This window comes from Pleurodeles waltl, chromosome 1_2, assembly GCF_031143425.1.
Source record: "Pleurodeles waltl isolate 20211129_DDA chromosome 1_2, aPleWal1.hap1.20221129, whole genome shotgun sequence".
NCBI classification, from domain to species: Eukaryota; Metazoa; Chordata; class Amphibia; order Caudata; family Salamandridae; genus Pleurodeles; species Pleurodeles waltl.
The window spans coordinates 874,962,112-875,034,200 of record NC_090437.1 but is presented as its reverse complement, the minus strand read 5'-3'; positions in this window follow the sequence as shown (position 1 = coordinate 875,034,200).

Genomic DNA, 72,089 nt, shown 5'->3' with positions numbered 1-72,089 from the left:
GCACCAATTACGTTGGGAATATGTCCAAGGGCGTAGAAATCACCCTTCACTGTAGCCAATTCGCCCACCTCAGGGAAAATGATGTAGCTCCTCACGGATTTCAACAGGGCAGACAACACTCTGGATAACACCTTCGAAAACATGGGCTGAGACATTCCAGAAGCAATTCCCACTGTTGTCTGAAATGACCCACTTGCCAAGAAATGGAGTACTGACATGACCTGCACCAGAGGGGGAATCCCTGTGGGTTGGCGGATGGGGACATCAGGTCGGGCTCCAGCTTTGCACACAGTTCATGGATAGTGGCACGGTTAAGACGGTAGGTCAGGATAATGTGGCGTTCTTCCATTGTCGACAGGTCCACCAGCGGTCGGTACACGGGAGGATTCATCCGTCTCCTCGCCCAACCCAGCGGACGGTGCCTAGGAAGGACAACATGGAGCACACAGTCAAGCAACCCACAGGTACGTACTCACAGCTAGCACAGTAAACGATTCTCTATGCAGTGAATGGCGTGTCTGAGTGGCTATGCAAGGCCTAGGCCTGTGTGACGCAGTTGAAATTGAGCCATGTGGGCCCTGGAAATGGCGGCTGCCTGACCTGTGAAGTGTGACAATGGGATGTGAGGTCAATGCGCTGGCGTGGCACACCGCGGCGGGCGGCGGGCGAAGACCGCGGCGCGAAGCCGCATTGGTTAACATTGAAGCCTATGGGTTTCAGGAGCCAATGGCGAAGGGCGCCGGCGGTGGCGGGACGCACCGCCGCGGTACGCACCGCCGCGGACGTGACCGCCATTTTCTATCTACTTATCCACTTGCGACTTGAACTTTCACAGGAGAGGACCTATACTGCAAGTGTTGCTGTGACCTCGGTCTGGAAGGGACAATGGCTGCTACGCCTGGGGAAAGGGCCCCTGCCTTCACTGGAGAGGAGTTGGAGAAACTTGTGGATGGGGTCCTCCCCCAGTATGCGCTACTCTACGGTCCTCCAGACCAACAAGTGAGTTTAATTCAATCTGGATTTGGGGCCACTGGCTGGCTTGGGGGCCTGGCGGGGGGCCTGGCGGGGATGGGGGGCATGTTGGGCCTGGCGGGGGGCCTGGCGGGGGGCCTGGCGGGGATGGGGGGCATGTTGGGCCTGGCGGGGGGCATGGCGGGGGGCCTGGCGGGGATGGGGGGCATGTTGGGCCTGGCGGGGGGCATGGCGGGGGGCCTGGCGGGGATGGGGGGCATGTTGGGTCTGGCGGGGGGCATGGCGGGGGGCCTGGCGGGGATGGGGGGCATGTTGGGCATGGCGGGGGGCATGGCGGGGGGCCTGGCGGGGATGGGGGGCATGTTGGGCCTGGCGGGGGGCATGGCGGGGGGCCTGGCGGGGATGGGGGGCATGTTGGGTCTGGCGGGGGGCATGGCGGGGGGCCTGGCGGGGATGGGGGGCATGTTGGGCATGGCGGGGGCATGGCGGGGGGCCTGGCGGGGATGGGGGGCATGTTGGGCATGGCGGGGGGCATGGCGGGGGGCCTGGCGGGGATGGGGGGCATGTTGGGCCTGGCGGGGGCATGGCGGGGGGCCTGGCGGGGATGGGGGGCGTTGGGCCACTGGCAAGGAAAATGCTGACAAACTTGAACGTGGTATTTCTCCCTCCCTGTACGTGTCACATAGGTCCGCGCCCATGAGAAGATCGGGATTTGGCATGCCATCGCCAAGGAAGTCCGGACCCTGGGGGTCCACCATCGACGGGGCACCCACTGCCGCAAGAGGCGGGAGGACATCCGCCGCGGGACCAAGAAGACCGCCGAGTCTCTGCTGGGGATGGCCTCCCAACGTAGGCGGGGTGCCTGCCGTCAACTGAGCCCCCTGATGTTCCGGATCCTGGCGGTGGCCTACCCTGATTTGGATGGGCACGTGAGGGCAGCACAGCAGACACAAGGGGGTGAGTCCAAGCATTATCTACTCTGTTGTCGCGCAGTGGAGGTGTCTGGGTGGGGGAGGAGGGCTGTGGGTCCCCCTAGGCCAGGGCGATATCTGTAGGCTGGGCACCCCCGTAAGCCCCTGTGTCCCCAGCCACCACCCTCAGTAGTTTGTCAGTACAGCCATCCCTGGGCCGTGTCATCCATGGGTGCAGTTGTCAACTCTAGGCGTGTAGGGCATGTTCCACGGAATGCGTAGCGGACCCCAAGTGCGCAACTTAGTGCAGGGGGCATCTGTGTCTGTCATGTCCGCTAACTGTACCGGAGATCCATGTAATCAATATCCCTTTATTTCTCTCTCCCCCCCCTTTTTGTTTGTCTTTCTGTGCTTGTGTGCATCAGCATCATCAGGCGGAGGAGAAGTGGCATCGGGGCAGGAGGGAGCTGCATCTCACATGGCCCAGGAGGGCCATGCCACAGAGTCAGACTGGACCAGTGAGACGGAGGGCGAGCTCCACGACGGGGACGACTGGACCCTGCAGCGACACGGACACGTCCTCGGAAGGGGGCTCCCTTGCGGGGGTGGCACCATCCGTGCCCCCCGCCATTACAGGTACAGCCGCCACCCAGCGCACCATCTCCACCCTCCCAGCAGCCCCTCAGCGTTCGCCCCGTGCCCGCTCTGCCAGGAAGCCGGGCATCTCCTTCGCCCCAGGCACCTCAGGCCCTGCCCCTGTTACCCCCGCTGCCCTCAGTGAGGAGGTCATTGACCTCCTCCGAACGCTCATTGTTGGGCAGACTACCCTTTTGAATGCCATCCAGGGGGTGGAGAGGGAGGTTCATCGCAGCAATGCGTACCTGGAGGGCATTCATTCGGGTCAGGCTGCCCATCAGCGATCGTTCCAGGCTCTGGCCTCAGCACTGACGGCAGCCATTGTCCCTGTCTCCTGCCTGCCTCTACTAACTCCCTCCTCCCAGTCTCCTGTTCCTCTGCCTGTCCCACCCACACCATCAGACCAGCCTGCACACACCTCAACACCCAAGAGAAGCTCATCCAAACATAAGCACCACAGATCACGCAGACATTCACACACGCAACATTCCGATGCAGACATGCCAACAGTCACTACCACCTCTGTGACCCCCACCTCCTCGTCTCCCTCCTCCCTCCCTGTGACGTCTACACTCACACCTCCATTCACCTCACCATCAGCCAGTGTTTCCATCACCAGCACACCCTCCACTCCAGTCCGCACACGTGCAGTCACCACCCCCACTGCCATTTACACGTCCCCTGTGTCCTCTCCCACTGTGTCTGTCACCCCCTCTTCCACACCACACAAACGCAGCCACCCACCCACCCAACAGCCATCCACCTCACGACAGCCTATCCCTCCTGCACCTGCACCCAAAGACAGCAAACGTGACTCACCTACAACCACATCCTCTCCCTCCACTCCCATTCCCACTGTACCTACCACTCTCCATTGTCCCAAGAAGCTCTTCCTCGCAACTACTAACTTCTTTCCTGACCCTGAGCCCCCCCCCTCCTTCTCGTCGGGGTAAGAAGAGCACCTCAGCCACCACCAGCCCTGCAGCCCCCTTGACAAGGGTGCAGGGGTATTGGAGCCCGCCAGCCCGCATGTCTGGATCTTCGCCCAGCAGCAAGGGGACAGCCAGCCCACCCCCTGGGAAGAGGAGCAGAAGGCGGAAGGGGCGCCGCAGGAGCCCGCCTTCTACATCCCCCCCGGACACCACCCAGAGACAGTCACCAGCCACAGCTCCAAAGGGAGGAAAGGGCCACAGGCCCACGACTAAGGAGGGCAAGGGCAGCAAGTCGGAGAGGTCAGGCAGCAGGCCTGCTGCCCAGGAGGAGCCCACAACCCCCATAGCCGCTGCCCCGGGAGGAACCGGCACAGCTGCCCCGGGAGAGCCCACCACCCCCATAGCCGCTGCCCAGGGAGGACCCAGCCCAGCTGGCCAGGAGGGCCCCACCACCCACAGCCCAGGTGGGCATTGAAGGAGCACCATCCCCGCTGCCCAGGAGGGCACCACCAGGCAATGAGCAGTTGGCCATAGACCGGCCGCCGTCTCCAGAACCGCTGAACTGGGCCCCGCCGTCTCAAGAACCGCTCCGCTGGGCCCCGCCGTCTCAAGAACCGCTCCGCTGGGCCCCGCCGTCTCAAGAACCGCTGAACTGGGCCCCGCCGTCTCAAGAACCGCTCCGCTGGGCCCCGCCGTCTCAAGAACCGCTCCGCTGGGCCCCGCCATCTCAAGAACCGCTGAACTGGGCCCTTCAAGGCAAGGAGCGCTGAACTGGGCCCCGCCGTCTCCAGAACCGCTGAACTGGGCCCCGCCGTCTCAAGAACCGCTCCGCTGGGCCCCGCCGTCTCAAGAACCGCTGAACTGGGCCCCGCCGTCTCAAGAACCGCTCCACTGGGCCCCACCGTCTCAAGAACCGCTCCGCTGGGCCCCGCCGTCTCAAGAACCGCTGAACTGGGCCCCGCCGTCTCAAGAACCGCTCCGCTGGGCCCCGCCGTCTCAAGAACCGCTGAACTGGGCCCCGCCGTCTCAAGAACCGCTCCGCTGGGCCCCGCCGTCTCAAGAACCGCTCCGCTGGGCCCCGCCGTCTCAAGAACCGCTGAACTGGGCCCCGCCGTCTCAAGAACCGCTCCGCTGGGCCCCGCCGTCTCAAGAACCGCTCCGCTGGGCCCCGCCGTCTCAAGAACCGCTGAACTGGGCCCTTCAAGGCAAGGAGCGCTGAACTGGGCCCCGCCGTCTCAAGAACCGCTGAACTGGGCCCCGCCGTCTCAAGAACCGCTCCGCTGGGCCCCGCCATCTCAAGAACCGCTGAACTGGGCCCTTCAAGGCAAGGAGCGCTGAACTGGGCCCTTCAAGGCAAGAACCGCTGGCCCTTTGGCAGACGTGGCAGGGCAGGATCTATCTCGGGCAGGGCTGCAGGATGTCCTCTGGCCAACTTGCCTCCTCCAGTGGCAGTGGGGTCTGTTATGGACTGTATGGACTGTGGCTTTGCTCTCCCCAGGATGGCCCAGTGGGCAGGCCACCCACTGTATGGACTGTTTGGACTGTGGCTTTGCTCTCCCCAGGATGGCCCAGTGGGCAGGCCACCCACTGTATGGACTGTTTGGACTGTGGCTTTGCACTCCCCAGGATGGCCCAGTGGGCAGGCCACCCACTGTATGGACTGTTTGGACTGTGGCTTTGCTCTCCCCAGGATGGCCCAGTGGGCAGGCCACCCACTGTATGGACTGTATGGACTGTGGCTTTGCTCTCCCCAGGATGGCCCAGTGGGCAGGCCACCCACTGTATGGACTGTTTGGACTGTGGCTTTGCTCTCCCCAGGATGGCCCAGTGGGCAGGCCACCCACTGTATGGACTGTTTGGACTGTGGCTTTGCTCTCCCCAGGATGGCCCAGTGGGCAGGCCACCCACTGTATGGACTGTTTGGACTGTGGCTTTGCTCTCCCCAGGATGGCCCAGTGGGCAGGCCACCCACTGTATGGACTGTATGGACTGTGGCTTTGCTCTCCCCAGGATGGGCCAGTGGGCAGGCCACCCACTGTATGGACTGTATGGACTGTGGCTTAGCACTCCCCAGGATGGCCCAGTGGTCATGGAGTCCCCTCGTGGATCTGGCGTTGTGTACTCAAGTGGCTGAGGTGCCCCCACTTCCCTTCCCCCTGAGGTGCCTGTCCTATTTTCTTTCTGATGCCCCTGCAGTGTTCTCTCCGTGGAGTTCTTGTCGTGGGACTGGGCCTTGCCCCTTTGCACAGGACCCCTGTGATCCACGGACAGTGGTTGGACTACATTTAGTAGCTGTATATATTTTGTACATAGTTTATTTATTTATTGGGATTACTGGTGTCCATATTTCAATATATCTGCCCGTTTATGATCTCTTCTTTTGGTCTTTGCATTATTTCGGAGGGGGGTGGTTTGTGGGTTGTGACAGTGATCTGTGGGAATGCATTGATGTGTGTGTTGTAGTGGGTGTGGGTGGGTGGGTGTGTGCCGGTAATCTTTTCCCTCCCCTGTGTCGTAGGTGCAGTACTCACCGATGTCTTCCGCGCCGCCGGGCGTGCTCCTGGTATATGAGCAGGTATAGGAGTGCGGGGATGACCTGCAACTCTGGTTCCATACTGCCGGAATCTCGCGTGGAGTGCGTAGAGGTGAGCGTTTTCCCGTTCGTAGTCTGTTTCCGCCGTGTTCTTATCGGCGGTGCTCCCGCCCCGGAAAAGGTGGCGGATTGGTGGGTCGTAATAGGGTGGGCGGTACATTGTCTGCCGCCTGGCTGTTGGCGGGAACCGCCGCGCTGTTTGTTTGTACCGCCGTGGCGGGCGGAGTGTTAAGTTGGCGGGCTGTGTTGGCGGTTCCCGCCAGGGTCAGAATTGCATATTTTAGACCGCCGGCCTGTTGGCGGCTTGGCCGCCGCTTTATCACCGACCGCCAGGGTCAGAATGAGGGCCTAAGTCCGAAGGTAAAAAAGTTGAACGGGACCTCCCAGCCAGCGTATCCGAGGAGGACTCCATGGACGTCGGATCAAGATCCAGGTTTACCCCTGTCGAAGGATTTTTACCTCGAAAAAACGACTAAGTCCGAAGGTAAAAATCTCCACGAGGATTTCAGCATCGTGTTTCAGGAGAAGTGCTCCAGGAGGTCGGATTGGACTGGCAGGTTCGCCCCGCTGAAGAAAATCTTCGAAAAAGAGACCAAGGGCCTGATTCTAACTTTGGAGGACGGTGTTAAACCGTCCCAAAAGTGGCGGATATACCACCTACCGTATTACGAGTTCCATAGGATATAATGGACTCGTAATACGGTAGGTGGTATATCCGCCACTTTTGGGACGGTTTAACACCGTCCTCCAAAGTTAGAATCAGGCCCCAAGTGTGAAGGTAAACTTTTAACCGAGGCCTCCCGCGGCCTGTAGCCGAGCAGGGCTCCATCGTGGTCAGCCTGAAACTTTGACTTTGCCCCGATCGAGGTGCAACCAGATGACCCGATTGGCGCTTTTTTGTTTCTAGGCGCTAAAAAAATAAAAACTCTTTAAAAATTCATATCTCCGGTTCCCCTTATCTGATTTTATTCGTTTTGGTGTCATTTTAAAGATAAAAATATAATCTATTTTTATAAATTGGTTTTGGATTTTTAAACTGTTTCCTGTGTTTTATTTAATTATTGTTTTGTGATATTTGAATGCTTTACACTCTGTCTCCTAAGTTAAGCCTTGAGGCTCGTTGCCAAGCTACCAAGGGTTGAGCTGGGTTTAATTTACTGAGACCTAACTGGACCTTAGTGGAGGTTAGTGGACTATTGCTAAGTGTAGGTACCTACCTGCCCTTACCAATAACCCATTTTCCAACGCCCAGGTATCCCTTTATTAGAGGGCTTGAAGATGTTTCTGCTTCATGTTTTCCACTCTGAAACAGTTGTACTGGAAACAGTTGTACTGGATGTACTCAGAGCTACCATGTCTCAGCAGGGCTCTGCGATGAAACTGCCTGGAGGGGGAACAGTATTGGTTCAGATTGGCAGATGGGCAATCCACCATAAAGAGTGAGTCACATGATTGGCCACCAAAAACACTGCAATTTAATGGTAAAACGATCCTAATCTTTCCCAGCCCGTGTCATGCAAGAAAGAATAAATGATTGCCAGAATACTAACAAAGAACTAGTGACTCTGTACTGTGAGGCTTCGGCCCCATTCCCTCTACAACTTAGAGAGATCTACAAGGGCAAGTCCCGCACCAGATGCAACCCAAGGAAGCTAGAGACTTCTTGACACAGTAAATAACCTAAGCTGGTAAATAAAATGGTGGTGTACTTCGATGCTTCATCTGGGGTCTGATTAGTCAGTTTTAATTTTTATAGTCTGGCTTGTCAGGTAATTATGTGAGTATCACCAGGAGAGGGGCTTTGGCTCAGCCTGCATGTTGAGAGCCAGGAGGGCATGTGTTTAATTGGACAGAATTTGTGTGTGTATACAAAAAAAGTACTTGCCCTCCACATAGCTGTGATCATTTTTTTACCCAGCTGCCTGAACTTGAACTTTTGGGGACACATACATGTCATTGCAATGCTATTAAGGTGTCTTAGGTAATTTATGGCGTTTTTCTCTGGCAGCTGCCCAGATGGGAGGAGAGCAGTCATTAATGTGCATGGATGTTTAGGTTTATCTTGACAGTGCCTTCTTAAGATAGACCTATTGGCATTGTCAGTACTTGTTAAAGAAGGTTTTTTGGCTAGCTTTGCCTATCAAACATTGAAAACACAGATGACTGTATATACAGTAATTTAAATAAAATAAGTGTTCCTACTTGTTTGGATTGATGTGATGACCTTTGCTAAAGAATGTTCCAGTTGAAGAGATGAACTGTCTTGGTTTGCATAAGACCATATAACTGATGTGTGGTATTCACTCTTCTTCTGCCCACTTCCTCTTTTTTGTCCCCCAAAGTGGCAGGGGATCTCAGATATTTCTTATGAATGACATACTGAGAATAAGAAAATGCATTTTTCACCTTCAGGTTTGATATTCCAGTGTTTTATGTTTGGTCCCTGTTGTTAAACATAATTGCTATTATTTTCTTATGTAACCTCTAAATTGGTGAAAAATGCTCACATATATCTATAAATATTTTCATTTAGAACATTGTCAGTTTCAGTCCCCAATGAAGGCACCACTAGCACACATTGTGCACATGTAAATTGTCACTGAAAATCCACTTTTTAGCATTGAAAAATCCATGCAAAGCTCAGAATAATGGTAATTGTAATATAATTGTAAATTAATTTATATAGAGTATATTACCTCTGATGGAAAATTATAGGGTGCGATCCAAGGCATTGTCTCAGTGCAACATTGACTGGTACTTCCCACCCTTTTTGCAGCTCATCAGTGTGATTTATCTGATATCGTCCTGCTTTGAGTGTATAGAAGTTGAACAGATTGTGAAAACTGCATAGTTCAATATAATGATGAGTACACAAATGGAAAAATAATTGTAGGTATTTCTTCTCCTATAATACTTTTGGTCACCCTACTATTGAAACCTGTACTGACCCCCACCCCTCTCTTTTCTCTCTCTCTCCCCAACCTGCCTCTCCTGTAATAAAAAAAGAGGAGCTCGTGAGTCTTTTTTAAAGGCCCAGAGATGGCCTGCACCTTCAAAACCAGCCTCCAGTATCTTAAAGCCCAGGGAAATGCCTGATGGGTTGAACAGCCTATCCAGCACAGTAAGCGATCCTTTTGGTGCAGGATACTTGACCATACATATTACTAAAATGGTGTCTTCAAACCGCATATGATCAGTGAGATCTCTTCAACCAAGCAACTCGGTGCAAGAAAAGTTTTTACTTAGAAGCACAGTTTTTACTTTCTTATGTTGTGCTTGCTTATATTGAAGTTCTTAATATACTTTTGAGATGTAGCACTGAGGCACCTCCAGTGACTTCTGTTTCTTCGGCTAGAGCTTTTTTTACTGATGTTGAGCAGTAGTGTTGCTTGGATTAACAGTTGGCTTAATTTTTCATTCACCGAAGGAAGTATAAATAAAATACATCTTCTGGCGATAGGAGTAGCTTATTATCTGAGTTCATCACAAGGGTAGCCTGCAGCTACATGCGTTCTGCCCACTTTCTTACACACTGCTGCAATCAATGGATGTTGCTTTATGGTACAGACTCCTGAGAGTTGTGGGCAGAGGAAAGAGAGTCAAATAAAATATCCTATAATTAACAAGACACCAGAAAGATAGTTTCATTTTACAATGTTGGTATTTTTTATTTTTTATTTTCTTGACCTGGCTGTAAAGTTTATTAGAAATGTATTACAAATATTACATTGTATTTTTCATGATTAGCCTCAGGGAAACAGCACACAACTCGCCTAGGATGTTGTATGCCTGTAGAAATAAAGCAAGACGTTTATTTTGTTGTTTTTTGTGAATGATGCAGTACCGGGTGTTCTTAATGATTTTATATAACTTGTAACACTGTCTCATCAATATTTTCTGGGTCTACTTCTGGACTTGCATTAAAGAAACACAAACCCAGGCACATGTTCTGTGTTGCAAATAACTACTTTGATCCTTTTGTAATTCCGTGTAGAGCCCATAATTACTTCCGAACAAGACTTGACATATGCTCCCTATACGGTTCTACTGCCACTACCTTTTGGCTGTGCTCGAGCTATGTATGTATTACATATATTCATCTACACCTATCTGTGTCATTTAATAGCATCCAATATGCCTCCTATGTACACTGGTAGTAAATACCTGTGTGTAAGTGCAGGATTCTGTGCTCTTCATAATGTTGGCACATTAAGCCATCATGTTAAAAGTGGTATTCTTCTCTTTACCTACACTACTGTTACTGGGGAGTTATCACACTTCTGCGCCCTCTATCCTAACATTCAGGTCTTCTTTCAGGCCTCTTTTCCCTATACCAAGGGCAGGACACTATTCTCTTTTACACTATGCTAGGACGTCATCCCTAATCCTCAGCTCATACCTTCTAGCCGTAGGTCATTCAGAGCTACCTCCTCCTCATCATCCATCGTCCTCCTACAACATTTTATTAGTACCTTCCCTTCTCGCTTATCTCGCTTATCTAGAGAAGGACTATTCTGCAAGGATACGACTATCCTGGTCCCTTTTTGGGGTTAGGGGCAGAGCAGAGAGAGAATGTTAGAATGCTATGGAACCCTACAGCTGGTTTAACGATACTGCACTACAGTTATACCATAGAGTGGTTGTGTTCTTCCTACTTTTTATTATAATAAGAACCTGTACTGGTATATTATTGTACTATTGTACTGTGGATATTTTTCTACTTCAAAACTATGCTGGTAACAATTGTATGTCATGAATGTAGATACTTTCTTAATCTGTTTATAGTGTGTATATATGGCAGACTATCGGCTGTATACGTCATGCAAGTCTTGAAGGCCTATGGTCTGTATTTTTGTGTATTGTTTCGAGTTATGAAAACAACAAAAAAGTACAACACAAAGAAAAAGTGGTATTCTTTGAAAAAAAACACGTGATAGTTTTTAAAAGCTGTAATACTGTAGTTCGTGAATATGATCTCAACACATAGGAGGCCAACGAAGATCACTGATGGGTTAATCATGAATTTGTGGTCAACTCACCTATGTAACAAGTCGCAGAGATGCAAGTGATTGAACATTTTCACATGCAGAGAGGTATACCTTCCAGCAAATGTAGACACTCACCTACAAGCTTCGGGATAAATGAAAAATGCACATTTCCATTCGTATCTAGTTTTACATGAAGTGTGAAGCCTTTTATAAACAGATACAATGTGTGTTTTTGAATATTTGCTTTCATAAGTAAATTGAACTACATTATTCACTCCAATCTAAAGATTAACAGCAGAAGATGGTGCTATAAATTAGTATTAGGACCTAGGTCAGCCCAGCATATTACCCCCACAGGTCCATACTATTGCTGGCCCAAGTTTAAGCCCCATGTCAGCCAGCAGACCCCTTCAGCTCTCCATCTTTTCTTCCTGTTTTCCATTTGCTCTCATTTACCCAGCTTCAGACATAACAGACCTCACTCTACCCTCTAATTAATTTGCAATTTACCCGATGTTCAACACACGAGACATACACAATACTTTTCTATAACTGCTCTTACTTTCTTATGCCATCCGTGCGTTTTTAATTCAGATTTGGGCATTATTGTTAAGTGCAGTAAATAAACAGTAGGGGTTAGAAAACATAGACTGTTTTGACCAATAAAGTAAACCTGAAAACATTTGCCATAGATGCCTCCCTACTATCAATTTCCTTCGGGGGTAGAGATTGCAATTATGGTGGGTGTGCTCTGGAAGATCATGAGCCGTTTGTTACAGGACCTGCCCGCTTTGCCTCAAAGGCCTTGCTCCTGCCGCCATTTCCAGCAACAATGACGTGTGAAAAAAGGTTTGTATAATAGCTGCAGATTCTGCATAAAAATAGACAGCCATGATATGTCTGTACAGAGTCAGCCGATCTGGAATAAAAGCTGGTTTGACACTCTCGAACCAGATTCGAATCCCGAACTCTGTTCGTCATCCTGTGATTCTGGACATATGACTTTATCTTCCCGTGGTTGAAAAACATGTGTAACATAATTTGTTCTCTTGTAAGGCTAACTTCGTGATACCTGCTATTTCTTCTTAAATAAGCAATAACACTTCTTTCTCCGAAAAATGTAACAGCTCTCGACACTTTAACAAAAGCAGTGAGAATAAATAAATTGTGTAGAAACAGGCCAAATAAATATTTTATGGGAAATTATATTAGAAGTATAGTGTAATATTGTCACCATTTTGACAAAGGATGAAAATCTAGTACTCTTTCTTGCAGTTTGCACGAATGATGTCATGTGCACCGGAATGAAAGTTATGCGGAATGCATCATTTCAAAATAAATAATTACCGTAGAATAAAATGCCAGTCAATCTCAGAGTGGAAACACTAGTTTCCTCGCAAGGGGACACTGTAAAGAAAAGTAACCTATTTCCCATCGTACGTACATCCAAATATCCTTTCGAGTGAACTAAGGACACGTCACCCAAACACAAGCTAACAACAAATAAGTGGGAAAAGTAAAAAAAAAAAGAAAAGAAAACTACATATGTTTGTAATCCTCAGACCGGCCCCAATGAGGCAAGGGAAGCTAATGAATATGTTTAAATGCCCATTTTGAATATGATATAAAGCTGTGGTTCAGCATGTTTCTTTTTACTTTAAACTGAAGCAGAGAGGGTTGAATAGAGGCCTGAAGATTACCCAGAGAGCACCATTGTATCTCTCATCTGCTGTGGGCTTCATGCAACTATATTCTTTTCAGCAACGAGGTTATGGACCCCGCCCTCTCAATCCAGCCTTGACTGACATTGTTTGCTACCCTGCATCTTCCACCTGCTCAAAAATGCTGCTTCAGAAAGAATAAGGGACATATTTATACTCTGTTTGCGCCGAATGTGCGTCAACATTTTTGACGCACAATCGGCGCAAACCCTGCCCCATATTTATACTTTGACGTCCGACGACGCGGACGTCAAAGTTCCACCATGTGCGCCATTTTTTGGAAGGGGGAACCAGCCTTGTGTTAATTATATGCAAGGTAGGCGTTCCCTTCCAAAAAATGACTTTAAGGCCTGTGCCCCATATTTATACTCTGACGTCATTTTGACGCACAGGAGGGGGCAGGCCTTAAAAAACGGCGCACAGCCTGATGGGCGCCGTTTTTTAACGCCTGTGTCAGGGCAGGCGTTAAGGGACCTGTGGGCTCAGAAGGAGCCCAGAGGTGCCCTCCCATGCCCCCAGGGACACCCCCTGCCACCCTTGCCCACCCCAGGAGGACACCCAAGGATGGAGGGACCCATCCCAGGGAAGTTGAGGTAAGTTGGGGTAAGTATTTTTTTCGTATTTTTTTTGTGGCATAGGGGGGCCTGATTTGGGCCCCCCTACATGCCACTATGCCCAATGACCATGCCCAGGGGACATAAGTCCCCTGGGCATGGTCATTGGGCAAGGGGGCATGACTCCTGTCTTTGCTAAGACAGGAGTCATTCCCATGGGGGTTGTGCGTCAAACAAAATGGCACAAATCGGGTTGAGGCCTGAATTTTGCCTCAGACCTGACTTGCCCCATTTTTTGACGCCCAACCTCCATTTTCCCATACGCCGGCGCTGCCTGGTGTGAGTCATATTTTTTGACGCACACCAGTCTGCAGCGCTGGCTAAAGTCATTCCATAAATAAGGCGCCCGCATGGCGCGTTGGAATGGCGTTAGCCGGCGGTAAAATTTTTGACGCACAACTGCGTTGGCGCAGTTGTGCGTCAAAAAGTATAAATATGGGCCTAAGTGCTTCTCTTTTTCCACCTGTGCAATGAAGATATAAGGGAAAACCCATTCCCTTTTCAGGGGAAACTCATACAACCTGTCAGGAACACAATTCCATTCAATCTGGAGAATCAGCCATTGAGCAGCTGCTCAAGACTTCAGAATTTAGAGCTGTTATCTGAGAGGCATGATCATTTTGAGTGGTTACTACACAAATTATGCTGCCAGGATGCCTTTCAGAGGGCCAAGGGGCATGCAGAGCTTATTGGGCCCAACTGTGTGGTTGGGGCCTTTTACCTCTGATGTCCTAGGGCCCAACCTTCAATGAATCCTGAGCAACTGGGCCAAGTACCCATTCAGCACTTGACTCTCAGGGAAAGCGTAGTCCGAGCAGTTTACGGATCCCTCGGGTGGAGGTGGATACAGAGGTAGGGAGTGTGAAGACAGGTTCACAACTCAAATTATGAGCAGCAGCAGCATTAAATTAATGCCCAGCCAAATACCCACTTTTATGAAAAAGTATTTTATTTATAGCATTAATAAAATTAAGAAAAAGTACAGTGTCACAAACAGTGACACAATCCCCCTGAGGACAGGGCTCTAGGGTTTTTTAGGTTGTCCCCCGGATCCCACTCCATCCTCGCTGCTTGTGATAGTGGTTATTCCCCATTCATTATAGGCAACATGCAAGGCAGCCCCACTAGTAGTACGAGTCTCAAGAGTTGATTCTATTGTAAATTCAAGTTCCAGTGCTGCAGTGCTAATACAAGCAAGCTTCCCCAAGGCCTACTGGCCCATGGTCAGTCTTACCCACAGCGGTAGTCATGGAACATCTGGAGTTCTCAGCCCACCGTATCCTCAGGCACTTGGAGCAGCAGCTGAATCAGGTGAATTCACTGCACGCAGCTCATGTGACCTGCACTCAGCGGGTGCAGAGTTCCTCGCATGCAGTCATGCCATTGAAGCGACCAGAAGTTATTTGTGGCCCTTCCTTGCAGGGAAAGTGTGCGATCCATCCTACAGCTGGGGAAAAGGGTGGTATGATGATCCTGAAGCAAGTCCCTCGCCTTGGTGACAGTGTGTAAGTGCTCACTTTTTCCGATGGGGTTTGGGGCAGTGTCATTCAGGTGGTACATCCTGTTGCTCCCAGTAACCCCTCTATCATATGGGGTCACCCTATCCTCTCTGTACATGGGACCCTACCCATTTTGCCCAGCGAGAGCTTCAGTAGTACCCCTCTTGCATACAGGACACCACAGCACAAGGGTTATGCCCTCACAGCACGCAATCTTCTCAGGGTGGCCCTGGCATATGTGGTCACCACTGTCATCAATTCCTGGAGTAAATCCCTTTGGTGGGCTGAGTCTAGCAGAGACACTGAGCTTGCAGTTTGTTGCTTCAGCTAACCAAGGCTGAAGAGGATGAGAATGCCATGGAGTTTGAGACACTAGAAGCTATGACTAGCTCACTGCAAACAAGAGGAGAGGAGGTGGGATCGACAGGAGGAATAGGCCCAGTTGGAAAAATCGCAGGAGAGGGAGGAGAAACAGAGAGAAAAGAAGGAAAAACAGAGAGAGTGGGAGTAGTACCAGGAAAAGGGAAGAGAGCTGGAATGAAAAAAATAGCTCTTGAGAGAGAGAAATTTAGGATGACAGCAGTGACAGCTCCGTCTAGGATAAGTGACTCTACATCCAGGTCAGGCCAGGGGGTGGCCAAGGTTCCAAAAGATCTTGTACATGTGTATGTGGAAGTTCAGGACATTTTTTTGTGGTTTCTGAGCTTTGAGGTGGCAGGATAGTTGGGGGTTACAAAAACCTAGGATAGGTTGGACACTCTGTTTTATTGACCAGGGAAGTGCAGAGACACAGAGAGATCCTGTTGAACCCATCCCGCTTGCTAGATGACTGTTAAGACAGGAGGAAGGAATAAGAAACTTTTAGAGCCTCTACCAATTGTAGGCATTAAATTTGAGTGGGTGGGGAATCGGGATACACATAATTGGTCCATTCAGTCCTGCCTCACTGTCAGGTAGCAAGTATATCTTGCTACCTGTGGTACCAGGTACCTCAAAGCTGTACATGTAAGGTGCATGATTGCATCAGTGATTGTGAGAGTTCTCCTTTTTTGTAGGGTTGGATTTTTAAGGATGGTAATTGCTAACCGGGGAACTAACTTCATCTCCTATTACATGAGAGAGATGTGGGAGCAAGCTGGTGTGACATACTACTTCTGCACAGCACACTGTTACGTAAGCTCTCATTATTGTAATGAGACTACTGGATTTTGAGCAACAGAATCGCCTGCGTTGTGGGAGACTGAGTCTGACCCACTACAGGTGACACATGGTGCCCCAATCAGGGTTTTGCTCCGGCTAACTAGCAGTACCTCATCTCGACCCAAGGGCAGGGATGATTGGGCAGCCGAGGGCATTACATAATTGATTTCTCAGGGAAACCGTGGTCACTCAGGTCTCATCCTTTTCTCTCAGTTACATTAGTCTCACATACACAATGACTAACAGAGGCAGTATATGTTTCAATAAGATTTTAATTAATCTTAGATATCAAAGCATGTGCTGCAATAGCCAGGATGATACAGCATGACAATATTAAAATTGTGACAAGGAGAGTAAAGCATAGAAATAACGCTACCATATTGTCACTAGAGTCAATAGACTAATTCCTACCTAGGCTATAATAGAGCACAGCATGCTAAGCTCTAATTCTGCCCTTCAGGTTCCCCTGGGAAGACATCATCCCCAGTACCTGAGCATACAGTCATGGTTCTCTGGCTGGAATCTTCCTCTAACGTGTAAGGGACAGGGAAGTGTTTCTATAATAAAACAGCTGATGTTCTGAGAAAATGTTCCTACGTAAGGATGTGTTTTTTTCTCTAAATGTCAGAGACAAAATTTGTCCCATGTTCACCGGCAACCTATCTTACTACAGTCTTGAAAGAAGCACAGAGTAAGCAAGAATGTCTTGTTTGAGAACGCAGTGATGGCCTAGACAGAGAGAAATAAAACAAGACCGCAAAAGTGGCTATTGTAAGAATTATAAAATGAAGCTGAATAAAATGTATCTAGGTTAAAGTGCACAGCGGCAGGCCTAGTATGGTAAAATAGCGTGCATGGAGCTATAACGAAAATGACTATACAACAACACTACCCACAAACCAATGGTTTGGTGGAGTGGTTTAACAAAACACTGAAGAGCATGATGGGACTCTACCAGAGAAACTGAGGAGCAAGTGGAATCTTCTCCTGCCATGTCTCTTGTTTGCCTACCAAGAGATGCCACAGATGGAGGTAGGGCTCAGTCCATTTGAGCTTCTTTATGGACACCCTGTGTGGGGTCCACTCACCTTAGTCAGAGCAGGATGAGTAGGGACCTCAGTGTCTCCTACTAAGGATGAGGTGGACTATGTGATTGGCCTCAGGCAGTTGATGGCATAATACGTGTCAGGCAAAGGAAACACTTTAGACCAGCAAGTGCTGATGAACGAATGATACAGCCAGAAAGCTATACTGACTGGGTATTCAGATGGTCAGGCAAAGTTGGAGCTAAAGCCTATTTGTTCAGGGGTTTTCAAGGACAAATTGTGTGGGTCATACAAGGTCCTTCAGAAGTTGTCTGAGGTTAACTACTTGGTGGAGTGTGTTCCATGTGAACAGGCTGACTCCTTACCTCTGGAAAGATTACACAGTGAATGTCATGTGTATGGCTGAGGAGATAGAGGGAGACAGTCAGCCTCTTCCTATCTTTCTTCTTAGTGACATGACGGATGGAAATGTGGAAGGGGTTCAATTAGCCCTTGAGTTAATGCCTGCATCTAGTCCAATGCAGCTGCATACAATTGTGACTGTCCACCTCCTATCCTCATGTTTCTCCATGCAGGCCTGGGTTTCCAAAACTGGAACCCAGGGCCCTCCATGTATTATACCATTCGTAGGCATACATACTCTCAGTGTATGTGTACAAAATAGACACAATGCATAGCACTGCATCCTTCCTGTACTGTATAAACTATAGGCACACATACACCCATCATATACATTTAACATGAATGGACTGCACAGCATTACATCCTTCATGTACTGTATCACTCATAGGAACACATACATCCAGCACATCGATTTACCATCCACACACTGCACAGCACTACATTCTTCATCTATTGCACAACGCATATTCACACATAAATCTAGCACATGCATTTACCATGCACACACTGCACAGCACTACATCCTTCATGTAGTGGATAACTTATTGACACATATACATCCAGCACATACATTCAGCATGCACTCACTGCATGGTACTGCATTATCCTTGCACTGTACCCTTCTCAGACATAAATACACTGAGCGCAGATACATCACTCATGCACTGCACAACACTACACACCAAACTAATGTAGGCCTAGGGTGAGTTAAGCACACAGCAGCATAACATTAACTGAGTGAGCCTGTTGGCCTCACTCCAGTGACACAGATTAAAAAGGACCTGCTTATTCCTCCTGATTACTACAAAGTATGCTGCCACCACTGTGACTGTGATGCCTAACTCCTGGTGAAGGAAGTAGCCTCTATATGAGGGATAATGCTTTTGGTGCCCCTCCTGGTCCAACAGGACTGCAATCTATGGGACAGGTACACATGACTGATCTATGTATCTATGCCTTTCACAACAAAAATGAGCATTAGAGATCCAGACACCAGTAGAGTTGGTGCACCTAGGGTATGGGTGCACATTCACTACCAATGTGGAGGACTTTTCTCTCCCACCGTGTGCCATTATTGCTTTGTCTAGGCTGTTGCTCATGCTCCAGGCCACCATCATGAGCCTGACCAACCACTTCATATTAGAGGCACTGTATGGTCCCTGGCTCCCCAGGACTCTGAACCCCATTCCTTGTTGAAAAGGCTTTGGAGGATGTGACTCAGGCTACCTCACCATCCACAGTCATGTGCCAATGAAGTGACAGCTGGAACCAGAAGCCCAGCTCACGTCATTTCAGTTACCCTGACATTTAGGTGAATTTACATCTATTCACGTCCTCTATGTGTGCCATCTTTGCATGCCAATAGGTAGAGATAGTTGGAGTGCCCTTGAGAGGTAGAACTGAGCAACTGATACAAATATTGCATATATTAATACATACGCGGCCATGTTTACTTATAGAACTACTGTGCCACTAGGTATAGTTGCTAGGTGCCTAAGCATTTTCTGCAAATGTGCAGAGAATAAACTTTTGATCTGTGGGATTCCTCTGTGCTGGATATTTTTTCACGGAGAAGTATTGGTTGTGCTATATTTACTGAGCAGAGATTAGGTTGCTCTTAATCTTCCTTTTGCAAGCGTTGTGCCTCCTCCCAGCCAACAGCCATCTGCTGACTCATTGCAGTGTCTCTGAATCCTCGGTTAGGACCACTCGCCTCATGCACAGAGTGAAGTTGGGGGGACCATGCACAAGCTCCCAGACAAGCATAAACCTTTCTATAAAAGGTGCTCTCAGGTCACTGGCGACCCCTTTTCTGGGCTAGTAACTTTAGACAGGAAGATGGCAAGTGGACAATGCCTGTTCATGCCTTACCCATACAGATAACTCCAACCATTTACTGATACCCCAGTCTAAGAGCAATGCCTAGCTGATGCCACCATGTGCCAGCCCCTAGCTGCCTGCCTGGCGGTAGAAGGCATCCTTCTGGCAGTGAAGGCCTTTTCAACTCTGAGTGAATGACAGAGCTGACATTCAATGGCTGTTTCTCATATCTGTAATGCAGAGAAAATTGCTTTCACTAAATCTTGGATGAGCAGAACAAAACTCAGTTTTTTTTCCAGCTGGAACGCTATTGTCATTGACATAATAAAGATATTGTAAGCTGTGACTTTTACGCACTCTGATAGAAACCAATCTACAATCTTGACAGATCTGATCTGTGGCAGGAAACAGTGCACATCTGCAGCAGGAGGAGACGAGGCCTCGATTAATTTATGGGAGAGGAGAGCAGAATGCTAACTCATGCTCTCAGCTCAGGTGCTTATGTGCCTGCCTGAATTTGTACTGTAATAATTTAGAAGGATTTATATTAAACTTTTCTTTCATTTGTCATTCTAAGGGTACATTAAACTCCTTCGAGGAATACATTGTTAAACTGTCATATTTTCAGTCGAGTGCTGCAAGTGAACGTATTGTGCAATGGGACAGCAAGTTTCAATAAATCACAGTGCATCCAAATGTGATTCTGCTCCAGTTTCCATATCTAAAATTACTCTTTCTCAAAACTTAGCTTTTCGTTTTCTTGTGTGGCCAATCTGCAGAATGTCATAGTATAGCAACACACTAGAACACCCCAAAGAGGTCGCATAGCATTATCGGAAAATAATACATGTTTTTAGAAATAAAATACTTCCCTTCATAAATTGTATTTTCTGATTGGGGAACTCTGTATTATTAATTTGGGCGTAAACACGAGTAATCTAGTATCATGCCAGGTCAAACAAAATGTTAATGAGAAAACCGTACCTCAACTAATGGAGGGTATGACACATAGCACAGGTAACAAAACTTTCCCATTTCAGAGAAAACTGTGTTTAGTATTTAAGTAACACCAAGCATTTTTATTATCCGGAAACAAACCAAAACAATCCTCGAATCTGTTTAGTAAAAACGAGAGAAAATAATAAAATGCGACAAAAGGAGTCAAAATCGTATTAAGCAACCAAAGATATAAGTATATCAAGTTTTTAAGAAAAAATGCTCATAACTGGGGCGGGAGATAGCGGATGGGGCCGCGGCAGCTCCATTTGTCCTACACCCCTGGGGCCCCAACACCACCAGTGTTGTATGGAGTCCGGTGCCGGCTCCCAAAACAGAAAGAAAGGGCACCACCCCTTGGTGCACACATTAATATATCCGTGTACTTACAATTATTAGAGGAAATACATGAGCCCACATGTTCGCTTAAATTGTTTAAATATAACTTTCTGTGTTGGCGTGCATGTGTGCGTATAGGTAGATACACACTCTTTACGGTTGGCTGTTGTAAGTGTGCCCTACAAGAATTATCTGCGGGCCCCGTTTTCTGTTGACTCTAAACCCTCTTCTAGAGCTGCCACTGATGTGCATCCAACGACCGTCGCAGTTCACTCGTGCACCAAAAACCATACGACAAATCACCCGCATTCTTCCGCATCACAGAGGCAGAGAGGACGGGAACAGAGTGAGTTACATTCTAGACGATAATCCGAAATGCTTTTAATCTTCCTGAAAATCTTCTGGTGGATTCCAGCCACAGATCCACGGGCCAAATAAACCTCTCTACCCCTGCTTCATTCTACAGCTATGTTCCCACTTGTCACTACTAAAGCTGCCAGACTGCTAGGGAAGACTTTCAGCAGACCAGGTCACGGTTGGCAGTTGGAGACAAGGTCAACCACTCACTGCAGCCAGTGCTCCAGAGAAGCCCTGTCAAGTCCACTCAGAACTAGTTAACTCTTTATTTTATTTGAAGAGCCCTTCTCTTGTTCTTTATGTCCTTGAACTATCGGATGCCTGCTATTCTGACCCTTGAGAATCATTTCTTGTCCTTGAATGGAGGAGAAAGAAGGCCAGGCTCAGGGTTTAGTTATGTCCACATGTAGATATAGACACCAAAGATGTCCTAATTTTTTCTGTTTAAAGCTTAGTTGTGCTCTGATGATCTGGTAGCCGGAAGCTTTTCACCTTTATCAGTGCTTAATTTGAGCAGTGTTTGCAGGTGGGGGGCACCGGCACTTACTTTTTTGCGTTAGGCATTTACTGTTTGCAAACGGCAGTAATGGGAAAGATGGTGGAAGAGAACGCTGGAAACCATCACAAAGGGATATAGCAGAAATCTGCAAGATAAACTGAAGGGACAGGTAGTGGCTGTCAATTGATTAAAGAGGTCCGAGGTGGCTTTAGGGTTACACTGCCTCAGTATTCTCTGCTTGCACATTTCATTGTAGTAGCTACATATTTCTGAAGAGAGCTTTGGTCACCTGCATGTTTTTATTTACAAATTAACCACTTCTTATAGGGCACACGAGCAACTGAACAGTGACACCATTTAGTCCAGTCCTAAGAAAATTCTTACACTAAAACCACATACCTTCTCAGCACTTCTGTTGTTTTCTGGTGAACTATCTCAATAAACCTTGATCTGAGGGCATTTCGAATTAGCAGAACTCATTGGGCCAATTTCTGGAGCATAGAAATTCCACTGCATGGCTGTTCTATTTAGATGATGGAACTCCACCAAAAAAATCAATCCATGCAGGTTCTGATGATGGTAGCATAGACAAGTTGCTCGTAGCAAAGCAGCTTCAAAGGGTCCCCTGGCACTATAATTCTGTTTACTATACACATGCTGCCCTGGAAGCCTCCATCCAGCCGATTGTTTCTAAAGACCATCTGCTTTCTCCCTTACTCCAAGATAACTAGCCAGTTATCCGTACTTTCACCCTGCCTGTCGAATGCTCAAATGATTGTCTTCTCCCAATTAGGGCTCTGCACACCCTTTCATAAAACAAAATACTGCCACTGGATGGACGAGAGGCTCACAGAACTAAATAAATTACTAAGCATGTTGTCAGACAGGGACGAATATTCTTCAATAAAATCAGATTCCAATGCAATAAACATAATTCTGCATGCACCACGGAATTAGACTGTGTATGGTATGATGGCACGCAATATTGTTTGTAGCTTTTTCCTAGCCTGACGTAAGGAAAATGTTTTTATTCCCAAACAGGCCGATATCTAAAGGCTACACAGTGAAAATTGAGCATTTAATGTCAATTTCAGTTTAAAGAGATAGCAATTTAAATATTAGGAATTTTTGTGATAGGTGTAGTCTTTCTAGCGGGCTTCTGGTATTTCACTCATGTTGTCTACGGCACAGAGACCTATTCTCAAAAATATAGTGACTCTTATTCTTATGTAGCAATGTAGTATAATTATCACATTTTTATTTCGTAGTAACAAATACCAGCCAATCCGTGTTTCTATCTAGGTATATAAACCATTCTGGAGTCACCTACATAACATTCAAACCACTCTCAAACTTGGAGCAATCAAAACTTACTTCATTGAAGCCATTTCAAGAAGTTTTAAGACACGCATTCACTTGAGGACATTCAAGGTTCAATGCACGCATTTCAGCCAAATACAGTCAAGTAACCTAGGAAAGGATGGACTGGAAAATAAAGTTAGCCCTGGCAAGCGCTTTCAAATCTGCCACACACTGCTCCTCGTCGGAGAGTGCAGTGAGTGTGGTCTATATCGGTGGAGCTACACTATTGTTCATTGAAAGTGACAAGATTTTCAGATAGTAATTAAGGCAAATTATTGGAGTATTCCAGTACTACAGGGTCTGTCAGAGTACCCATGAATAACGTTTCTCCAAAAGAGATATTAGTGTATGTGGCCGTAAAAAAATCCTGTGCCACACACAAATAAAAGCAGGTAAAGGCAACTATCTGAGCCACTGTAAATGCGGTGTCTATCTGATAGTATGATACAATGTATACCAAGGAATAAAACCCCTATTTCAACCTTGGAAAAGGAAGTTGCTGCCCCCAGCTGTCAATTAAATGGCGGGGCAACAGGACAACACTAGTCAAATTGCAGTATCTGACTGTGCCAGGAGCCACACAAATCCAACATGTAAGAATTGGTTGGAAGTACTCAGTGCCTAGTTTTTCACGTAGCATAGTAGTTGGGGGAATGACCTGGTGGTGGCATCCTGTCTCCTCCTCTCTTCACTGATGTCCGGTGAGGGACAGCATCAGTGCTGTACTGGAAGACACCATGGTAGTTATTTGAATCACCTTTCCTGGATTTTGTAGGCCCCACAGGTACTACAAGAATCCTGATGATCCCTTCACAGGAATTGGGATGGTAACACAGGAAACCTGGGTCCTTGGAAATCCCTGGAATTATTCTTCACACTGCTGTGCAGTGCAGCAGTATGAGGATGGGTAAGGCTGATGAATTCGCAGGACCTAGGAGTCTCCTTCAATTACAGGTTCCACCTGGTGGACCAACAAGGTCATCAGGTTGAACAGAGACATCGGCATTGTGGTGCATGCAGCACCATAAAGATGCCTGTCACTGTCCCTGCCTTTCAAATGAAGACAATTAGTACTAGAGGTGATGGTGTAGTAGCCGACATTACTCCCAAGTGAAGGTGGTCTCTTCTCGGATCAAAAATGAGTTTTTAAATTCCAATACAAAATTATTTTCCAAGGGAAGTAACACCAGTTTCGAATTCAGTGCCAGCACATATACCTCACTACATCTCTGTCTCCCTTTCAAACTCCATTTCTCTCTTCTTCCGACTCCTTTTACAGTGTTAATCTTTTTAGAATGACTGAAAGCATTTGAACTTTTGCAATGCTTTCTGCTTATTAAATATCATTATTTCTCATGATTTTGTTAGTGGCAGCTCAACCCCACTTAAGAGGGCACTTTAGTAATGAGGACAATGAAAGATACAAATAAATAAATAAATAAATAAACATAAGTGGATTTCTGTATGGGAATTCTGGGTTCGGTGCACAAAGCTCTTTACAGGATTTATGTACAAGATTTATAAATGCACATGGGACCGCCTACAGAATCATAATTTCTTTGAAGAAATCCAGTTACCTATACAAATAATTCTGCCTACTTAATGCCTTTTTCTGCTTGAGAATGTCAGGCTGCAGGGCAGTGTAAGGCGAGTGTAGGAGTACTCTGCTGGATGACCATCCACAATCCTGTGAAACTGAGAGCAGAATGTATACACACAATAAGAACTGCACAGGCGGCCCTCATTCTGTAGAAGGTATCAACATTCAGCAACCCAGCCAGAGAACTGTTCAGATTCATTCATTAGAATCTGGATGTCAAAGCAAGATGTCACTTTCATCCTCCCAACATTTCCAAAATCATACAAAGTCTAACTCATATATACTCATCGACATCTTATCACACCCAAAAAAAACCAGGCTATTCTCCCACAAAATATCTGCGGAAGACCTCCGAAAATAATGAAACACCTTTGACTGACTAACGATTTCAAAGAGCCGTTCACAAATAAAAGCAATTGTCATTTGTTTGCTTCTTGCTGATAGGGCCTCGTCAAAACCTTATTAAGACAGGGCAACTTTTCAAAACACCTGAAAATTGGTCAGATAACACTGACATTAAAGAAGCCAAATGCTGACTCAGAAGTCCTACTGGTCACCAGTTTTCCTTGTCTAGGAAAGTGCAGCAAAAATGTGTGAATTTAAAATTCAACACATATCTACCTGTCAGGCTTCTTCTGGGGGAAAACCAGTATAGAAAAGGGAATTTGTACCTGCTGCTGAATTTACCCTTCCTGGTGCCTCCTAATTTCTCATTCCAGTGCTGTTTCAGTCACTAAAATGACGCAAACCCAGCTCAAAGTGTTGTGGTGGGATTCACTTTTCAGTGCAAATCGTGATATGCGTTGGAACGTTGCACAGAGTAATGTAAAGTTGCGCTAAGTGACACATTGTGCTGCTTTAAGTCAAGGGGGGAGGGTACTATGAGTGGTGCATGGGCTGTCCGATGCAACCATACAGGGTTTTGACAGAAATCCCTATCTGCTAAGATTGGTGGAGAGGGATTTGCACCAAAAACGCATGCCTCCTTGAGGCCGGGTTTCAAGTGGAACAATTTTTAAAAGTTTCCACATTTTTCCAAATTTGCATGTGTGCGGCCCTGACCAGCACACATACAAAGTGGGAAAAGTATTCAACAGTTTTTGTACATGAAGGGTACTTTTCCAGTAAAATATATTCATGCATGTGTGTTTGTATATGGATCACTGTAGTGCAAACCTAGCTAAGAGGCAGTGGAGTGCGGTACATGGCAAAAGACAAGCATACATTCAGGGAGCAACAGGGGAGGAAGCTGGGTTGTGGATGGTTAATGCACTGTGATGTAGTGTTCTTTAAGGAGGTGAGTCTTCAACTATTTCCCAAATTTGAGCATCGTTGCAACAGTCCTGATGAACATTGGGATGTTGTTCCAGATGCTTGGTGCACAGATGGAAAAGTCCTGATGTCTTCATTTTTCTTTTTTACACTTCTTACTTTGCAGTCTGTTGGTTTTCTGGGTGCGAGTGTGCTGAGATAAACAAGAAATGGCGAGCTTGTCTGTAAAATAAGCTGGAGTGCTGGTAGTAACAGCTTAGTAAATGATGCAGCTGGTTTTGGAGATGGTGTGGGCTGGCAAGAAGAGCCAATGGGGTTCAACTAGAATGCTCTTCAGACCACATGCACCCTTGTACCATTGTGCAAATGTGTGCATTGTCCTAAAGCGCACCAACACTGGAAGAGATAAAAAAGAGTGTCAAATCCTAGTAGATATGGAGCTGTTTTTCTCTCTCCCTTTAAGGAAATGCAGTGCAGCAGCTTTGCCAGCTGTGCAGCATTGTGCTAAATGTTGGTACATAACACCCTTTGTCTTTAACATAGCACACTTATCTCAGTCCAACCCTGACCTCAGTGTTAAGAGGTTGTTATTGATACATGATTAAACCACATATTCCTTGTACAATTTATTAAAGTTGTAATTTCTCAAGGGGTAAATACACTATATAAAATAATAGATCACTTTAACTGAAGATTCACAAAGTACGAGCTGTGTTGACATTCACAAAATATTTGGATGGTGATACTCACCCTTGAAACATGTTATAGTTCTTGTAAGGACAACAGGTTTCACCAGGTTGCCCTCATTTGGTTTTGGCTGGCAATGTTAAATTTCCTTTTTACGCTAAACTCGTTCCACATTTCTAAGAGTTAGCACAAACTCCCTTGGTATCTCTGACTGAGGTTGTGATGATTCTATTTGAGTGGTAAAAGTAGACATAGCTGCCCCCTGCACATTCAGCAACATCAACATCAAGTACGTTTTTGGGTTGTGGCCACAGAATCATATACAATGGGATGCTGCCCCCACACGTGCACAGCCACCCCAATGGTTGCCGCTATCTTGATGGGAATTCTCAGGAGATGATTTCAAAAGTTTATTCTCTTCTTCAGTCTCTATTCACTCATATTTTACTGAGCAGGACCTTTACAATGATATTCAGTGCAAGAAGTATGTAACTACCCAATATATGTCTATCTAGTTCAGTTCACAAAATCCTCTTGTTTCCCATCAATTTCTTTGTGGAATGTCATGTCCTGTATAGTTAATTGCCCTTTATGTAAAGACCCTTTTCTTCATGTTTCTGTAGGGCAGAAAGAGAGAGCATCCATCATACAGGTCTTCTGCTCCTTGGATTCACCCCCAATGCACAATCCCCCGTACTAGAGTTGCTCCCATTTGTCTGTAAGGTAGAAGGGCAGAAAAGGGCAGAAAAGAGTGAACGTCCATGGAAGAGCATTCTTCTGCTCCCTGGCTTCCAACCTAGTTCTCTCACTACACTCTTCATAGGTGTTTACTAAGGCTGGTTCCGGTGTGAGTGATAACTGAAATATTAGTGATGGATGGTCATGATGTATAGGGGCTGCAAATCCTTTCTAAACTCTCTAACTCCTGATCAAAGCGAAGGGTTGGTTCCAGCTAACTCCTCCCCATACATAAGAATCCTCACATTCTTACTTCTTGGCATTCTCACTACGGTGGAGTCAACCTCCTCCACACAGTTTATATGTCCTTTCTTCATCTGCAGTTCTGGCTGACTTCCTTCACAACCAACAGACACTACCTTACCTGTCCTGGGAACTGACCAGATTCAACCCAACATGGCAGTATCTGGGAATGTGATGCCCTACCTCCTGTTCCTGCAGCAAATATATGAATGCCAACCACAGAAAGGAAAGATAGCAATCTTTTTTAATGAATCTCTGGATCCCTCACCTATTGATCCCTGTAATACTTTATCCTTCTTGTTTTGTTACATCCCAAATCTCTACAGTTTCCACATGCTTTTCCTCTTTAAGAGTAGGCAACAGGAGGGAGTGAGGATCACAGCTCCCAATCTGTAGAACAGTCACATTTGTCAAGGATTAAATGAAAGAGAATCAGAAGATGTGGTGATTATGTGCTAGGAACTCAGGAGAATATGGATCAGCTCATTCCTAAATTAAAAAATAATTCCAGATAATTTCAGGAATTCATCAAAGAGTGGTACAGTCATATGGCCATTCTGCAGGCCGCACCAGAAGGTTCTCACAATGGAATCTATAAATAACATTCCTAAGATGATAGGTGCCCTGAAGAAAATCAACAACATGCATAGAATGTACTTGATATTGAGTGAACATGCAAGGTGACCAAGGAACCCATGTGTATGTTGGTGGAGAGGGAACTCCGTCACAACTGTGACTGGTTTCCCTCCATATGCAGGCAGACCATAGGTTTGGCTGCGGCGGTGACTCCACTGATGGTCCGAGACTGTTGGGCCTATGTTAACAACAAGAAATTATGACCAAATCACTCCAATCCTATGCAACCTTCACTGGCAACTCAAGGAGGGAAGAATCACATTACAAACTTATTAGATCCATGCAGATGAACAAAACTTCAACCTAATATTAAAAACCTGTACATGATCATGGGACCAAAGTGTACTCTGAAGTAGCGATTCTTTGTATATTGAAATACATGTATTTAGGCCTACTGAACCACCACCACCTCTCCTATCCTTCACATGATATTTAGAAACTTTCCTTTTCTATTCTTCCTTAAAAATAATGTCATGAAACTTGACATTTCATCTGACTTTTTTTTCTGTTCTCCAAGCCTCAGGATTTGATTTTGTTATTGTTAAATTCTAAATTGTTATGTTATGATTTAAGTTGGATTACTACCTCTACTGGTGCAGCAGTGCTATAAAAAGTTAAATAAATAAGATAACATTTATATTCCACTTGCCAAATATGAAGAGGAGTATGAACCTCTTCCCACGTGCCGAACTTGACTGACAAAGATGGTTTGGTTTAGAGATTCCAAATCTCCCTTGTTTTGATATACCAACCACTAGGGGGTTGTAAGGCCCTGATTGGGCAGTTCTCCCAGACATTTTCCATAATTTCTGGATTGAAGATTTCTCAACTTTAAGATCAGCTCCGCTACTTGTTTACCATTTAACCCAAAGACATACTAGATGTCAGAGCTGGTTGAGGAATTCATGAATGTGGAACTCATTAGGCTGCTCGGTAAAAAGGGTAATTAAGCCCTTGAGAGTCCTTGGGCTATTCTATTGGCACATTTGTCTAACCAGAGGTTCAAAGTGTACTACTTCTCTGTTGGCTAGAGTCCTCATTGTAATCATGAAATTTAGGCATAGCACAGCCCCAGCTCTGATGAGGTAATCAGAACATTAGTAGGCACACATTTGTTGAGCACCTTTGTTTGAATATTGGTCGCTGACAACTACCTTAACTTCTAGTGCAAAGGAGAATGTTGTGTTATTTAACCTAGAATGCTTGTTGCATAGTTTGGCCATGTCATTTTCATTAAATAATGGTCCTGTCACTTTTCAGAGGTAGACGGAACATGTTCTGCATGGCCTAGGCACATTATGTATTGTTTATCTAGACAACATATTGTCTAGATACATGGATTATCAATGGGCCCTCTATAAAAGAAGCACTGCTGAGTGCTGCTGACACCCGGAAGAGAACAGCTCACCATATAGACACATTTGTGCCAGATTAAGCAGACACAAATTGTCTATACCAATCACCAAATGAATGGCACAAAGGCAGAGTCTCCAAGGCTAGGTTTTAGGCCTTTATGAAATGTGACAGCCCATCCACCCAGGCCTATGTGTGTGTATACGTGGGGTTCAATGGGTGCAACCATACCTTTTCAGGGCACTGTGTTTCCATTGCAGCCACTTCTACAGTGCTACAATCCTTCACAATCCAAATTAATCAAACTCCCTTGAAATGGATGATGGTCATAAACTTGGATAATCCTGGGTTGCTTTGGTGGACCATTACCAGATGGGGACTAGAGTTCACCAATCTGCACGAGGCAAGTGCTCCTCACTCAAATGTGGATGAGCTTTTGAGAAACTTCAGTGGATTATTCATATTTGACTTCCTTGGTGGAATGTAAATTCACAAATTGACTGTAATCTAGAAATGGTGACATGTAACAATAAAAGACCCAAACTTGACCTTACAGAGTGGTCCATCTCTACTATTTTTCCTTGGTTTCTCATGTTTTACCATATTTTTCTTTAGGTCTGCGTTTGGGGGAATCCCAATCTCCCCCAAAAACCCAAACTGCACATCTAGTACACAGTATGGAAACTCTCTGTGTGCCCTAAGACAGAGGAAACCTAAAACTGGTTTGCACAACATAGAGTCTTAAAGAATCAAGCCTCTTTTACCCTTTTCATGAAGTTCAGGCTGGTGTCATCATTTTGTAACTTTGAGGCTCTGTAGCTGCACCTAGCCGGGCATGCCTTCACGTCTTGTAGGTAAGTCAAGTGACCTCTTGGAAATGCAACCCCTTTGTGTTTTTTGAATGGTGGAAGTGGTGGCAAACATTATATGGATTGAATTTACAAAAGGAATTGCGAAAACCTGAACAAATGCAAAAAGAAGGTGAATTAGAAGAATTATTGGTCCTATCATTATTATTACCCTTAGATGATAATGATCATTTGTTTGAACTGTGAAGGCAAAATAGAAAAATGATACTGTTCACAGGGACATAAAAGAGCCAACCCACCTGCAACAGGTTCATCCCTTTTATTCCATTACCTAGAGAAATAGTCTAGATAGTCTAGATTATTACCAGAGCTGGTTCTGAGATAATATTCCTGCCTGGTGTTATATAGACACTGGCCTTCATAATGTACTCTGGGAGTATGGCCTATTCTCTGATGTCAGGAAGCTTTACCTCAAACTCACTCACTAATCCAGACCCCAAAAATGTACTTGAACTGACTGGTATGGATCTGATGCCCAGTTTGCCAATTACTGAGAAATAACCATTAACTCCCCTGCAGTTCGTTCTGTGTGTTGAGCTATATGCTTCTGTATCTCCAAGGTAGGCCGAACCCTAATGTCCTGCTAAAAAACTTCTGACCTGTCCTGCTGCTGCCATACACCTTACCTGTGTGGAGGAAATTGTCCATTGTTGGAAATGACCATCCTTTGCTTGTTGCACTCCCAGATGTTTGCCTTGACTGTTGCTGCTGGCTTTAGAACACTGCCCCTTACCCCTGCTATGCTGTGGCTGTGCTCCACTTCTCAACATGTTGAGTATATGGTACAAAGTGTACTCAGGGCCTTTAAGTTAGATGTCACTAGTGATTTGCAGCACGCATTGTGCCATCCACTGTAATAGCAGTTCAAACATGAATGCCAGCCTACCATTTGTAGACTAACTGTGCACTTTTAAATTTCAAACTCGACCTGTCAAAATGATCCCTTTTGACAGGTCAAAACCTTTCTTTTAAATATTAATGTCACCCCGAAGTAGGCCTTATTGTCCCTAAGGCAAGGTATTTAAAAGTGGGACATGTGCAAGTTGAATGTTACATGTCCATACGGTTAAAAAAAAAAAAAAAAGCTATTTTCACTATAGCAAAGTTTAGTTTCCGTCGGAAAGCATTGGAATGCAATGTTTAATTTAATAATGTTATCTCCAGCTAGGAATGTTATCTCTCGCTAGAAATCAACTATAGATTTAATTCTTGGACTTTTTAAAATATTTATTAAAAACCCAGTTCACTGATAGTCGTATTTGAAATAAATATTTTGGAAAAGGAACTTTTAGAAACATATCTTTTCCTTGTCTAAAGCCTCTGGAAGCCCATTTGCATGAGCATGAGCTTCAACTGTCCCCTGACAGCTGAAGAACCCCTTAATGAGGTGTGAAAACTGCTCCTAGAGCAGGACAAAGGCATTGGGTGCGGGAAGGGGAGGTGTTTCTGTTGCTCTGGCAAGATGACTATTTGGGCTGTGCCCAGGAACTTGATGAACTTCAAGGAGGCCTACTGTGTCACAGGCAAATGTTAGCTGACATTTGGACAAGGCCCTACTTTGTGAGGCAGTCATCAATCCCAATGGGAGAGAAGCTGCTCCTGAACTGGTTTAGAGTTACCACAGGGCTGCTCATTTTCATGGCCGTACCTCTGGGGTGGGCACAGAAGCGCTGCTAAGGAGAAGAAATGTTCTGCCATTGTGGATTTAGGTATAGAAGGGCACTATAGGGTTGTTTTCAGTATGGCACACAGAAAATGCTATAAGAGTGGGTTGGGTAATCCCTGAAAACATTAACATAGTAGGTATGAAGTGATCAGGAGTTTCTCCGCAAATGCAAAATAGTTTTTTCTTATAATTGTTAAAAGATTGATGTGTCAATAATTTTCTTCCAGTCTAATACTAAAAATGTGTTATTATGATGTGTGTTTTGAGGACAGCGAAATTACAGTTTTTGGATGGATTTCTTTTATGTTTATGGTTTAGGGTTGGTGCTATGACTTTAAATGTGACAATATGTATATATATTAAATTAAAAAAGATGTAGGTGTTGGACCATGAGTGGGAGTACGACTGTATGTAACATACAGAAAAGTTCCATCTCTGAAAGACATGTTAGTGAGAAGCCATTTTGAATTACCAACAAGTTCTAATTGGCTAACAGATTCGAATAAAGGTTTCTTCTGTTTCAATAAATGCAAAGCATGTAAGATAGGGTGCAATAAGAAAAAAATAGTTGACTCCCAGGGTAGAGATATTTTAATTGAAGAGAGAATTACATGTGAAACTACTTTTGTGGTATATGTTATAGAATATCTCTGTGGTTTAAAATATGTAGGCAGCACTATCTGTCCATTGAAAAAAAGAATATTGGAACACATTAGGGCAGTGCAAAATGGTGACATGAACTATGCGATGACAAAACATTAAAAAAATTAAGACAAAGCTGACTGACTACATATGAGGTTTTTTGGTGCGGCTACAATTAAAAGACAGGAAAGAGGGGGGGTAGAGTCCAACACCTGAGACAACTAAAATCTAGGTTCATCTTCAGATTAAAAACAAAGATGAAGAACGGTATTGTCATCTCTGAGTATGTATCTCTCCCCTAGTTGTATTGGATACATGCATGGTCTTTCTGAGTGGGTAGTGACAGATTTGGTCGACTGAATGGTACTATATCACAATTTTTTGTGAGATTAAGAATAGTGTTTGCAATAATATTGATATCTAACAACATCTTTGGTATACTCTCATGGGTGTGAACCTCCTAAGGGTCCTAGACCATCATTCTTTGCAAGACCTGTATTGTGTTTATAGGGCGGGATGAATGAGAAAGAAGCAGCTCAAAGTAGGAATGAAATGGTGTATCATCCTTGTATAGGCTGTTTAACATAATATAAATACTAAAAAAGAGGATTAGTGATTTTATGTAAGAAAAGGTCAAGCAAGGTAATATATTTTGGTTGTATTTTTGTTCATTTTTGTGTTAGATTGTGTTTTGTGGGGCATTGCGTTTTAATTCACTAATTGGTGTAATATTTAGGATGTCAGAACTACATATCCCAGAATGCCCCATTAAGGTATGAGATGGGAGAGAGTATATATTGTGTGTAAATGGATCACCTGTGTTTGACTTTTGTCAATTTGTGGAGAATTTTACACAGGGATTGGCCCTTCCCTGACACGAGCACCGACTTTATGGAGTGCGCCTAGAGAGGGCCATTTGGAGAAACATATATATATATATATATATATATATATATATATGCAAAAAACAAAGGAGAACTCTGGGAAGTTCCCAATTTTAGGTGGAGAGCTGCTCTAGTAAGGAGCACCCTGCAACACCAGCGACACTCTAGATTTGCTCACCTCAAATGTCTGCTTATCTAGCAAAGTCTTTAAGCATAGGATTAGCACAGTGCTATCCTCGCCGAGCTAGATAGTGACAAAGTCTTTTGCCATTTGTACAGCAAAATCTTTAAGCATAGAATTGACATATTGTCATCCTTGCCGAGCTGTAAAATGACAAAAGCCATTTACCACTCCAGGCACAGTATCACAGCTTTGGACTGGTCAAATACCATCCAAGCCAACCTGGAATGAGTAAAGCAACCCCTGACACGTGTTTCGCTCTCATTAGAGCTCTTCAGAGGAGTATAGCTTTGTCCAGACACAAGGGAGCACCCAGTATAAGTCAAACCAAAACCCTTTCAGGGATAGAGCGACACATAAATTATGCAAAAAACAAAGGAGAACTCTGGGAAGTTCCCAATTTTAGGTGGAGAGCTGCTCTAGTAAGGAGCACCCTGCAACACCAGCGACACTCTAGATTTGCTCACCTCAAATGTCTGCTTATCTAGCAAAGTCTTTAAGCATAGGATTAGCACAGTGCTATCCTCGCCGAGCTAGATAGTGACAAAGTCTTTTGCCATTTGTACAGCAAAATCTTTAAGCATAGAATTGACATAGTGTCATCCTTGCCGAGCTGTAAAATGACAAAAGCCATTTACCACTCCAGGCACAGTATCACAGCTTTGGACTGGTCAAATACCATCCAAGCCAACCTGGAATGAGTAAAGCAACCCCTGACACGTGTTTCGCTCTCATTAAAGCTCTTCAGAGGAGTATAGCTTTGTCCAGACACAAGGGAGCACCCAGTATAAGTCAAACCAAAACCCTTTCAGGGATAGAGCGACGCATAAATTATGCAAAAAACAAAGGAGAACTCTGGGAAGTTCCCAATTTTAGGTGGAGAGCTGCTCTAGTAAGGAGCACCCTGCAACACCAGCGACACTCTAGATTTGCTCACCTCAAATGTCTGCTTATCTAGCTTTTGTCATTTTACAGCTCGGCAAGGATGACACTATGTCAATTCTATGCTTAAAGATTTTGCTGTACAAATGGCAAAAGACTTTGTCACTATCTAGCTCGGCGAGGATAGCACTGTGCTAATCCTATGCTTAAAGACTTTGCTAGATAAGCAGACATTTGATGTGAGCAAATCTAGAGTGTCGCTGGTGTTGCAGGGTGCTCCTTACTAGAGCAGCTCTCCACCTAAAATTGGGAACTTCCCAGAGTTCTCCTTTGTTTTTTGCATAATTTATGCGTCGCTCTATCCCTGAAAGGGTTTTGGTTTGATATATATATATATATATACAGTATATATATATATATATATATAGTTAGGAAATAGAATTAAAAAAAAAACAGAAATTCATTTAAAAAACCAAAGGTTACAGGGAAGTTATAGTTAGGACCACATTTTAAACGTATGAAACCATAGAAATTCACCTGTTATATTTGGAGTTACCTCAAGTAACTATAACTCGTGCCCCAAGGTAACTATAACTTGCGCCCCTATTACACCAGATTTGGCAGGAAGGTAGTTCCTGGTCCAGAAAGAGTGCTGGTTTTCTTTGGTGTAATTCTGTTCAGTAGCTTTTGAGAAATTAAGGGGAAAACACATTTGTATATCTAGGGACATGAAGGATTTGCAACCCCTTATGATCTTGTTCTGAGATCTGATTGGCTGATAACACTTCAACAACAGAAGCTGTTGAAGTGTTGTCAGCAATCTTGGGACTCAGTTCAGCTGAGTCCAAATATAAAAGTATTAAAAAAAATAAAAAAAAAGGGCCTGGATACGAACACCCTGAACCCTTAGCTCTGGTGGTGGGGTCCCAAGAGGAAGCCCCAGGGCTAAAAAGCATTTTTTTTAATTTTACGAGCGGAGACAGGGTTGATCCATGAATCTGCTTGTGAAATAAAAAAAAAAGAATTGCGTGCTCCTGCACTTTGTTAGTCTAGTGCCCCCAGGTGGCCAAGTCCTGGGGGATTTTTTAAAAACCACCACCTCTCCAGGGCTTTATTGTAATATGCAGGAGGGGACCTCCTAGCCCCCTCCCTCTGCCCCGGGGTCCACCACCATCCTGAAGCAATCTTGTAATTAATGTAGGGGGGGCTGTGGCCCTCTGCTGCCCCAGGGACCACTGCCTCCCCGGGACGATCTTGTCATTAATACAGGGGGCACTGTGGTCCCCCACTGCTCCAGGGACCACAACCCCTGGGCAAGACTGCAGTTGGAGTGGAGGGCTGTGTGCCCCCCCCACAACCCGCGGATCACCACCCCCGGGGAAAAATGTTTTAAAATATAAAGGGGGTCTGTTTCGGCCCCCCACCCACCTCCAGCCAAGCCACAGCAAACATTTTGGGTTTTGACAGCGGGACCTTTAAAGCAGGTCCAGCTGTCAAAATCCAAAGTTTCATCTCTGTCCTCTGTATGTGTGCAGAGGACAGAGATGAAAAGCTTCAGCAAGCACGGAGCTGCTGTCAAAGCAGCTCTGTGCTTGCTGAAGCATTGGCACTGAAGGCTTAAGGCTTCGCCCGCAGTGCCAGGTAGCCCGTAAAGGATTGTTTAAAAGAAAACATAAAATTAAAATATAAAAATTATTATTTTAAAAAAAAAAAAGTAGGGACCGTGTGAGGGCCCTTGAGGGCTCCCCACTCAGTCCCTATTTTTTTTATTTCATTTTTTCAAAACAAAGCTGAGAAAGGGCTAAAAAAAAGAAATAAAAGACAACCCTCATAGCTCAGTGTAAAGGTCGCAGACTATAACTCGTGCCCTAAGGTAACTTTAACTTGCGCCACTGCCATACGCAGTTTTTTCATCAAAATTTTTAAAATTATCAATGATGTTATCAAAGATGTCATCAGTGCTTTAATTTGTATGGTAATTAGCAGTGCATGGGGAGTGGGGGGCCGCGTGCCCCCGCTCCTATAATATTATTCTCCCTCGGCAGGTGGTGGTCCCTGGGGCTGGGGAGAAGGCCATTGGGCCTCCCCTAGTTTACAACTCATTTTTGTCCCCCAGGATAGTGGTCCCCAAGGCACGGTGGGGCCACACGGCCCTTCACTCCTATTACATTATTCACCCCAGGGAGGTGGTGGTCCCCAGGGCTGTGGGGTGGCCAGAAGGCCCCCCTATTGAAAACAAAAAAGTGTCCCCGGGACCTGACCCACCCAGGGGCTTATTTAAAGATAAACGCGGGAGTCCGCACTTGTTTTTTTTAAATAGACGTTAACAGTTCAACGGCTCTCAGCACGAGATCAGGAGGAGTTTGCAAATTCTTTGCGTCCCTTGATATACTGTTGCGTAAGTTCTCAGGGTAAAGAGGCTGCTGGATTTGGGTGGTAGGATCGCCTGGGTTGTGAGTACTGAGTACAGTTCCACACCAGGTGACACCTGTCGGCCTAATCCGTTGTTTCTGGCTAACTAGCAGCACCCCATCTCTAACCGATATGATTGTGGCAACCGGGCTCAAGGCAAGATAGAATACCCAGGGAATTGTGGTACATCAGATCTCATCCCTTTCTCTCACGTGTCAAGATCTCACTCAGGCAAAGACAACGGAAGCAGAATATATTTCAATAAGCATTTATTGAAATATCTGCATCTTAGATAAAAGCATGTGCATAGCAAAAATGAGGATGATAAAAAACAATAGGAGCAGTGATGTGACTAAAAGTGTAAAAACAAAAACAGTCCTACCATGCTGTCTAAGCAGGGGAGTTGATCTGTAACCCATCACCTATGCTAAATAGGAGCACAACATACTAAGCCTAATCTGCCCTCCCAATTTCCCGCTGGGAGAACATTATCCCTCATACCTGGAGAAGAGGCCTCAGGCTAAAAAGACACCGTCCCCATCCGGATTAGGGCTCGGTCGTTTAAGCAGATAGCTATAGTGAAGCTTGCAGCAATCAGCATACAGTCCTGGTCATCTGACTGGAATCTCCCTCTAACGTGTCTGGGACGAAGGGGTGTTTTATACTAAAACAGCTAATATTCTAAGAAATGGTCCCCACGTATGAGTGTGTGTTTTTCAATGAATATTGGAGACACATTGTCACGTAGGCTCTCATTATTCCAATGAGACTACTGGATTTGAGCATCAGAATTGCCTGCGGTGTGGGAGTCTGCGTCTTAACCCACTACAGTTGACGCCTGTCACCCCAATCCGGGTTTTGCTCTGCTTACCAGCAGTGCCTCATCTCTACCCAAGAGGAGGGATGATTGGACAGCCGAGCGCCTGACACAATTGACTCCTCAGGGAAATCGTGGTCATTCAGATCTCATCTGTTTCTGTCAGTTACATTAGTCTCACATATACAAGGACAAGCAGAGGCAGTCAATGTTTCAATAAAGTTTTAATTAAGCAACTGCATCTTAGATAATAAAGCATGTACTGCAGTAACCAGGACGATAAAGCATGACAGGATTAAAATTGTGACAAGGAGAGTGAAGCATAGAAATAACGATACCATATTGTCACTAGAGTCAATAGCCTAATTCATACCTAGGCTTTAATAGAGCACAGCGTGTTGAGCTCTAGTTGTCCCCTTCAGGTTCCCCTAGTCAGACATCATTCCCCATACCTTAGCAAAGGCCTGAAGTCTGCATAAACAGCTGTAGTGAAGCGTTCAGCAATCAGCATACAGTCGTGGTCATCTGGCTGGAATCTCCGTCTAACGTGTATGGGACAGAGGAGTGTTTTTATAATAAAACAACTGATGTTCTGAGAAAATGTCCCTACGTAAGGATGTGTGTGTTTTTATGAATACCAGAGACAAAGCGTTACCATGTTTTACCGGCAACCTATCTCACTGCAGCCTTGAGAGAAGCACAGAGTGCTTGTTGAAGAACACAGTGCTGGCCTAAGCAAAGAACAGCTAGACAGAGAGAAATAAAACAAGACCGCAAATGTGGCTATTATTAAAATAATAAACAAAGCTGAATAAAATATATCTAGGTTAAAGTGCACAGTTGCAGGCCTAGTGTGCTTAAGTCACGTGCATGGAGCTATAACTAAAATGGATACACTACAACAGCATACCACGTTTATCGGTAACCCTATCTGACTCTAGCCTTGGAGAAAGCACCAAGTCAACTACATGTCCTACTAAGAACGTGATGCTTCCCTAGGTGAAAGAACAATAAGACAGAGAAAGTAAAACAGCACCGCAAATGTAGCTAATGCTGGTGACATAAAGCTATGCCGAATAAAATGTAATTGGATTAAAGTTCCCAGTGGCATGCCTAGTTAGCTAAAACAACGTGTCTAAAACATGGCTAAAATAGCTATACAACAATACAAATTTAGATTTCCTTAAATTTCTCAAAAACTACTAAACTGATTTACACCAAAGCAAACAAAGGTTGCTTTCTGGACCAGGACCTACCTTTCTGCCAAATTGTGTGTAATTCCATCCCGTAGTTTTGGCGCTATTGCTGTTAAATTTTTCTGATGGAAAAATGAATGGGAAAAAATAGTTTTTGGACCCCACCTTTTTCTTGGCCCACCCCAGACAGATCACTCCGAAACTTTCCAGACAGCAGCTTAAGTGAGCGTCGTATTTTCTTGGAAAAGTTAGTGAAGATTCGCCAAGAGACACCAAAGTTATGAACAAAACAAAAAACACTCATTCTATGGAAACTTGGTCCTAACTATAACTACCTAGTGGCGACTGCCACTAGGATATATTTATATATATATATATATATATATATATATAAATATATATATATATACTGTATATATATATGCAAAATACAAGCAAGCACTCTGGGTAGTTTTCCAAATTTAGGTGGAGAGCAGCTCCAATAAGGAGCACTCTACAACACCAGCGACACTGTAAATTTGCTCACCTTAAATGTCTGTTTATCTAACAAAGTTTTTAAGCATAGGATCAGCACAGTGCTATCCACGGCGAGCTAGATAAAGACAAAGGCGGTCATTACAACATTGGCGGTAAAAGGCGCTTACCGCCGTGCAGAAGACCACCAACACACCGCCGTGGCCACGGAAAACCGCCACAGCTATTATGACCCACAGCATGGAATCTGCCAAAATTCAGACACCCACACAAGTCTGCCACACCAAAGGTCGGTGATAAGCTGGCGAAAACAAAACCTCCACCGTCACGCCAACAGGAAAACGCCCACACTATCACAACACACAAATCCACGCGGCGGTCTTTCAACCGCGGTATTCCATTGGCGGTACACACCGCTGCGCTCAAAATACACCCACATCTCCAAAACACAACCACATTGGACAATTCAAAATACACACACCTGATACACATACACACACCACTCCCACACACTCAATACAATATAAAACACACACCCACATCACCCACAAACCCCTACGACAAAAAATCACGAGCGAAGGCCAGAGAGAGACACCACCATCAACAATACCAGCATCCACAGGCACACAACACCATCACCCACATAACTTCCACGCACCTCACACTACACACCACTACATATCAGCATACTTATCACCCCACACACACCACCCCACACATCACCTACACCACCCCATGGCACAGCAAAGACACCTCAGGTTCTCGGAGGAGGAGCTCAGGGTCATGGTGGAGGAAATCATCCCGGTAGAGCCACAGCTATTCGGATCACAGGTGCAGCAGACCTCAATTGCAAGGAAGATGGAGCTATGGCAAAGAATAGTGGACAGGGTCAACGCAGTGGGACAACACCCAAGAAATCAAGAGGACATCAGGAAGAGGTGGAATGACCTACGGGGGAAGGTGCGTTCCGTGGTCTCAAGACACCACCTGGCGGTTCAGCGGACTGGCGGCGGACCCCCACTTCCTCCCCCACAACTAACAACATGGGAGGAGCAGGTCTTGGCGATTCTGCATCCTGAGGGCCTCGCAGGAGTAGGTGGCAGGATGGACTCTGGTAAGTCAAATCTTAACTGTTACATCCCCCACCCTACCTGCATGCCAGAACATACCCCCACCCTCACCCTCACCCCCATCACTCTAACTCCTCACAAATGTCCCAACATCAAAAACCACACAACCTAACCCCAAGCCCTGCGTGCAACAACAAAGCATGGCCACCCATCACCAAAGCATGGCCACTGCACATACCCATACACCCCCTAACCCATCAACACACAAGGTCCCAACAGGAATGCAAGCACTGGGGTACACGGTCACCCACCCATTGCATACCATGGCACACACAGATGTAATAAACATCCTTTTGTACCCCTGCAGGACCCCTACCCAACGTCACCGGACAGGAAGGTCCAAACCACCAACAGAAGAGGCCCACAGTGATGACAGCACCTCTGTCCAACTGGATCTAGATGAAAAGCCCGGCCCATAGGGGACCTCGGGGCAGTCGGTTCCCCTCACACAGTCACAGGCCACCACAGAGCTTCCCCCTTCTGGAAACACCAGCACAGCACCCACCCAGCGAGCCCATACCTCCGTCCCCAGGACACGTCAATCAGCTGTGTGTCCACCACTACAGGGAACCCAGGCTAACCCACCACCCCAACAACAACAGGGACATGAAGGCGTCATGCACTGAGACAGGGAACTTGGCATTCACATGGGAGATGTACTGGTCGGGCAAACATACCATCTGTACATTTCTCGAATGATAACTCTTCCAGTTTCTGTACACCTGTTCACTCCTGTGGGGGGGGACCAAAGCCACATGTGTCCCATCAATGGCACCTATGATGTTGGGGATATGTCCCAGGGCATAGAAATCCCCTTTCCCTCTAGGCAAATCCTCCACCTGAGGGAAAACGATGTAGCTCCGCATTTGTTTCAGCAGGGCAGACAACACTCTGGACAACACATTGGAAATCATAGGCTGGGACATCCCTGATGCTATGGCCACTGTTGTTTGAAATTACCCACTTGCAAGGAAATGGAACACTGACAGCACCTGCACTTGAGGGGGATTCCTGTGGGATGGCAAATAGCTGACATCAGGTCTGGCTCCAACTGGGTTCACAGTTCCTGGATTGTAGCACGGTCAAGCCTGTATGTGATGATCACATGTCTTTCCTCCATTGTCGACAGGTCCACCAGCGGACGGTGCCTATGAAGCACAACAGCGAGCACAGAGTCAAACAACTCAGAGGTATGTACCCACAGCTTACACAGAACCCCAATCATAATCTAAAAAGTGGCCTGTATGTGTGTTGAGTCTAGGCCTAGGTATGTGTGACGCAGTTGAAAATGAAGCCACGTGGGCCCCTGAAATGGCAGCTGCCTGACCTCTAAAGTGGGACAATGGGATGTGAGGTAACTGCTCTGGCGTTGTACACCATTGCAGTAGGCGGTCGAAGACCGCAGCGCAATGCTGCATTGGTTAACATTGGACCCTATGGCTCCCAGGAGCCAATGACGATGTACGCTGGCGGTGACGGTATGCACCGCCGCGGACGTGACCCCCATTTTCTATCACTTCAATCACTCGATACCTGATCTTCGACAGGAGAGGACCTACACTGCAAGTGCTGCTGTGACCTCGGTCTGGAAGAGACAATGGCTCGAGTGTCTGGGGAAAGGGCCCCTGCCTTCACATTGGAGGAGTTGGAGAAACTCGTGGATGGGGTCCTCCCCCAGTACATGCTACTCTACGGTCCTCCAGACAAACAGGTAAGTACACTGTGAGCATGCTGTATGGGCTATGGGATTGAGGCGTGCATGAAACGACGGTGAGTGCATGTGCCACATGGCAAGGGTAGGGATGGGGGCCAATGACTGTGATGGTGCAGTTGCTAATAATTTTCTCTTCCCCCTGTACAAATCATGTAGGTCAGCGCCCACTAGAAAAAATATATTTGGCGTGCCATCGCCAAGGATGTCCGGACCCTGGGGGTCTACCACAGACGGAGCACCCACTGCCGGAAAAGATGGGAGGACATTCGCCGCTGGAGCAAGAAGACGGCGGAGGCTCAGCTGGGGATGGCCTCCCATCGTGGGAGGGGTGCCCGTCGCACCATGACCCGCCTGATGTTCAGGATCCTGGCGGTGGCGTACCCGGAGTTGGATAGGCGCTTGAGGGCATCACAGCAGCCACAAGGGGGTGAATACACTCAATCTGCTGATTTTGCGCACAGTGGAGGGGTCTGGGTGGGGGAGGTGGGCTGTGGGTTTCCCTAGACCAGGGCGAGTTCCGTAGGCAATGTCCCTCCGTAAGGCAGGCCATATGGCACCCCACCGCACCTCTGTAGAGTGCCAAGTACACCTAGTCATGCCCCTGTGTCATCCATGTGTGCAGATATCATCCATAGCCTACTAGCTCATTTCCCTGGACTTGAACAGTGGAGCCCAAGAGCGCGGCGTAGTGCAGGGGGCTTCTGTGTCTGTCGTGTCCGCCAACGGTGGCGGTTATGCATGCACTCAACAGGTCTTTCTTCTGTCCCCCCCCCTTTTTGTGATCTCCCTGTTCTTGTGTGCATTAGCATCATCAGGCGGAGGAGCAGTGGCACCGGAGCACGAGTGAGCTGCATCCCACATGGCCATGGAGGGCCACACTACGGACTCAGACTTTACCAGTGGGACGGAGGGCGAGGGGAGCTCCACGGCGGGGACAGGAGCTGAGGCCAGGGACACAGACTCGTCCTCTGATGGGAGCTCCCTTTTGGTGGCGGCAGCATCTGTGCCCCCCACCATCTACATGTACAGCTACCACCCCCCCTTCCAGCACCGCCCTTCCAGCAGCCCCTCAGACTTTGCCCCGTGCCCGCTCACATGGGAGGGTGGGCATCACCTTCGCCCCAGGCACCTCAGACCCTGCCCCAGTCACCCCTGCTGCTCTCAGTGAGGAGGCCATTGACCTCCTCAGGTCCCTCACTGTTGGGCAGTCTACCATTTTGAATGTCATCCAGGGTCTAGAAAGGCAATTGCAGCAAACAAATGCATTCCTGGAAGGCATTCATTCTGGTCAGGCGGCCCTTCAGCGAGCTTTTCAGACTCTGGCCTCAGCACTGATGGCAGCCATTGTCCCTGTGTCTAGCCTCCCCCTCCAACTTCCTCCACCCAGACCCAATCCCCTGTACCCCAGCCTATCCCAAGCACACCTCTAGACCAGCATGCATACATGTCAACACACAAGGGAAGCTCAGGCAAACATAAGCACCACACATCCCACAGGCACTCACACATACATCAGACACATGCAGACACACCAACATCCACTGCCTCCACTGTGTCCCCCTCCTCCTCGTCTCCCTCCTCCCTCCCAGTCTCGTCTACACTCACACCTGCATGCACTACCCCTATAGCCACTACGTCCATCACCAGCACACCCACCACCACACCCCACTCACGTGCAGTCACCACCCCCACTACCATTCACACGTCCCCTGTCTCCTCTCCCAGTGTGTCTGTGACGCCCCCTCCCAAGATACACAAACGCAGGCACACACCCACCCAACAGCCATCCACCTCACGACAGCCTCCAGCGCATGCACCTTCACCCAAAGTCAGCAAACGAACACCTCCTACAACCTCAACCTCTTCCTCCACTCCCAAACCCCCTCCAGCTACCCGTCCCAGTGTCTCCCAAAAACCTTTCCTGTCCAACCTTGCCCTCTTTCCCACACATCCCCCACCCCGTCCATCTCCTAGGTCCGAACTAGCACTTCAGCCACAACATCTCCGGGACCAGTGGTGCCTGTAGTCACCGGAATATGTAGGGCACCAGCCACCAGGGCAGCCAGTGTGGCATGGAGCCACAGCACAGACAGTTCCCCACCTGTGAAGCATCAGAAGTTGGCCAGTGCCCGGCGGGAGAGGGGGAAGACTCCAGCCACCAAAGCCACTCCCAGGGGTACAGGTGGGAGTGTGGAGTCAGCTGCAACACTTTCCAAGGTGGGGAAGGGGCACAAGAAACTCAGCAAGACTGGGAAGAGCAGCACGGTGGAGAAGACCGCCATCATCCCCGCTGCCCAAGAAGCCACCGCCAGCACCAGCCCTGCGGCCCAGGAGGCCACCGCCACAAGCCCTGCTGCCCAGGAGGCCACCGCCAGCACCAGCCCTGCTGTCCAGGATGCCACCGCCAGCACCAGCCTTGCTGCCCAGGAGGCCACCGCCAGCACCAGCCCTGCTGCCCAGGAGGCCACTGCCATCATCCCGCTGCCCAGGAGGCCACCGCCATCATTCCCTCTGGGCCATGAAGGACCACCAGCACAAGCCCCGCTGGGCCATGAAGGACCGCCAGCACAAGCCCCGCTGGGCTAGAGAGGACTTCCAGCACACGCCCCACTGGGCCATGAAGGACCGTCAGCACAAGCCCCGCTGGGCTAGAGAGAACCACCAGCACAAGCCCCGCTGGGTCATGAAGGACCGCCAGCACAAGCCCCGCTGGGCCATGAAGGACCGCCAGCACAAGCCCCCGCTGGGCTAGAGAGGACCGCCAGCACAAGCCCCGCTGGGCCATGAAGGACCACCACCAGCTGAGTCACTGCAAAGGAGACCGCCGCTGCAAGCACTGCTGAACAGGGCACCGCCGTCTCAAGCACCGCTGAACAGGGCACCGCCGTCTCAGGCACCGCTGAACTGGGCACCGCCGTCTCAAGCACCGCTGAACAGGGCACCGCCGTCTCAAGCACCGCTGCCAAGGACACCGCCACCACAAGCACCGCGGGCCCATGAGCGCAAAGGGCACTGACGCTACTGAGTCCGTCACAAGCAAGATGAAGCACTCTGGGCACAAGGCCCCCTCCAGAACCAGTGGAGAGATCCATCCACTACCTCCGTCCTTGGCAGGATGAAGCACTCTGGGCACCATGCCCCCTCCAGAACCACTGGAGAGATCCATCCACTACCTCTGACCTTAGCAGGATGAAGCACTCTGGGCACCATGCCCCCTCCAGAACCAGTGGCGAGATCCATCCACTACCTCTGTCCTTAGCAGGATGAAGCACTCTGGGCACCATGCCCCCTCCAGAACCAGTGGAAACTGTTATCCACTTGAGAGACTGTGGCTTTGCACTCCCCAGGATGGAACAGTGGGCAACCCACCCACTGTAGAGACTTGAGAGACTGTGGCTTTGCACCCCCCAGGATGGAACAGTGGGCAACCCATCCACTGTAGAGACTTGAGAGACTGTGGCTTTGCACTCCCCAGGATAGAACAGAGGGCAACCCACCCACTGTAGAGACTTGAGAGACTGTGGCTTTGCACTCCCCAGGATGGAAAAGTGGGCAACCCACTGTACTGCCATTTGTTAAATTTTGTTTTGACCAATGACTTTGTGTTTCACCACTGCGCATATTAGTTGCTCAATGTTCACCAGTAGCAGATGGTATGTTTTGTTCAGTTTACCCGCCTATGGGCTTTGACATTGCATTAGTCATTACATTCTGTATTCTGCCTATTGGCTTTGACATGCTGTATCCAGTCTAGCCGCCTATTGGCTTTGACATTGCATTCCTATTGGCTTTGACATGATGTATTCAGTTTAGCTGCCTATTGACTTTGACATGCTATTAGATATTCTGCCTATTGGCTTTGACATGATATCATATATTACATTTTGTATTCAGCTCCGCTGCCTATTGGCTTTGACATGATATCATATATTACATTTTATATTCAGCTCAGCTGCCTATTGGCTTTGACATGATATTATACATTGCATTTTATATTCAGCTTAGCTGCCTATGGGCTTTGACATGATATAAGACATTGCATTTTGTATTCAGCTTAGATGCTTATTGGCTTTGACATGACACTAGACATTGCATTTGATATTTAGGTTAGCTGCCCATTGCCTTTAACGTGGAGTTAGACATTGCAGTTGAGAATCCAAGCTGTGTTTTTGCACCAGAGAACCAAGATGTTTTTCTCACAGTAGACTAGACCTGATAAGAGAGGGTACATGGGTGTTGTTTCTCTTCGCTTGAGCTTGGGAACAGGAGTAGTCTTGGAGACCTGGCCAGTCTCCAAAAGGCTTGCTCAGTTTCCCAGGTCTGAGAGGAGGGGGCACACCTTTGTAACGAATGTAACAGGCTGCAGAGAGTCAGATTCGAATCTGCCGGACCTCGTCCTGGAGCTTGGCGCCAGCTGCCAGCAATCCCGTGTGGGTAGATGAATCTCTTTCTCGCGGCTGACAGGGGTCATCAGCTTGCAGACCTTAGAAAGATGAAGCTGTAGATAGTTTCCCACACAGTGAAGTATTTGTTTTGCTTTGCATTCAATATCTTATAAATATAACCTGCTGTGTATATTGCAAACTGATATATTTTGTTTGATTAACGCGGGCTTGAAAACTACTAATTCGTCATACATAAATATTGTGGTTGGGGAAGAATTAACAACAATAAAAGTATTCTTTGACCTCAGAAGTGCATTTCTGTTGTGTTATGTTAGTGCTTAAAAACTAGCTAAGAGGAAAGCACTACAATTGGTACCAGAAGTGGGGTCGGTCATTAAGAGGTGATTAAGAGGGTGTTGACGAGTTGGTAGATTTCTAAGTGCACACTTTAAAAGTGTAATTGTTTTTGTTGTTTGGAGAATTACAGAAATTGTTTTTTTTTGGAGAATCACAGTAGCACGGCAGACCATGTCTGAGAATGCATGTGTTGGTAAACTGCCCGATGGTGCTAAGAAAAACTGTGAATTGTTTTCTGTTTGGAGAATTACAGAAGCACAGCAGACCATTTTTGAAAATGCATGTGTAGCTAAAATGCCTGATAGTGTTTTGAGAAATAATTTCTGTTGTACATATGTAGAAAAAGTGTCTTTTGGAAGTAATGATGACAGAAAGGTCTGGATACCTTTATCTGCTTACAGAGAAATGCAGGAGAAATGTAGGAAGTTGGAACATGAAAATAGGAATTTACGTGAGCAAATTAGCCAGGATACAATAATTCAAAATAATGCTGAAAGTTATAAAAATGAAGAATCTTTCTTTTCCCATTCCAGTAATGAGGGGGTTAAGACAGCTCCGAGCTGCACTGAGTTTTCGTGTGAGCCAGGGTTTTTGGCAGACAAAATGCATTCCTTAACTGATAACACGGACGAGAGAGACCAGAATGTGATTTACAAGTTACCGTTGCAGAATGAAGTAAAAAGAAAGGTTTTAAAGGAAGAGACCCCGACTTTCATTAGCTTGTTTGATTTTTGGAAAAAGAATATCCCTCATTTGAGTGAAATCCTAACACTTTTGTATATGGTCACTGTAAAAAATAATATGCAGTTGCGCGCTTGTGATTTGGCAAATGAAATAATGCAGACTTTAGGTTTCTGCGCAGTGCAAGAAGGAAAAACTGATGTACATTTAAATCAAGAACAAGGGAAGAAAATAGTGCCCCTAGCTAGAATCATACAATGGATCTGGTACTTGCAAGACAGGGCTAGAGTACCACAGGTAAAGGAGTTACCAATGAAATTGTGTGCACCATTTGAATTCGTGTCCACTGAAGATAAAAAGCATGTTTGTTTTACTAATGATTCATTGACTGAAATGTTGCTTTCTGGCACAGTAGAAGGAACAGCGTTGTATAATGTGTGTCAGATTTTAAAGCAAGAGCTACGTGAGATGTGTCATTTTTACGCTGATTTTTGGTTCATTGCTAATGTTTTAGCACCTAACTGGTTCAATTACCTTGCAGATGTTAATGAGAAAAATGCAGAGAGAGAAGTGTACACCCAGAATTCTGCCTTAGTGGGGATGGCTAAGTGGGTGCCCCAGAAATGTGAACAGCAGAGAGAAAAAGCCACTTACAGGCGGGCAGAGATGAGAGAGATTCACATTTCCCTAGATTTGATAAAAACTGTGCAGCACGCACAAAAGCAATCTGTCATGCAAGCAGTCACAGAGCAGTTGGGGAGAGGAAAGTTACCAGAACAGAAATGGCAAATTGATCAGGTTTTAGGGAGAGTGATTGTTGCAAATTACCAAGGAAAAATCGAAATTATGCTGATACCTAGAAAATAATCTGATTCATTCATACAAATTGGAGACAGAATGGCCCAACTTGGCAAAAATGCAGTGAATGGAGGTTTGGTAAAGAATGAGTCTGCCCCAGCCCTTCTGACAGTGCAAGAAAAGGGAAGCTGTGGTGCAGCAGATAAAAACCTCAGTGCTGATGTGTGGGCTGAAGCCCCAAGTGATCCTCCAGAACCTGCAGAAAATATAACAAAGGGCCCCAAAAACGTCCTGCTGATTATAAAACAGGGAAAGAAAGAGGAAGGGTGCAGTTTAAATGAAAAATGTTATTTGCAAGAAAAGTCATACTTGTTTCTTTTGCAGATCCTACCACGTTTCACCACTGTCCCTGAGTGTGCTGTGTGGTTCCCCTTCCGGTGTGTGCATGTGGGGTCGGGGATGGGACCGAATCCCCAACCTGAACCTGGCTGAGTAAAGTGCCAGCACCATGGATCCATTTTGCGCAAACTGCGCCTTCAGTTCAAGTTCAACTTGTTTGATTGCATTCTTCCACTGGAACTAAGCTGTGTTTTTTTTTTTTTTCCCTTCTCGTATGGAACTCTGACTTTTGCTTACCTTCCAGCAAACCTTTCAGGTGGACCGTGCATCTTTACATGAGTAGAACTCATGCCACATCAAATTGCTAACACTGTTGAATTAGAGACTCATTCAGAGTACAAATTGCTCACTCTTTTCTGTATAGATGTATCTGATGTGAAAGGTTATGAAATCAATGTGTTAATCCACTTCTATTGCTTTACAGGGATTGCTTTGATCATTCAAATCTGACTTGCTGATAATGTTTTTTTTTTTGTGCTGATGTTTTTTGTTTTTTGTTTTTGTTTGAAACAAGAGATATGTGAAACAAAAATTAATTGGTCAAAGGGCGGAATGTACTGCCATTTGTTAAATTTTGTTTTGACCAATGACTTTGTGTTTCACCACTGCGCATATTAGTTGCTCAATGTTCACCAGTAGCACATGGTATGTTTTGTTCAGTTTACCCGCCTATGGGCTTTGACATTGCATTAGTCATTACATTCTGTATTCTGCCTATTGGCTTTGACATGCTGTATCCAGTCTAGCCGCCTATTGGCTTTGACATTGCATTCCTATTGGCTTTGACATGATGTATTCAGTTTAGCTGCCTATTGACTTTGACATGCTATTAGATATTCTGCCTATTGGCTTTGACATGATATCATATATTACATTTTGTATTCAGCTCCGCTGCCTATTGGCTTTGACATGATATCATATATTACATTTTATATTCAGCTCAGCTGCCTATTGGCTTTGACATGATATTATACATTGCATTTTATATTCAGCTTAGCTGCCTATGGGCTTTGACATGATATAAGACATTGCATTTTGTATTCAGCTTAGATGCTTATTGGCTTTGACATGACACTAGACATTGCATTTGATATTTAGGTTAGCTGCCCATTGCCTTTAACGTGGAGTTAGACATTGCAGTTGAGAATCCAAGCTGTGTTTTTGCACCAGAGAACCAAGATGTTTTTCTCACAGTAGACTAGACCTGATAAGAGAGGGTACATGGGTGTTGTTTCTCTTCGCTTGAGCTTGGGAACAGGAGTAGTCTTGGAGACCTGGCCAGTCTCCAAAAGGCTTGCTCAGTTTCCCAGGTCTGAGAGGAGGGGGCACACCTTTGTAACGAATGTAACAGGCTGCAGAGAGTCAGATTCGAATCTGCCGGACCTCGTGCTGGAGCTTGGCGTCAGCTGCCAGCAATCCCGTGTGGGTAGATGAATCTCTTTCTCGCGGCTGACAGGGCTCATCAGCTTGCAGACCTTAGAAAGATGAAGCTGTAGATAGTTTCCCACACGGTGAAGTATTTGTTTTGCTTTGCATTCAATATCTTATAAATATAACCTGCTGTGTATATTGCAAACTGATATATTTTGTTTGATTAACGCGGGCTTGAAAACTACTAATTCGTTATACATAAATATTGTGGATGGGGAAGAATTAACAACAATAAAAGTCTTCTTTGACCTCAGAAGTGCATTTCTGTTGTGTTATGTTAGTGCTTAAAAACTAGCTAAGAGGAAAGCACTACACCCACCCACTGTAGAGACTTGAGAGACTGTGGCTTAGCACTCCCCAGGATTGAACAGTGGGCATGTGGCCCTCTCGTGGATTTGGCGTTGTGCACTTAACCGGCTGAGGTGCCCCCCCTTTCCCTTCCCCTGAGGTGCCTGTTTTCTTGCTCTCCGATGCCCCTGCAGTGTTCTCTCCGTCATGGTCGGGGATCTTGTGTGGGCCCAGTGTTCCATGGACTTAATTGGAGCACTACCTGGACTACTATGCTTTGTGTATATTTTGTTAATGGTGTATATATATTTTTTTGCCTACTTGTTTTAATATATTACAATGGTTACACTCATTTTCTTTGGTCTTTGCATTCTTCCGAGGGGGTTGGGGGTGTAACTGTGATGTATCAATATGTATTAGTGTGTGTGTTGTCGTGGGTGAGGGTGGGGGTGGGGGTGTTGCGTGTGTGTGTCTCTGTTTTTTCCCTCCCCCCTCCCCTGTGTCGTGGGTGCAGTACTCACTGTGGTCTTCGCCGCTGGCGTTCGTGCTCCTGGTAGGGGAGCAGGAAGACTATCTCAGGGAGAATTTGTAGTTCTGGATCCATGGTGTCCTCGTTCCTCGTGGGGTGTGCAGAGGTGAGCATTTTCCCTTCGGAATCCTGTTTCCGCCGTGTTTTTATCCGCAGTGAATCCGCCCCTGAAAAGGTGGCGGATTTGTAGGTTGTGATACTGTGGGTAGTACTTTGTCTCCCGTCTGTCTGTTGGCAGTGACCGCCGCGCTGTTTGTTTGTACCGCCGTGGCGGTTGGAGTGTTAAAGTGGCTGTCTTTGTTGGCGGTTTCCAAAGTTTTTACTGCCGGCCTGTTGGCGGTCTTACTGCCACTTTAACACCGACCGCCAGGGTTGCAATGACCACCAAAGTCTTTTGCCATTTGTACAGCTAAATCTTTAAGCATAGGATTGACACAGTGTCATCCTTGCCGAGCTGCAAAAATGACAAAAGCCATTTACCACTGCAGGGACAGTATTGCAGCTTTGGATTGGTCAAATACCATCCAAGCCAACCTGGAATGTGTAAAGCAACCCCTGACACATGTTTCGCTCTCATTAGAGCTCTTCAGAGGGGTTTAGCTTTGTCCAGACACAAGGGAGCACCCAGTATAAACCAAAACAAGACCCTTTCAGGGTTAGAGTGACGCATATATTATGCAAAATACAAGCAAGAACTCTGGGTAGTTCCCAAATTTAGGTGGAGAGCAGCTGCAATAAGGAGCACTCTACAACACCAGCGACACTCTAAATTTGCTCACCTTAAATGTCTGTTTATCTAACAAAGTGTTTAAGCATAGGATCAGCATAGTGCTATCCACGCCGAGCTAGATGAAGGCAAAGGCCCTCATTACGACTTTCAGCCACCCGCCAAGATCGGACCGCCGGGTGGCCGCCAATGTGGCCGCACTCCCACCGCGGCCATTTGGAGATCCCCGCTGGGCCGCAACACAGGAGCCGGCTCCAAATGTCTGCTATGCAGACAGTGAAAAACTGAACTGGGCCCTGTCAGGGGGCCCCTGCACTGCCCATGCCGCGACTCCCCGTACCGCCAGCCTTTTCCTGGCGGTTCAAATCACCAGGAAAAAGCTGGCGGTAGGGGGACTCGTAATCCCCTCCCGCCGGGACCACCGTGGCGGTAAACCGCCGGTACCGGAGGTGCGACCGCGGCGCTTCCGCCGTGGTCAAAATACACAAGATTGCACCGCCAGCCTGTTGGGGGTGCAATCACCAAAACAGCCCTGGCGGTCTTTGACCGCCAGGGTTGTAATGACCCCATAGTCTTTTGCCATTTGTACAGCAAAATCTTTAAGCATAGAATTGACACAGTGTCATCCTTGCCGAGCTGTAAAATGACAAAAGCCATTTACCACTCCAGGCACAGTATTACAGCTTTGGATTGGTCAATTACCATCCAAGCCAACCTGGAATGTATATATATATATATATATAACAAAATTCACTAAAAAGAGCATAGGTTACATGGACTTTATAGTCTTTGCACGCAGAAAGACAGAAATTCAGCTGTTATAGTTAGATTTATTTCAAGTAACTATAACACTGCTCTAAGGTAACCGTAACTTGTTCATGACACAGAAGACTTACGGTATTTTTTTGTACTTTGCTGTGGGGCTGCTGCACTTCATGCAGCACTCACAACATTAAAAAAAATTATTGGGGTGTCAAAGCCCCTTTCTTGGGCATAGCCAGGAACCAAAACTATCTATGTAAACACCTTGCTGGGTATTATGGAGCACTTCCAGAGCAGAAGTGAATGTGAAATGAGTAGGTACTCTACTCATTTCATTTTCACTGTTATGCTTTCCACTTCCTCATTGCTATTCTCTTATTTATTTTTAATATAGCAGCACGGGGGGACCTCTAGTTGTTTTTTAATATAGGCAGCATGGTGAGTTCATACCCCGGCCCACTCCTCCTTGTTTTATTATAGTTTTGTTTTGCAGCATGGGGAGAACACTCCTATGCTGACTCCCCTTCTAACACACTTCTTGATGCTGACGGGAGCCAGCATTTCTAGTTTGCTACTGGATGGGAACAGATTTTCTTTCTTCTTCCACAGGGGAGCACTGGCAGCAAACATTGAAGCGAGGGTAGGCTCTTGAGGACATTATAAAAAGTTACTGGCCTTGGGGAATGGGGTCCCCGAGGTCTGGAATTGGCATGAGGGTGCATATCCCTTTGTTTAAAAAAGTTGCATTTCGTAGAGGGAAATTGAGTGGCATGGCATCGAATGTGTCATACAGTGTAGTACAGTGGTATAGAGTGGATGGGCAAAGAGTGGAGTAGAGTATCACATAGTGGCATAGAGTATAGTACAGTGTTGTAGAGTGGAGCTGTATACAGTGAGGTAGAGTGTCAGATAGTGGATCGGGCTAGAGGTGAGTATAGTACAGTGTTGTACAGTGGGTTAAAGAGTGGTGGAGTGGCATTTCGTAGAGGGAAATTGAGTGGAATGGCATCAAGTGTCATACAGTATAGTACAGTGGTATAGAATGGATGGGCAAGGACTGGAGCAGAGTGTCACATAGTGGCATAGAGTATAGTACAGTGTTGTAGAGTGGAGCTGTATACAGTGAGGTAGAGTGTCAGATAATGGAGTTGGCTAGAGGTGAGTATAGTACAGTGTCGTACAGTGGGATAAAGTGTGGTAGAGTGGAGTATAGTGGAGTGGAGTTCACCGGAGTGGGGTAGTGTAGAGTGGAGTAAAGTTTCATACAGTGGAGTGGCATGTCATAGACTATAGTGGCGTGAAGTGCAGTGGAGTGAAGTGGGGTAGCTTACAGCCGAGTAATAGAGTGTAGTGGTGTGATATACAGTATTGTAAAGTGATGTAGACTACAGTAGAGTAGAATGGCATACACTCTAGTTGATTTTTGTAGAGTAGACTGGGGTACGGTACAGTACAGAGTTGTAGAGTGTGGCACCATGTAGTGGCATACAGGGTTAATCAGTACAATGGCACTGAGTGGTGTAGAGTTGAGTGGTGTGGAGTACATGTCAAAGTAGAGGGGAGTAAAGTGGGGTTCAGTGGTTTTAAAAGAGTTGCATACAGTGTCATATAGTGTCTAGAGTATTGTGCAGTAGAGTGGGATAGAGTGTTGTACAGTGGCACACTGTATAGTGCAGTGTTGTAGAGTGGAGTGAAGGGGTGTAAACAGGAGTAAAGTGTTGCAGAGTGGCATACAGTGTAGTAGATTGTTGTAGAGTGGAATTGCATAGAGTATAGTAATGTGTGAAGCAGTGGAGCTGAGTAGAGTGGCTTGTAGTGTTGTATCGTAGAGTGAGGTAACGTCTCATACAGTGGAGAAGAGGCGAGTGGAGTGATATAACATAATGTGTTGTAAAGTCTATCAGAATGGACTGGTGTGTTGTAAAGTACAGTGGCATGGAGTGGAGTGTACTGGCGTAGTGTAGATAGTGAACTGTTATAAATTGGAGTGGGGTCTCATATAGTAGAGTGGAGTGCTGTGTCATATATAAAAGTGTTGTGTAGTGGAATAGAGTGTTGTACATTGGAGTGTATGGACATATAGTAGAGTACAGAGTTCGACGGTGGAGTGTACTGGGACAGAGTGGAGTAGAATGTTGTAGAGTGCCATGAAGTGTGCTAGACTTTTATAGAGTAGAGTTATGTAGATTGGTGGCAAGTGTCTATAATAGAGCGGCATCCTCTATAGTGTTGTAGAGGAAATTACCATAAAGTGGAGTAGCATACAGTGGAATAGCGTGCTTCGGAATACTGTACAGTGGAGTGTAAAAGAATGGAATGGCATTGAGTGGAATAGCATAGTGTGGAATGGTGTACAATGGAGTGGTGTTGTTTAGAGTAGAGTACAGTGGATTAGCGTAGAGTGGGGTGGCATACATTCAAGTGGCATAGCGTAGAGTGGACGGAACTGTTATAAACTGGAGTGGTGCCTCATACATTAGAGTGGAGTGCTGTGTCGTACAGTGTTGGAAGTGACATAGAGGGAGCGGAGTGTTGTATAATAGAGTGTACGGACATAGAGTTGAGTGCAAATTTGGACAGTGGAGTGTACAGTGAAGTGGTGTACACAGAAGAGGCATGAAGTTAACTTACATGAATATAGTGTAAAAGCGTAGAGTGTGCTGTCATAGAGTGAAGTTGTGTACAGTGTAACAGCATAGAGTGGAGTGGCTTAGAGTTGAGAGTTGTTCAGTGGAGTGGTCTAAAGTATAATAGGGTATAGTGGAGTAACATACAGTGGACTGGTGCATAATGGAGTGGTGTAGACTGGAGTAGTGTACAGTGGTGTGAGGTAGAGTGTAATAGCAAAGAGTGTAATGCCGTAGATTGGAGTAGGGTCCAATCAAATAGCATAGGATGAAGTGGCATAGAGTGGAGTGCCATACACTGGTGTGTTGTTGAGTGGAGTAGGGTACAGTGGAGTGGCATACAGTGCAATAGTGTACAGTGAAGTGGTATAGAGTGGAGTGACATTCAGTGGAATAGAGTGGAGTGGAGAACAGTAGAATTGGCTAGAGTGGAAGAGTGTATAGTGGAGTTGCATCCAGTGGCGTGGGGTACAGTGGAGTGACATTGACTGGAGTGGCGTACAGTGGTGTTGCATTCCGTATAATAGGCTTAGCATAGAAAGGGGTGGCGTAGGGTGGAGTCTTGTTCATTTGAAAGGCATAGATATGGAGTGGGGTAGGGTGGAATAGAGTATAGTGGCTTTGCTACAGTGGTGTGGCATACATATACATGTGACATTTAGCAACAATATAGATCATAGTGTACAGAGAAACGCAGAGCAGTGAATTTTGCTGCCTTGCAGTTCTCCAGATGTACCAATCAACGAAAGGCCATGCATGGTGCCCTTGTGTTCCTTTGTAAATCTAACTTAATTATTGCATTGCCATGAGACACCATGAGTGATGCAACAGTACAGCAATCCAGTAATAGAGATAGACCTTCGCTATAGTTTAGGCTATGGGATATCCTGATAACTTTGCAGCATACCATGGTACATGGCAATGACAAGCCAGTATATAATTGGCTAATGGCTGTTTTTTAAGCATGAAAATGCATACATATTGTTTGACTAATTGTTGGCTGTGTTCAGTGTTAGGGTCTTAGATATAGGTAAGTAGTAGGTCCCTACCTAATGCTACTTTATTAAAGTGGTACTATGTAGGGACATTTCTTTATATTTGTTTTTTATATTTTAAATATGTTTACCATCATGTACTGCGGTAGTGTCACACAATTGCGAAATTCTGCGAAAGTACCATAGTAACAGATATCACTACTTTTAAATGCCCTGTAACTTATAAATACTTACCCTACTTAACTGCAGTATGCAAAAAGCATAATCTCTGCACCATAATGTATAATCCTACCAAATGTCATGTAGATCCATTCAGCCGTTTTCGCGCTCTGCCAAATACAATAGTCTACGGAAAATGCATTGGTGGAAAAATGTGTTTTGGGACCCCTTTTATCTTTACACCTCCTGAATGAATCACCACAAAAAAGTTTTATCATCTCAAAATGTAGACAATGCTATAGGCCTGGAACATTTTGTGGTGATTTGTCAAATGGATGGAAAGTTATTAGGGAGCTAATATCCAAGGAATTCCTATCTTTGGGAACACTAACTATAACATCAGAGTGGCAATCAGATTTATTGTGATTTCTTTCAATTTATCCATTGTAGTTGTTATGTATTTTTTTTATTGATTTACATAATCATGTGACCATAAATGTGTCTTGTATTTGTTCTTGTAGTTATTCTGAAAATTTACATATGCATTCTAGTTGAATTTTTGGGGTTTCTTGCTACTTTTAGTGGGATTGTGCTATATATGAAGCCAAAAGTGAATGAAAGCTAATCATTGTTGTTATAAAAACTAGGATTACGATTTTTTTCCTAATTGCCAATTATCATGTCTTCCAAATAGTAGGTTGTGCAGCTCACTGCTAGGTAGCCTTCCCATTGTGTTGCACAGGAGTACAGAAGGAAGATGGTTTTTGTTTGGCATGTTGTGCACAGTGTATTTTGTGAGCCAGAGAGCATGCACAGAAACCTTATATAGACCCCTTTAGTGCGTGTGACAGCCAATGGCCGTCACATGCACACCCTCCCTAGTGTGGGTCATAACCACTGGCCGTCACCAGGGAGGGTTTTGAAAAATCCTCCAGGGTAAGCACCCGAGGAATTAAAAACAAAAATCCCAGGGGAGACAAGGAATAGCATCCATGTCTCCTTTGCCCCCCTCCTGCCCATCTGTGATGTCAGTGTGCCGCGAGGTGCGCTGACGTCATGGTGTTCTCCACCAGAGGATCAAGGGGGGGCATGTGAGCATCCTCTCCCCACTCCGGTGGGGAAAAGAAGGCCAGAACGGCCTCCCCAGATGCCAGGGAGGCATTGATGGGAAGGGGAGAGTCTTCCCTTTCCATTCATGCCTTTCTGGCACTGTTTCCTGGCTATGGATCACAGCGCAGCTGCGATCCACAGCCAGGAAACAGCCCTAAGCACCAGGTATCTTGTTTCTGGGGATTGACCCCTGTGTAGGTGGGCCCTTCCTCCGAAGAGGCATTTTATTTAATATAAAGAATGGTTTTCCTCTGGGGGGGTGAAAAATAATTTAAAAACATTTTAAAAAATGCGCACTTAAAATGACAGGGTTGGCCCCCAGGGAAACCTCACATGGAGCAAGCTGTCTCTCTCGCTCCGTATGTATGTATTTATATATATATATATATATATATATATATATATATAACTCACTGAAAAAACAGAGGTTACAGGAAGATTATACTTAGAAATTCACTAACTGTAACCTCCCTGCAATTCAGGTTGCAGGGAGGTTATAGTTAGGTTCACATTTTAAACATACCAAGCCATAGAAATGCACTAGTTATAGTTAGAATTATCTCAAGTGACTATAACTCGTGCCCTATGGAAACTATAACTCACGCCAGTGCCATTCAAAGTTATTGGATCAATAATTTTACTGCAGATGTTACTGTGACATTAATAATTATGTTATCAAAGATGTCATGAGTGCTGGAATTTGTGCAGTAATTAGCAGTGCATGGCGAGGGCGTGGGTTATAGTTACCTTGGGGCATGAGTTGTAATTAGTACTTGAGATAACCATAACCGGTGAATTTCTATGGTTTAGTACGTTTAAAATGTGAGCCTAACTATAACGTCCCTGTAACCTTTGTTTTTTTCAGTTAATATATATATATATATATATATATATATATATATATATATGTATATACACATAAATATATACATACACAAATATCTAGATCTTTATATATCTATATATATCTATATATAAAATGTGTGGTAAAGGTATATGCGTGGTAAAGACCAGCATGGTAAAGGCAATGCCTGGGGTAAAGGCATTGCATGATAAATGCATTACAATGTAATGCTGCATTGTAAAGACTGTTTCTCCCTTTGTTCGTAGTCCCAAAGGATTACAAAAAAATAGCTTACCTGCCATCCTTGACCAACCTACCCCACCTCCCTGCCTCCATTCCCACTTGTGCAGCTGTGCTTTGTGCTTTAGTCAAGGCATTAAAGGAGTGCTGTCTTGAGAGGCTCTCAGGGAGGCTGTCAGCCAGGCCAGGAAGGCCTTTATGACATCACAACAGTGGGGACACCAGTTTTGTTACTGACTGTTGCCATGTCTTAGCAGTGGGTTAAGAGACTCAAAAAACGTAATAAAAAATAGAGGCTATGTATGAGAGCCATACATAATAGGAAATTAAAGACTGTCGTTTATACGAGGATTACAGCATTCCATCTATTATAATCTTATGTGTTCTCAAATACAGTATGTATAAACAGTGCAATCGTCACAATCAGTTGAGCACAAACAGTACAAAATGTGTGTAAAGTGGGTGACCATACTTGCCACTGTATTTATTTTGTGGCATTTTGTTGCTCTATTAATTTATTTCATTTTTTTTGGCTGTTTTCCTATTTCTTCCATACTTATGTAGGGGTTATCAGGTTCTTTCATGAAAACTCCAATCTCTGGTTTGAGAGTCTATCTTTATTGCAACTGTAACAAGTTAATTATACTGTATCGAGACTCACCTTTGGCCTTCCTTCTTTGAAGTAGTCCTTGAGAGCTGAGTCATGCTACCCTGGAGGCCTGGGAGGCCAATTTATCACTGCAGTCCGAGCACTGAGTGTTATGGTTTGTGGGGAACACCAGCTTCTCTTTGATATTGCGGAGTTGAGCATGAGGTTTCAAGTATCAGGGGAAAAGTCTGACACTACTCTTGCAAACAGCAAGAATAAGCATTTTTCTCGGATGGTTCGAGAACGAAACGCCCTCATGTTTTCAGATTGTACATGGTGCAGTTTAAAAGTGCAAAACGCACGTTACATATTTACACTAAATTGGAGGATTGGCCTGCCTGTGCACAATCTGTCTGGTGTGGTTGTAGGGAGGGAGGATTGAATTGGAAAGCTCAGAGTCATTTTTTCATACGTGAACTATTGTAATTTGTGAATTTCAAATTAGCAGTAAATCGAGGATGGATATAAACCTGTATCTGAACTTTTTTCTTAGGAAACACCAGAAGGCCTAAAAACTTTGTGAATCAGCCCTTAAGTTACATAGGACTTAAACATTCACTGTCAAGAAATGTGTAAAGGAAAGATTGCATAAATAATTTGCCAGGCATGGGAGTCACCAAGGTTTGCGTATTGCAGCACTTGCAACTATGTCCTTGAAAACCTGGGCTCTGAATTTTACATTTCTCATACCTATAACATATAAAACTATATTACCTTTTTTCATGACGCTTAAAGGATGACAGCAGGGCCGTAGCTCAGTCCCCTAAGAATCTGTGAGATATGGGAGACTCAGTTTTGGACACTGTCACAGCAGATGCAACACTGATCCTGTCTTGTCACTTTCTCTCGAGGAATTAGGGTATTTTGTGTTGCCCCATTTGTGCATAATCTGAGGGGTAGAGCAGCCATGTGTAAGCAGTGTATAACTGTTTTCTCTTCCACTGACACGTTATGGCCACTTTGACTTTGTCACATGCTTTCCCACAATTCTTGTCAGGAATCGTTTTGGCTAATTCTGCTTCCCATCTTTTCTGACCCAAGAGCTTCAGATACTGTGCAAGAGTGGTTTTCATCATGTACGGTGTGGAGATTAAGGGGCTATTTACCGAGATACATTTTCACGTGAATAAATCCACAAGTTTACTATTACACTTTGGACTAAGGGGGTCATTCTGACCCTGGCGGTCGGTGTTAAAGCGGCGGCCAACCCGCCAACAGGCAGGCGGTAAAAAAAATGGAATTCTGACCCTGGCGGGAACCGCCAACACAGCCCGCCACTTTAACACTCCGACCGCCACAGCGGGACAAACAAACAGCGCGGCGGTCACCGCCAACCGACAGGCGGCAGACAATGTACCGCCCACCCTATCACGACCCACCAATCCGCCACCTTTTCCGGGGCGGGAGCCCCGCTGATAAAAACACGGCGGAAACAGACCACGAACGGGAAAACGCTCACCTTTATACACTCCACGAGCAATCTGGACAGCATGGAACCCGAATTAAACATCCTACCAGCGATTGTCTACCTGCTCCTCTACCAGGAGCACGAACGCCGCCGCAGGAGACAACGGTGAGTACTGCACCTACGACACAGGGGAGGGGGGAGGAGAAAAGGTAACGGGCACACACATACGCGACACACCCACCCCCCCCAAATCCCCACACACCAAAGCAGAGCAACAAGTCAGATTTACACCCCCCAAACTCCCCGGAATAATTCAAAGACAAAATAAAATGATCATAAAAATAGAAGTATATTAAAGCATATTTGAACTGAAGTGAAATATGAGAAATTTAAAATAAATAAATCACAACATGAACAATGTCTACATAGTCCAAAAGTCCGGCACATATTGGGTACATGCCATTGTTCATGGGCCAATGTGCATTAACATTAACACGAGACCCGATTCCATTGGAGAGAACACTGCTGGGGCATCAGGTAATAAAACCACAGGCACCTCAGGCGGAAGGGAAGGGGGGGCACCTCAGCCACATGAGTCCACGACGCCAGATCCACGAGGGGCCTCCATGCCCACTGTACCATCCTGGGGAGTGCAAAGCCACAGTCTCTCAAGTCTCTACAGTGGGTGGGTTGCCCACTGTACCATCCTGGGGAGTGCAAATCCACAGTCTCTCAAGTCTCTACAGTGGGTGGGTTGCCCACTGTACCATTCTGGGGAGTGCAAAGCCACAGTCCATCTGGTGGATTACAGACTCCACTGGTTATGGAGGAGGCATGGTACCCAGAGTGCTTCGTGAAGCCCTGCCCAACACAGATCCGGCCATGCCAATGGGCCAGCGGTGCTTGAGATGAAGGGCCCAGCGGAGCGGTGCTTGACTTGAAGGGCCCAGCGGAGCGGTGCTTGACAGGAAGGGCCCAGCAGAGCGGTGCTTGAGATGAAGGGCCCAGCGGAGCGGTGCTTGAGAGGAAGGGCCCAGCGGAGAGGTGCTTGAGATGAAGGGCCCAGCGGAGCGGTGCTTGACAGGAAGGGCCCAGCGGAGCGGTGCTTGACTTGAAGGGCCCAGCGGAGCGGTGCAGAGACGGCGGGGCCCAGCGGAGCGGTGCTTGACTTGAAGGGCCCAGCGGAGCGGTGCTTGAGATGAAGGGCCCAGCGGAGCGGTGCTTGACAGGAAGGGCCCAGTGGAGCGGTGCTTGACTTGAAGGGCCCAGCGGAGCGGTGCAGAGACGGCGGGGCCCAGCGGAGCGGTGCTTGACAGGAAGGGCCCAGCGGAGCGGTGCAGAGACGGCGGGGCCCAGCGGAGCGGTGCTTGACTTGAAGGGCCCAGCAGAGCGGTGCTTGAGATGAAGGGCCCAGCGGAGCGGTGCTTGAGAGGAAGGGCCCAGCGGAGCGGTGCTTGACAGGAAGGGCCCACGGAGCGGTGCAGAGACGGCGGGGCCCTGTTCAGCGGTGCTTCTCACGGCGGGGCCCTGTTCAGCGGTGCTTCTCACGGCGGGGCCCTGTTCAGCGGTGCTTCTCACGGCGGGTCCCTGTTCAGCGGTGCTTCTCACGGCGGGGCCCTGTTCAGCGGTGCTTGTCTTGTGTTCCTAGGGAACCAGATCTGGGCAATCATTCCCGCTCAGTCGCCATCCGACCTATCGCTTGCGGGGCCCTCCTGTGCAGGACGCCTGGGCCCCTGGGTGTCCTCCGTCACACCCCAAATGGGGCTGGTGGGGCCCTCCTGGGCAGCTCGCCTGCTGCCGGACTTGTCCGCCCTGCTGCCCTTGCCCCCCTTGGCCCAATCTCTGGGGCCCTTGCCTCCCTTTGTGGATGGGCCAGGTGACGGTGCAAGGGTGGTGTCCTTGGGGGCAGCCGTCTCAGGCCTGTCGCGGCGGCCCTTCCCTTTTTTGGTTCTTTTCCCAGGGGGTGGGCTGGCTGTCCCCTTGCTGCTGGCCGATGTTCCTGCCCTAGGAGCTGGTGGATTCCAATAGCCCTGAACGATGGTCCTAGTAGGTGCAGGGCTTGTGGTGGCTGAGGTGCTGTTTGGACTCTTACGAGATGGAGGGGGTGGGTCAGGTGATGCAAAGAGGTTAATTTTGGAGAGGAACAACTTTTTAGGAGCAATGGGAAGGGTAGGTGCAGTGGGTATGGGAGTGGAGGGAGAGGATGTGGTTGTAGGAGAGTCAAGTGTGCTGTCTTTGGGTGCAGGTGCTTGTGCTGAGGCTGTCGTGAGGTCGATGGCTGTTGGGTGGGTGACTGCCTGCGTTTGTGTGGTTTGGAAGAGGGGGTGACAGACACAGTGGGAGAGGACACAGGGGATGTGTAAATGGCAGTGGGGGTGGTGGCTGCACGTGTGCGGACTGTTCTTGTGGGTGTGGTGGTGATGGACGTACTGGCTGATGGTGGTGTGCATGCTGGTGTGAGTGGAGACGTCACAGGGAGGGAAGAGGGAGATGAGGAGGAGGGGGACACAGAGGAGGCAGTGGCTGTTGGCATGTCTGCATGTGGATGTTGCTTGGGTGAATGCTTGTGTGATCTGTGGTGCTTATGTCTGGATGAGCTGCCCTTGGGTGCTGAGGTGTGTGCAGGCTGGTATGTAGGTGTGTCTGGGATAGGCAGAGGAACAGGGGAGTGGGACTGGGTTGAGGAAGTTGGAGGGGGGAGGCTAGACACAGGGACAATTGCTGCCGTCAGTGCTGAGGCCAGAGCGTTGAACGATCGCTGATGGGCAGCCTGACCCGAATGAATGCCCTCCAGGTATGCATTGCTCCGATGCACCTCCCTTTCTACCCCCTGGATGGCATTCAAAAGGGTAGACTGCCCAACAATGAGCGTCTGGAGGAGGTCAATGATCTCCGCACTGAGGGCAGCAGGGGTAACTGGGGCAGGACCTGAGGTGCCAGGGGCGAAGGAGATGCCCGGCTTCCTGGCCGAGCGGGCACGGGGGCGAACGCTGAGGGCCTGCTGAGAGGGCGGGGCTGGTGCGCTGGGTGGCGGCTGTACCTGTTGTTGCGGTGGGCACGGGTGGTGCCGCCACCACAAGGGAGCTCCCTTCCGAGGACATGTCGGTGTCGCTGACGTCTCCACGGGTCCCCGTTGTGGAGCCCCCCTCGCCCTCCGTCTCACTGGTGTACTCTGAGTCGGTTGCATGGCCCTCCGGGGCCATGTGAAATGCAGCTCCCTCGTGTGCCGATGCCACTTCTCCTCCGCCTGATGATACTAATACACACATGAACAGGAAAACCAAAAAAAGGGGGGGAGAAGAAAGAAAGACATGTTGAGTGCATGCATTGGCGGCACCGTTGGCGGAGAGGACAGACACAGAAGCCCCCTGCACTACGCCGCGCACTCGGGGTACACTACTCAATTATTGTGACTTGGCCTACAAGTCAATGGACGACAAATGCACACATAGGTGAGGCCCAACCATGGATATCTGTACTTAGCACCCTACAGAGGTGGGGGGCGGGGGCACAGGGCCATGCCTAACGGAGGGGCCTAGCCTACAGAAACCGCCCTGGCCTAGAGATAGCCATAGCCCTCCTTCCCCACCCAGACACCTCCACTGTGCGCTAATATAGCAGAATGTGCTGATACTCACCCCCTTGTGTCTGCTGTGATGTCCTCACGCGCCCATCCAAATCGGGGTAGGCCACCGCCAGGATCCGGGACATCAGGGGGGTCAATTGCCGTGTGGCACCCCTCCTAGGTTGGGAGGCCATCCCCAGCAGAGCCTCCGCGGTCTTTCTGCTCCCGCGGCGGATGTCCTCCCATCTCTTGCGGCAGTGGGTGCCCCGTCTGTTGTGGACCCCCAGGGCCCGGACGTCCTTGGCGATGGCACGCCAAATGTCGATCTTCTGATGGGCGCTGACCTATGTGACATGGACAGGATGGAACAAGAAATATCATCACTTTCCTGCATGGTCGATGTGAGTGGCCCCCCTCCCCAACCTTGCCATGTGGCACATGCTCTCATCTGTCGTGCGTTGCACTCCCCATTCGCACCCCTCCCCACCATCTTACACCCACCCCACTCAACACAGGCATGGCCCATACTACGTGCTCCCTGTGTACTTACCTGTTGGTCTGGAGGACCGTAGAGTAGCGCATACTGAGGGAGGACCCCATCCACAAGTTTCTCCAATTCCTCAGATGTGAAGGCAGGGGCCCTTTCCCCAGTCGCAGCAGCCATTCTATCTCCCATACCGAGGTCACAGCAGCACTTGCAGTATACGTCCTCTCCTGTGGATGATCAGGTCTCGAGTGATTAAGCAGTTAGAAAATGACGGTCACGCCCGCGGCGGTGCGTACCGCGACCGCCGGCGCACATCGTCATTGGCTCCTGAGACCCATAGGGTTCAATGTTAACCAATGCTGCTTTGCGCCGCGGTCTTCGACCGCCTACCGCCACGGTGTGCCACGCCAGCGCATTGACCTCACATCCCATTGTCACACTTCACAGGTCAGGCAGCGGCCATTTCAAGGGCCAACATGGCTTAATTTCTACTGCGTCACACAGGCCTAGGCCTTGCATTGCCACTCATACAAGCCATTCAATGCATAGCGAATCGTGTTTTGTGCAAGCTGTGGTTACGTACCTGTGGGTTGATTGACTCTGTGCTCCATGTTGTCCTTCCTAGGCACCGTCCGCTGGGACTTGCGAGGAGATGGAGGAATCCTCCCGTGTACAGACCGCTGGTGGACCTGTCGACAATGGAAGAACGACATGTCATACTGACAAACAGACTTGACCGAGCCACTATACAGGAACTGTGTGCCCAGCTGGGGCCAGACCTGATGTCCCCCATTCGCCAACCCACAGGGATTCCCCCTCTGGTCCAGGTTCTGTCAGTACTCCATTTTTTGGCAAGTGGATCATTCCAAACAACAGTGGCCATATCATCAGGGATGTCTCAGCCTATGTTTTCTAAGGTTTTGTCCAGAGTGTTGTCTGCCCTGATGAAATACATGCAGAGCTACATTGTTTTCCCTGAGGTGGGCGATTTGGCTACAGTGAAGGGTGATTTCTATGCCCTTGGACATATCCCCAACATCATTGGTGCCATTGATGGGACCCATGTGGCTTTGGTTCCCCCCAGTGGAAGTGAGCAGGTGTACAGGAACAGAAAAAGTTATCATTCGATGAATGTCCAGGTGGTCTGTTTGGCTGACCAGTACATCTCCCATGTAAATGCTAAGTTCCCTGGGTCTGTGCATGACGAGTACATCATGCGAAATAGCAGCATCCCTTATATGATGGAACAGCTACAGAGACACCGTGTGTGGCTAATAGGTGACTCTGGTTACCCCAACCTGTCGTGGCTACTTACCCCAGTGAGGAATCCCAGGACAAGGGCAGAGGAACGCTACAATGAGGCCCATGGGCGAACTAGGAGGGTTATAGAAAGAACCTTCGGCCTCCTGAAGGCCAGGTTTAGGTGTTTGCATATGACAGGTGGATCCCTAATGTACTCACCAAAGAAGGTGTGCCATATCATCGTGGCCTGCTGTATGCTTCACAATCTGGCTTTGCGACGCCAGGTGCCTTTCCTGCAGGATGATGGTCCAGATGGTGGTGTTGTAGCAGCTGTGGAGCCTGTGGAGAGTGAAGAGGAGGAAGACGACGGGGACGACACAGACAACAGGGACACAGTGATACAACAGTATTTTCAGTAGCACACAGGTACGAATCAACCACGCCATTTTACATTTACTTAAAATCTCCTGCCTCTCTATTGTCTGAGTTCCCCCCCAGTTCCTGTTAACTGAGTTGTGACTTTCCCTTCCGTTTTCAGAGCTGTGGGCCCCACTGCTTGACCTCTGCTTTGTTTGCCCATGGACTACAGCTGTGTGACAGTGGTATGTTGTCATCACAATGTAACTGAACATTTTGGCACCGTTATGTCTAATACATTTGTTCAAAATACAAGCAGACTCCAGATTTTTTTAGTGCAAGAAGTGATTTAATTAAAGTGCTAAATTTAAGGAACATGATTGTAAAATGGGGATGGGTGATGGTGGAGTAATGTCCATGGCAGAGTCCCGTTCTCAGTCGCACAGGTGCATTGTCCATATGCCTGTGGAAGGATGGAGCAGGGGCAGTTCAAGGTTGGACAGGGTGACAATGTGGGACAGTGGGATGACATCAGGGGGTATCGTTTGCTGGCGGGGGTCTTGCAATCCTACTCTGTCTTCTTGTGAGATCTCAGGTTCTGCTTGCGGGGTGGTTCTTCTTCTGCAGGAGGTGGGGTTCTGGTGGCCCGTCGTTGTGTGGGGGCCTCCTGTCCACTAGCGCCGGCGGAGGTGGTAGGCTGTTCCTGGTCCAGGCTAGTGACAGGGGCCCTTTGTGGTGCCACATGGTCCCGCAATGTGGTGACTATCTGGGTTAGGGCCACGACAATGGTCCCCATTGCGGAACTAATGTTCCTCAGTTCCTCTCTGAACCCCATGTACTGTTGCTCCTGCATGACCTGGATCTCCTGGAACCTGGCCAGTACCGTAGCCATCGTCTCCTGGGAGTGGTGGTATGCTCCCATGATGGAGGAGAGGGCCTCTTGGAGAGCCTGTTCCCTGGGCCTGTCCCCCCCCTGTCGCACAGCAGCCCTCCCAGTTGCCCTGTTTCCCTGGGCCTCTGTCCCCTGGACGGTGTGCCCACTACCACTGCCCCCAGGTCCCTGTTGTTGTTGGGGTGGTGGGTCAACCTGGGTGCCCTGTAGTGGTGGACACACCGCTGATTGACGTGTCCTGGAGACAGAGGCATGGGCCCGCTGGGTGGGAGCTGTGCTGGTGTTCCCAGAGGGGGTTAGGTCTGGTGTAGCCTGTGGCTGTCTGTGGGGAACCGACTGTCCCGAGGTCCCCGATGGGCTCGGCTGGTCATCAGGGTCCAGGGAGACAGAGCTGCTGTCATCACTGGGGGCCTCTTCTGGGGGTGGGATGGACATCTCTGGACCCTCCGTGGCGGTGTGGTGGCGTTCGGGTCCTGCAGGGGTATAAGAGTTTGGTTATTGCTTCTGTGTGTGGCATTTCGTGTAATGGGTAGGTGGCCGTGTCCCCCAGTGCTGGCATTCCCTTGTGGGGGATTTTGTGACGGTGGCTTGTGGGAGTGTGTGCAGTGGGCATGCTTTGGAGATGGGTGTACATGCTTTGGGGACGCACGCAGGGCTAGGTTTTGGGATGGGTGGGATGTGATGGTGAGCCATTTGCAAGGAGTTGGTGTGATGGGGATGGGGGTGAGGGTGGGGGTATGATTTGGCATGCAGGTGGGGTGGGGGGAATGAAGTAGTGAAGATTTGACTTACCAGAGTCCATTCCTCCGCCTACTCCTGCGAGGCCCTCAGGATGCAGGATGTGCAAGACTTCCTCCTCCCATGCTGTGAATTCTGGGGGAGTAGGTGGGGGTCCGCCGCCAGTCTTCTGCACCGCAATGTTGTGCCTTGATACCATGGAACGCACCTTCCCCCGTAGGTCGTTCCACCGCTTCCTGATGTCCTCCCGATTGCGTGGATGCTGTCCCACAGCGTTGACCCTGTCCACTATTCTTTGCCATAGCTCCATCTTCCTGGCAATGGTGGTGTGCTGCACCTGTGCCCCGAAGAGCTGGGGCTCTACACAAACTATTTCCTCCACCATGAGTTCTGCGTCAGAGAACCTGGGGTGTCTTTGGGGTGCCATGGGGTGGTGTGGTTGAGGTGAGGGGTGGTGTATGTGTTGTAGAGTGTGGTGGGTGTGGTGGTGTATAGTGTTTTGTGTGTGGAAATTGTGTGGGTGATGTTGTGATTTGCCTCTGTGTGATGGTGTACTCTATGCTGTGCTCTCTCTCTCTGTCCTTCACTCGCAATTTTGGTCGTAGGGGTTTGTGGGTGATGTGGGTGTGTGTTTTATATTTAATTGGGTGTGTGGGAGTGGTGTGTGTATGTGTCTCAGGTGTGTGTATTTTGAATTATCCAATGTGGTAGAGTTTTGTAAAGGTGTGTGTATTTTGAGCGCGGCGGTGTGTACCGCCAATGGAATACCGCGGTTGAAAGACCGCTGCAGGGATTTGTGGGTCGGAATGGTATGGGCGTATTTCTGTTGGCGTGACGGTGGAGGTTTGGTCATCGCCAGTTTCCCGCTGACCTTTGGTGTGGCGGACTTTTGTGGATGTCGGGTTTTTGGCGGTTTGCCAGTTGCGGGTCAGAATGACCGTGGCGGTTTACCGCGGCCGCAGCGGTGTTATGGCGGTCTTCTGGCCGGCGGTATGCGACTTTTACCGCCAATGTCAGAATGACCCCCTAAATGTACTACTTTGGGTAATTCACCATTTCCGAGTGTAGAAGATTGTAAATTCGCTCCAACGCGTAGACGTACAGGATTCTGCCCCTGAAATCAAGGGGGAGCCATATTTAAGAGTGTAAAGTTACTACTTGTAAATTTTCACATGTAGTTGGAGATGTTTGCTATCTTGGTGGAGATCTCTACCACCACAACAAAGATCTCAGCCACTGTTGTGGAGATCTCCCTATAGGAAAGAAAAGGGAATCCTGTTTAAGTTTATAAATCAAAAATATGTATTTATTTATTTTATTGTCAAATAAAATTATAAAGAAATACATTAAATTCAAAATAAATGTGTATTAAATAATGAAATCGTTTGAATAAATCAATTTATTTTATAAAGTGAAAATCATGCTGGGGCCCTGTTAGGGGCCCCTGCACTGCCCATGCCAGTGGCATGGGAAGTGCAGGGGCCCCCAGGGGCCCCACGACACCCATTCCCGCCATCCTGTTTCTGGCGGTGAAAACCGCCAGAAACAGGCTGGCGGGAAGGGGGTCGGAATCCCCATGGCAGCGCTGCTTGCAGCGCCGCCATGGAGGATTCTCCCAGCCGGGGGAAATCCGGCGGGAAACCGCCGGACCCGGCTGGGCGACCGCGGCTGTAACCAGATGAAGCACCGCCAGCCTGTTGGCGGTGCTTCCGGCGACCTCCACCCTGGCGGGGTCATAGACCGCCAGGGTTGGAATGAGGGCCTATATAGTGTGTGAGACCACCTAGACCGTAAAGGAAATTTCCCCCACCCCACAGCTTAAAGCAGCATGCAAAATGATTCCCATAGCGTGATATAGAAGAGCCCTAGGTAAATATGTTACCATCAGTTCCATCTAACGAATAAAACCCAAACTTCCTGTGTTCATGGTTCTACTTTTGGGGAGACAGAATGGGGTTTGTCTTCCTCTTCTCACCGACTCTCTGTTTGTGTTAGGATGGTAATCTGGGGTCAACATAAGAGGCAGGAGTGGGAAGTGTTAGACCTTGCATCCTTGGCGTAGTTTCCCCTCTCATTTGCCTCTGCTTCTTGTATTTTTGACTGTGTGCTGGATTTCGTTTTTGCTGGTTTTGGTACTTTACCACTGCTGGCCAGTGCTAAAGTGCCTAGTGCTCTCTATATAAATTGTGAATATGATTGATTATCTCTTATTGGCAAATTTGATTTATTAGTAAGTCCCTAGTAAAGTACACTAGAGGTGCCCATGGCCTGTAAATCAAATGCTACTAATGGGCCTACAGCACTGATTGTGCCATTATGCCACCAACATGAGTAGCCATGTAAATGTGTCTCAGACCTGTCACTCCAGTGTCTGTGCGGGCAGTTTGGAACTGCCAGTTCGACCTGACAAGTGCACCCACTTGCCAGTCCTAAACCTTCCCTTTTACTACATATGTCAGCCCTAAGGTAGGCCCAAGGAAGCCCCACAGGCAGGGTGCAGTGTATTTAAAAGATAGGATATTTACTGGTGTCTTTTACATGTCCTGGTTTTGAAATACTACCAAATTCAGTTTTCACTATTGCAAGGCCTATCTCTCTCATAGCTTAACATGGGTTTTGCCCTTAAATACCTTTTAAGTGTAATTTCCCAGTGGGAGCTGATATAGAAATGGAGTTTGTGGTCTCTGAACTCACATTTTAAAAATTAATCTTTTGGCAAAGTTGGTTTTTAGATTGTGAGTTTTCTTGCTTAATCAATCTGTGCATCTGCTTGACTGCTGAATCCATGTCTGGATCAGACCAACAGTTGGTCTGTTTGTGAATTCCCTCAATGCAGTAACACAAGGGGAGCTGAGGTGTGTCCTGCAAATTCTGATGGGTCTTCCTGGGCTAGAGTGGGAGGGAGGAGCTGACACCTGCACTTAGAAGGGCTGTGCCTGACCTCACACAATACAGTCTCCAAACCCCTAGAGTGTGGCTGGGGAAGGGAAAGAAAGAGGAAGGGTATTGTGCACTACAGAGACCTTCCTTTGAAGGTTGCCTACTTCAAAGGCAGAAAAGGAATATAAATATTGGACTGCTGACCATACAACTGTAGAACACTTCTGGATCAAGAGGAACCTCTGGTAAGGAGAAGAGCGGAGGAGCTGTGAGGAAGAGTACTGCCCCTTTGCTCTGTGTGCTTTGCTGGGTTGGCCTGCAGTTGATGCTTCTGCCTTAGAGAGGACAAAGACTGAACTTTGCTGTGTATCCTGCTTGTGAAGTTTCTCCAAGGGCTTGGACTGAGCATTTCTCCTGTTACGAAATCTCAGGGACATCAAAGACTTCATCTGCCAGCACCTGGAATCACTTGCTGAGACCCCCTGATTTGCCGAGTGATGCAACTACAGTCCCTGGGCCCTGGGAAGGAGAAGCTGGTAAACCCTAAATGAAAATCCATGCACTGGAGCTGAGCGGCAGAAAAATTGACGCAGCACTTGCACCGGGTTTGAAATATTGACACACCACCCGCCTCCCTGCTGTAAAATCGATGCAGCACCTGCCTCATGGCTGCAGAAATCGACACATCACCAGCTCAGAGCAGCTTCATCGTTATGCTGCATCCATATTTTCTTCGCATCGTCCCTGGGAGCCAAAACTTCAGCATCGCCGTACAGACCCAAGGCTGCCTGTCTGGAACTCGATGCATCCCTTCTATGTGAGGAAAGGATCCACGCATCGCTTACCTGGCGGGGAGAGAATCTCGCACGGCCTCACTTGCGAGCAAGGAATCGACGCATCACTTGCTTTTCTGATACACCCTTGCCCATGCGGCTTTATTTTTGACGCATAAAAGATACTTTGTGCTAAAACAACACATACATTTATTCTTATGGATTAATACTCTTTTAAGTTTAAAAAATAATATCTTTTCTTGTGTATGTTGGATTTTTTGTCCTTTTGGTCTTGTTTGATTTAGATAAATATTGGCTGTTTTTCTAAACTGGTGTGGAGTCTTTTTGTGGTGTTTTCACTATGTTACTATATGCGTTTGTTCAAATACTTAACACATTGCCTCTGAGATAAGCCTGTCTGCTTCTGCCGAGCTACCGGGAGAGGAGCAGGGGTTATCTGAGCTGTGTATCTCCCTTAGCCT